At 39.7% G+C, this 62,874-nt stretch overlaps 2 protein-coding genes across 2 annotated transcripts; both read left to right on the forward strand.

The window, feature by feature from the left end:
- The first annotated feature begins 9,139 nt into the window (after positions 1–9,139).
- On the forward strand, positions 9,140–16,244 carry LOC145455799 (ras-related protein Rac1-like). The gene is made up of 4 exons (XM_080333818.1): positions 9,140–9,825; positions 9,914–10,104; positions 14,215–14,430; positions 16,019–16,244. Exons 1-4 carry the CDS (start codon positions 9,820–9,822, stop codon positions 16,182–16,184), a joined length of 579 nt encoding a protein of 192 aa, XP_080189944.1. The 5' UTR covers positions 9,140–9,819; the 3' UTR covers positions 16,185–16,244.
- A 12,152-nt stretch (positions 16,245–28,396) lies between these two features.
- LOC145455789 (uncharacterized) lies at positions 28,397–58,569 on the forward strand. The gene is made up of 9 exons (XM_080333807.1): positions 28,397–29,117; positions 29,504–29,593; positions 29,657–29,763; positions 32,156–32,243; positions 47,158–47,229; positions 50,624–50,721; positions 55,442–55,600; positions 56,575–56,780; positions 57,154–58,569. Exons 1-9 carry the CDS (start codon positions 29,058–29,060, stop codon positions 57,207–57,209), a joined length of 936 nt encoding a protein of 311 aa, XP_080189933.1. The 5' UTR covers positions 28,397–29,057; the 3' UTR covers positions 57,210–58,569.
- Positions 58,570–62,874: the final 4,305 nt, after the last annotated feature.

Raw genomic sequence — 62,874 nt, forward strand, 5'->3', positions numbered from 1 at the left:
TTTTCGACTTTCTGTTTTTTTTGGCATGCCCGTTAATCTTTTATGGGTGATAGATATGATGACTGATGAGTCATAAAGCACAGATCGACTTGTTTTACGAATTAGGAATTTGGAAACATATCACGTACAATGCGTAATGTGACAATGTCAACAAGGAAGGTTTGAACTTAACTATATGGAAAGACAAATTTCTTGTGACTTCAATTGCTACTCATACGTTGTCCCATTGCCTTTATTTTGAATCTGGATTACGCATGCGAGGTACATAGGCAGCGTAATCTCGGCATATTATTGAGCAGGCTTCAAAGTAAACGAATTTCCTGTTCATTTGATACAGCCTATGGTTTTAGTCATCCAAAAAGCAAGTTTTATGTTTTGAATTCCAAGCAACCTTTCGCGGGCCGCACAGAATGGCTTCGCGGGCCGCATTTGGCCCGCGGGCCGCACTTTGCCCAGGTCTGCTCTAAGACGTATAAGGTTGTCATACCATCCTGGTTTCTCAGATTTGCTCGTATGTTGAAGGGTCGATCTGATTAAACTACATTGTCCCCTTTTCTGAGATTTGTCATAATGTTACTTGTGTCCTTACTTTTGTCTCAATTTTTGGCAAGTCCGTCTATATTTTTCGATAAAAAGCCGTGACCCGTGAGGCCGCTTTCATTCTTCGCAGTACCCTGACATATACATATTCATCGATATAATGTATAGTGCCCGATCATTGGAATAGATAGGCTCGCCGCATGTACAATTCTCTGCGAGAAAGTTGTTACCGCTTCATCTACGGAGTAATGAAAATCGACGGTGTGAGGGCAATTGAAAGAAATGCTGAAGGTGATAGCCATGCTGATATTCATAAACATAGTCCGGTATATATATATATAGAGAGAGAGATCTAGCTCTGTCTGCGTTCGACTAAGAGCACCATCACCGAGGTGATGGAAGTATCCATCGAAAAACGAGAGCATCAAAGATTTCAAATTATCAATTAAATTTCCCGTGAAAGTGCTGCTTTCGAGAATGTCCTGATGTCGGTGTCGTTCCGATTGAGGCCATTGTTTAGCAGCGTTGGAGAGGGTCTTCCTTTTTCCGCTCTCCTTTCATCTTCAAACGTTATTGACTTCACGACACTGTCATTAGGTTTTCGAATTATGTGTGCAAGAAATTTAGCTTGTTGATGATCAATGAATGATGAGAGGTCTTCAGTGCGACAGATTCTACGAAGATTCTGATTACTAAATTAAAAGGCGTGATCGGCTCCCTTTCGAGTGTAGCCTCAATGTACCATTTTTCGCAAAAATTGTCTGTAACAGACATCCGAAAGAGACCATACGCTGCAGCCATATGTGAGTCGACTTTTCACGAAGGCATTCAAAAATTTTATTCTTGTACCAATCCAAACTCTGAAGTTTCGAAGCAGCTATTTATAGGTTTGGAAAGCTGCATGAGCCGAGCTGATCCTGTGGTTGATATCTGATATTCCCACATTCGTTTCGTTATAGTGAATGATACATCCAAGGTATTTGAAAGTTTTCACGTTTTCAATATGATGATTATGCAGAGAGTAGATTGAAATCGGATATGCCAGTTCTTCATTGTAGTTAAATATCATAGTTTTTGTTTTCGACTCATTAATTTGTAATCCAAATTTAGTGAGAACTTCTGAAAGTAGTTTTAGGCCTTCCTCGAGAGAAGTCTGGTCTTTAAAAAAGAATTCCAGATCGTCCGCATAGCCTGAGCCCATGTTGATAGCGGTTCCTTGATAATTTTTATCAGACATGGGGTAATCGTGATTAGTAATTGTAATCGATTACGACGATTACAGCATTTTCAAGTAATCGTAATCGCATTCGAAAAAATTCCGAAGTAATCGTAATCGACTATTTCCCATATCTAATCGATTTATTTGTGAAAGAACGATTACTTTTCATTTGTACAACGACTATGACATGAACTGAACAGTGAACATTCGTGAACAAGTAAGAGATGTTATACCACAGGGGTGGCCAACCTTCTCGGGCGAAGGACCACATGCGAGCGACGAACCATTGCGTGGGCCAGTATCCACGCGAAGCGCGAAATTTTTTCAAAGTTCAAAGGTCACTAATAGGTCAATAATATTGTTACTTGAGTATATTGCGGGCCTGCTGTATATCGCTGGACTCAGTTCGCAAGGACTGTACTATTCGGCGCCTGGACATATCGATATCGAAAGCTTTGGTCAGCATGCGTCAATCATTTTGTGCCTAGGTTTCAGCATCGACGGTCTTTCTGCGACGCAAACGCAAGGTCGCATGTTGGACGACTCTTTCTCTCGTAATTGCGAATATAGATATACTCAATCTGGTATATTAGGTGTTCTTTCATTCTCAGGAGGAGGTTACAATATTAAAAGCAAGAAATCGAGTGGGAACATATTGTGGGAAGCGTGAAGAATAAATTTAGTTTAGATGAATCCGCCGCAGAATATTCTGCTTTATTATAATGAACGAAGATCTATAAAAAATGTGACGGGCCCATGGGTCTGCCGATGCGTCGGAACTGATATTCTAGTGGTCACATCCCAAGTGTTGCGGCCAGACAAATCAAATTTTTGGTTGGCCTTGCAAGTTCACAATCCGGGCAACCCATTTTTGATAATATTACTAATTTCGAAAATAACCTCGCGGGCCACTTAAAACCTTCTCGCGGGCCACTAGTCCTGTAGAATTTGGTCTAAAAATGGCTTAACCTAGAAAAAATTCTTATAAAGACGTAATACATACTGTTAGAAAGATAATCTTACCAGCTTTTCAATGATAGGTTTTGTCACTTTTTTTACCTTGGGGAAAAAAAGTTATGACCAAAAACGTGCCAAGGGGTAAAAATTGAAATTAGGGAAAATTAATATAAAAATATGAACAAAATGCTAGCAACTAATGAATTTTCAACAGAAAAGCAGGATATAGATGCAAAAGGAATATATGAAAATAAAATAGAATTATATATCTGTTTCAGGGAGTAAGAGTGAGCAAGACAGGGGAAGGGGGGGGGGGCAAGTAGAGCTGTTGTTGTCCGTTATAACTTCATTATGTTATTGTTTACTTACTATGGTCTGTTTCATTTACCTTGCTTGTTTTTTTAGATAGTGCTTAGTCTAAAATGAAACAGCAGTTTGTGTTAAGTGTAGAAAAGGCTATCGTACTGGAGATGCACTGTGTCATTCGGGAGCTCATTTCTGCGAGAGTGATAGTACCACACCCCCTTTAGACTAGGGTTGCATTTAAAACAAAAATCAACTAAAAACAAACATGTTTAAAACAAGGCCATAATTTAAAACATGTTTTTCATTGTTTTAAAGTCATGACGTCACGAATATTCAATTGTGACGTCATAATGAATTGAAATTGACCATTGAAAATATAGGGTAAATATAGCCCCTTTGACAAAATATCTGTACTACAACTGTTGAACCGACTGTTTTTGAGGGTTCCAACCATCCCATAACGATATACGTCGGCTAAATTGGGTGTTAATTGTCCGTGTGATCATACAACATGTTTTTGGAAAGTATTTACACAATTATGGCATAATTTTATAACTTGAAAACAATACAATTTTGTTTTTTAACAAGGCTTTCGTTTAAAATATGTGTAAAAAACACCGTTTGCTTTAAATGTAAGCCTTCTTTGGACACTGCAATTAGTCATGCTTTGAAACTGAATTGTGAAACGCTGATCACAACTTTTCAGAAAAATTAAGAAAATGGCCATAAGACGTACATCCACACATCATGTCGTAATTTATTGAGAAACCATGCGAGTTCCTAGAAACGTTTGTTGAGGCTTTATCGAAAATTCGTATTTCTTCACTGGCAAATAATTTTTCTCTGAGAAATGTTATTTGGCCTGTGGGGTTTAGATTGCCACGATAGAATAATTAGACACGAGCAATCTAGGCAGCTATGGACAATTAAATAGGCTTATATTTATTTCGAAGTTCCCGGTCGACATAAGGGCAATCCTTTTCGGCTAAGGTTTTCTCGCAGGCGATCAATTGGCACACTTTTCAGAGTACCATATTGGCAAATACGTCGTATGTTTTCGAGCATCGCGGCGTGGTAATGGTCGACGCCGAAATGCCAATTTTTATTTTCTATAAATCATGCTTTTTTCGTGGGGGAAGGGTACTCATAATCAAAAATTTGGCAACATGAAATCGCACCCAGCGCGAAAAAAAATGAAAAGAGTTGCGTAAATTGTCGATGAGTGATGTATAAATAATTTATGTTCAGTCACCGACATAATTTCGGGACCCCCAATTGGACGATTTGGGGTGCGGCAGTTACGGTCCTGGTAAGAGGTCAAAGTCCGGTCGTTGTTTTCTGGTTGAGATTTTACTATTGGAAATATTTTGCGCTTCAATCGCATATATATATATAATAATTGCATGTGGTATATTCGGGGTCAAATCAAGGTTATTACAACAGCCATCGGGGAAGGGTTCATACCATGTGCTTCGAACCAGATGTACGCAATCCCAATTCCCATCTGTGATTGGCAATACGGGAAATTAATTGCATTGGGTTTTGTTTTAGTGCTTTGTGTGACTGGTAAATCAACTGGGAATGTCTCCTCGCCACCTCATCCGCGTCAGCGGTGTCTTACAAAAGCCTAGAGGTGGGCCGTGCTATAAGTCGGCAATTACGGAAAATAAGAAGAATATCGGCCTGGTGTAAATGGCCATAGTAGTCGACAAACACCATGAATACCCCAAAACAAACAAACAAACAAACTGGGAATGTCATGGAGATATCTGCCCACATTGCATTTGGTACTGCACCCGGTTATTAATTTTAACACGAATGTATTCCAAACAAAGCTCCGCTCCGCGACGATGTTGGCTGCATATGATTTCATAAATGTAGTAGCCTTAACAGCCCCTAAAGCGCGGTAACTGAACATATTTTCGAATATTCTACCAATGGGTATTGTGTCATTAGAAACATTTTGCGTTACCCGAGAAGATACATGTTGCGATTTCGTATGTAGCCACTTCCGACTAACTGTCGAAAGTATGTGACCACCCTCCCCCGACCGAATATACTTTGATATTTCTGCCACTTGAAGTAGTTTTCTCGTGTCTTAAAAATTACTACTTATACTGTTAATTGAGTAGAAAATATAGGGAGTTACTTGTGCTACTTGAGTAGCAACGCCAATCACATCTACAAACTATAGTTCAGTGGTTCTCAACCGGGGGTCCGCGGACCCCTGGAGGTCCGTGAAGCATTTTCAGGGGGTCCAAGAAGCAAAGCGAATTTACAAAATAGTTGATAACCTAATTTATAATTTTCAAATTAGGAAAATCGCGAGACAGTTTTGCTTCATTACAGTAGAACTCACATCAACAGGATGGCCGTCTGAGATTGAATATCCTGCTGCGTGGACTCATTTTAGTTGCTAAATTGCCAATAGCCCACTGATACAAATATTTGGCTGTATAGAGATGTTTTGCTGGGCATTGTGTAAAAAATAAATGGTTTGATACGTAAAGTCAATCACGGAGACTTCGAAATGTTCGCAAAAATCCGTTTTCTCCTGTGATATAGGCCTACATAACCATTTCCCCAATAACTTCAAGATGAGCTGCTGGATATGAATTGACAGGCTTGACGTTATATGTTCAATAAAAAAATTGTTTGTCAATTTTGGTGTCATCATTGTTGCGATCATACCCAAATGTGTCGTCGGAAGCGTTATGACTTACTATTACACTCGCCACCACCTTTCTTCGTTTAAAAGGATTTTCAGCACTCGTTGATATGAAATCGAAGGTGCAGATGTTAAAGACTCGGCCACGTATTTCAAAAAATGCAGTTGAATAATTAATTTTGAAATAATAAAAGTTAACCCAATTTCTACATAGATATAATGCTGTTATTTTCAAGAAAAGTAATTTTGTTGCTGTTTATCACTAGCTTACAGTTATCAGTTGCACAAGACAGATGACGATTGTAGGATATTTGAGCTAAATTTGAACTACAACTTCGGGGGGGTCCAAAAGGGGTCAGCGAATACTAAAAAGCTTGAGAACTACTGCTCAAGTTCATAGTAAAAATATTACGGCAAATCAGAAACCGCCAAAAATGTAAAGATTTTTTAGAACTGGCGTTTAATATTGCAAAACACAAAAAAAAAGCCTCGATGCCATTTAAAAACATCTCTGCCTCTGTTCAAGTATGGTATTTGGTATTTGTTGACCAGTGTAAATGTATGGGTCGAAAAGAGCTTCTGATTGGACGGTGATAGAGAATAACTTTATTCAAGTTCACCGAAAAACTCACTCATTATGTATTAGGCTACAACAACCCAGGTTTCATGATAGATGATATCAATAACAATATTTGATCTGTTGCTATTGTATGCTAACCGTGATGTCACTAACGAAAGCTGAAATTTGATTAATTCATGAAAATGAGAAAAATTAATACGGAAAAAATCTGACGTGACGGAGAAATTATTAGCACAGAATCGGATTCAGCAACCATAAATTAGCCTAAATAAATCATTAAAATTTTTGACGCTAATTTTTTTTCGAAATTCGTAAACCAGTTTTATCTCCGTCTCGGTCAACTTTTGCACCCTTAATTAACGATAAATACATCTTAATAAAGTTATGCTTCATTTTTTGCTGTTCAATTGTTAGTTTGCTTTAATGAGAGTGATATTCCAATTCATGGTGTTGTATTCTGTTACGAAGGTATCGTGTTTTAGCTTAAAATTGTATTTTAATGTCAGGCAAAATAGTGCTTTACCCCCTGGCACGTTTTTGGTCATAACTTTTTTTCCCCAAGGTAAAAAAAATGACAAAACCCATCATTGAAAAGCTGATAAAATTATCTTTCCAACGGTATATAATATGTCTTTATAAGAATTTTTTCTAGGTTGACCGAAAATTCTACAGGACTACACGGGTTGGCCGGCCCTGTTATACCAGTTACGTGATAGCACAAACGTCTGATTTTCAAATGCCGTTTCTCATTATTTCGTCAGAAGTAGCCTATAAGCTTTGCTAGTCACTGCGTAAAAAGTATCCACAGTAAATAGATATTCGATGTACGTACATTAGTGTGATTGTAAGAACACACGCCGTGATGTATATTAGCTTATCAACGCGTTCCACACGCCATAGTACCTCGCAGCAGGATAATTAATCACCACTTTGCCTAATTTAAAATAGTAACTTGTGTATTGATGTTTGGTTATGCTTAGTTAAACGCAGTTTGACCGTTGATGCTTGGCGAGCAGTAGGCCTATGTAGTAGGCTACGTACGTACACCGGACAAAGTTTTGAAATTTTGTACTCGTCAAATAAAACGAAGCATTAAACATCAACAGCTGCTGATATATATCATAACCGAGCCGTTTTTGCCGTTTCTCGTAACGGCAGCTTGCAGTACATTATCTGTATTAAGTTGAAGGCAGAGTTTTATGTTTTCTTCATCTTATTCTCATATGACTCTACTTGAAACGGGCGCCAATCGTTATTTCACAATTCTTTACTCAACATTGGGACCTGCATGCCGCCATAGCCATGGGCTTATATATCCTGTTAGCGTGGGATATAGCTAGCTAGAATCAGAACCAAAACAGCAATTCGTCCCCCAGTCCAAACGTTGGTCTTTGGCTCCCACAGGGTGATGTTTTCAAGTTGAAGACTGAATATCGCCAATAACATTGGTAATTGCATTATATTGTTATTAATTTTTAATCCTCTCTCTACCACCGATGGTCAGATTTACGTCTGGTATCTTGTTCTAATTACATTAGTGTATGTTGTTAATTCATGGCCTCCGGTCTGTTATATAATCAAAAGATATTGTTGTATCCCAAACGTAGCAGACTAAAGGAAAAACTTTCGTGAGACACACACACAAATTGTCATGTCTTTAATGCTCTGTGGGTGCCCGGGTGGCATTTGCATTGAGGGCTCAGATTGAAAGGACCCGACTATTGGTCACGCCCACCCAGCGCAGCTATTGACAATGGGCACATACCATAAGTTTCGGCCAAGGTCTTTCCTTAGTAGCACACTTCGTTAAGTCGCGTGTTGGTCGAAACTGCATATGTCTTTTGGTGTGTCGTGGCACGGTATTGACTGGAACCTAAATGCCTATTACTATAAATTAGGGTTGCATTTAAAACAAATATCAATTTAAAGCAAGCATGTTTAAAAGAAGGCCCTTGTTTGAAACATATTTTTTAAAGCAATGACGTTACGAATGCGAATTGACATTGACAATTGAAAATATAGGGTAAATATTTAGCTCCTTTGACGAAATATCTTTAATATAGCTGTTGAACCGACTATTTTGAGGGATTCCAACCATCCTATATCGATGTACGTCGGCTAAATCGGGTGGTAATTGTCCGTAGGCTCATACAACATGTTTTTTGTAATGCATTTACACAAATATGGCATAATTTTATAACTTGAAAAAACACAATTTTTTTTAAAGCATTTGTTTAAAACACTGTTTAAAACATGTTTTAAACAAAGTGTTTTAACTAACCATTTGTTTTAAATGCAACCCTACTATAAATTATGTATGCTTTTTTGTTGAGGGTAAGACGTATGCATTTCAAAATCAAGCTTATCTAGAGAGAATTTTCAAGTTAATTAAATCTAACTGAGAGCGATATCGGTGTCGATAAATAAACAGTTTATCCGCAATAAAAATGTTTTCAATCCAAATATATCTTTAATAAGATTGCTGTTACAAGACCTTTGACAGCATTTAGAAAGAGGAGGAAAATACACTAATCGAAAACAAATACATGTAGGTGTATGAATATGGCAACACAACACATACATTACTCATACGACGAATAACCGATACTTCCTGGAAGATATATGAAACAACGGATTTGTTACTAATTACAATCGAGCTGTCGTGTTGTCGAGCAATAGAGTGGACAATTGGAGTTGTTGCCGGTTACTCGAGGTCGTTACTGGTAGGCCCGTATATTTCTTGGAGGTTTATGAAAGTTTGTGAGGGACCGTGAAATTTAGGAATATATACAATGTTATATTATATATATATTCAATTATTAGTAGATCATTTGGCGTTGTTATATAGCTTACATGTCATAGTTAATGAAGTGGTTTACCTGTAGCCTACTTGCGGTCGCAGAATACGCAATTTTGAAATCCATCCGGCTCATTTTACATTTTTACTAGATCCTGTTGTCATCATTTGACTGCATTTCGTAGTCAATGTCAAATATTATGAAAGATTGTGCATGATGTAAGCCCGAGGAAAGGTTTACCGTGTACCGGGTATCCGACGTTTGTCCTTCATGAAGTAGATAAAGTCAACCTATTTCATTTTTGTTTTCGAGCAAATCGCTATTATTGTCTGTATGACCTGCGGTATTAACAAGCGATGTACTTGGTAATGCATGTCTTTTGGGGCTGTAAAATGTCAATCGTGCATGCAAATAATTGTATCATATATGTCGCGATGAACAACCGGTGTTGCCATAAATTGTCCATGCTTACAACTGCCTGAGCACACCAACCTGACGTTGGCGGAGTGAGTGTCTCGGCTGTTAGTGCATATTAGATATTACGCCGTTGGCCGCTCGACTCCCAGCGGGCGTATGTTGTTAATACAAACATTGCATACTTCATTGCAGATCTAACAATACGACCTTGATTTTTCGTATGTAGTGCACATTTGTGAATGGTTCAATGCAAGCTCGGCGGGACAGCCTATAGCATATCATTAATATTTAGTTATCGCTGAACAGCAAGGCTTGTTTATATTCCAAGAGTAGAATGCGGGTGGGTGTTTGAATATTGCCTCACAGCATGCATGACTCGTCGGAAAATGAGATATTTCCTTATTCTATGCTTCATATATGTTTTATAGACAATCAAATGCGTGTTTGTAGGTGATGGAGCTGTTGGTAAGACGTGTTTACTCATGAGCTACACCACAAATGCTTTTCCCGGAGAATATATTCCAACTGTATTCGAAAACTATGCATCAAATGTAATGGTTGATGGCCGACCGATCACTCTCAGTCTTTGGGATACAGCTGGCCAAGAGGACTACGACAGGTGGGGTGCGTGCATATCTCTTAAGCACTTTTCACGCATCTGAAATGGTAGCAGTACCTAGATATCTAGATACCCCTGATCGTTCGATTCAATTTCCCCGTCCAATAAGGTGTTACGGTGCATAGCTAATGTTCACAATCCTATGCTTGCCTGCGTTTCTGGAGAAAATGGTCGAAGGATTCACTATTCACGTGACTAAAGCATATTGAACTGTATGTCAAGCAGTGTTGGGATCAAGTCACTACCTTCGAGTCACGAGTCATTTCGAGTCATTGCGCATTTTGACTCGAGTCAAGTCAAGTCAATCGATTTTCGAAGGTGACTCGAGTCAAGTCAAGTCACTCGATTTTTGGAGGTGACTCGAGTCAAGTCGAGTCAAGTCAAGTCAAGTCACGAGTCAAGTCACAATTCAAGTCAAGTTGCCTTTTCCAAGTATATAAGCATGATTACGTCATTGCATTTTGCTAGCTGTCTGAAATACAGGTTGAGTGGGCATTGATTTTCTACCGATGATGAACTAATATAGAGTTAAAGGCGCTGTATCGCTCACATATAGGCTACGTAGAACTACTAAACTACGTAAGTAATTGCATACCCTCAGTTTATAGTCACCTTCCAAAATAGAGAATAGAGAAACGAATTGATAGGATGCAATAAATTACCTATTTACAAATTGATATGATACAATTCGAGCCAGCGCCAATTGGTGGGGACTATATGTAAGCTATATTCGAATTCAATTTCAATAAAACAAGAGGTTGGTTAAGGTAAGAACAGAGAAGTGAAATATACATTTTTCTATCAAATTACTTTACTATGCTAGTTTACAACAAAGTAAGCTGTAAGCTTCGACTTCGTTTGCGGTCAATATATTTGTGAGAGTGAGAAAACAATGGAGGCTCAGTAAAACGCACGATCATTGAATGATTGGTCGCTCTCGCGGGTTACAGCAGCGTTTCGTGAACAATTCGACATACGTGAGATACAGTGATTTTTATCGACACCGATTACTTGATGACTTGAAATTGACTCGTGAATTTGCTCCGAGTCACGAGTCAATCCACATTTTTGATACGCCGAGTCAAGTCAAGTCAAGTCATTTTAGCAAAGTGACTCGAGTCAAGTCAAGTCATACGAAAAAGGTGACTCGAGTCTGACTCGAGTCAAGTCATGACTCGAGTCATCCCAACACTGATGTCAAGTACATAAAAATAATATTTTAAACCGGGCTTGTTACTGATTCGGGTTCGGGATAGCTCACGTTTGCCCATTGAACTGCTTGGCATGGGAATTATTAATCGTACAGACTCCTGGAGGTACAAAACGTCGATATCATAACAAACAATACGTTGATGTTCATATTGCTTGATTTATTACATTTCAAGCTTTTCGATTGACTCTCATTAGAAGCGAACGTCAGTAATATGATTAACCAAATTCGGAATATAGGGAATACAGAGAATTTAGTCCGTGTGACGCAATAAATATGACATTATTATTATTTGCTGCATTTTAGTTATAAGTTCTTATATGTCTGATGGCGTTGCTGCGAGCCATATTGGCTTGAATTGCAAGGAAGGAAAAATATTCGATGGCGTTAATCAACAGCGAAGAATCAATCCACTCAAAATTTTTGAGAGTAAATATTACTCCGTACAAAACGAAAGTATGTTGAAGATGCAGACTATTTGACGAAATGTTGGAATATAGGATGTCTTTCCGTTCATTGCAAGTTCTGTAATCCGTTGCTACCTATGACGTATAACTAATTCCGTTACTCATTATTACGTAATGTAAGTAGAATCGTGGTTAGCCTACATGAAAATAAGCCAAATCGCTACTATGCAATAGCGTCTGTATCCATTTAACAATACGTGGTTTAATATATAGATATAAAGTCCACGGTATAGAGATGGCAATATAGTAAATCTACTCAGCTATAATGTCATATCGATACTAAGATTGTGGATAATACTCATATTGATCATGGAGTGGGCGAGATTGTTGTGATCATTAATCAGTAAGTCGATGCTACGAAATCATTTATACACCAGGAACTCATGGAGGGTTCCGGGTCCAGTGTATTCGAGTAGCCTACTTCTCATTGAGACGCTGTAGTAGTGGGAGAGACTTGAACTGTACACTTTATGCCACCTGGAATTACAGATTACCATTTACGAATATTTATAAAGATTATTTATTTATTGTTATAATAACTATTATAATGGTAATTACACAGATCTTTATCTGGTATTGTAGATATATATCCCATTGATTTAGGACAGTGGTTCTCAAACTAGGGGCGCGAAGCTGCAGCCAACTGAAAAAAAATTCGCGCTCCGCGTAATTCACTTCAAATTCGTGGTTATTGCTCTTTGCATAGTCCTAATTTCATATTTGAGAATCAACTGTCATAACCTTTCATGCCACCAAATTATTCGTTGGAATCGGTAGCATTCTGGTTGCATTTTGTGATATGACGATAAGGAGGTCGCGAAATTTTTAACTATCACAAAGAGAAGCGTGTCTAAAAAAGACTGAGAACCACTGATTTAGGCGGTTATTTTTTCGTAGACAGCTCCAAGAAGGCACAAGAAGATGGTATTCACAAATATGGAAAGAGCTAGTTTCATAATTTATAGTTATGGTTATATATTCATAAAAAATTGAAAAGAATGTTGAGTGCAGGCGCACCACCCCCGTAAAAGCTCCACAATCACAACGTTAGATTCCATATCCACCCGCTTGCCAGGAGACGCTGTGTTCTGGATTTTAGGGTTTGTCTAATCCAGTGGTTCTTAACCTTTTTTTCTCCAGTGCCCCCTTTCACAATTTGGCTAAGTCCGGCGCCCCCCTACATTTTAAGGACTGTAGTAAAAAACAATGGCTACGAGTATGCCGGGTCTTTTCGGATTGGGACTGGTATAGTATTGGAAATATTTTTCGCTTGAATCGCGCAGCCTAGGACCACTGGACTAAGTAACGATATAATAATTATGTGTGGTATATTCGGAATCAAATGAAGGTTACTGTAAGAACCATCGGGGACTGGCTCATATCATTTGGCTCGAGCTCGATGTACACATGAAGGATACACCGCTGCGATTGGCAATACGGAGAAAGTTAATGTTATTGGATTTTGTTTTATTTCTTAGCGTGACGATTAATTCAACTGAAAATGAGGTAGATATCTTTGCTCACATTGCATTGCATCCAGTTATTTACGTTTATGTGACCTTGTGGGTCGCAACACTAAATATAGTGTCATCCTTTCTAATACGATGAAGAAATATTCTGACCATTTAATATTGTCGCTCTCAAATATAAGTAGGTTAATCATTTTGGCCGAAAATATTTGAATCATCTGTACAAAGAGCTCTTACTCTCAAAAAGTGGTACAGTGCCACTACGATTTCGACACGCTGTGCGCTGAGGAATGCAATACCTAGTTCAAAACATTTCGTGGAAAATAACCCGAACTAGCATGGAAAGACAACGATGTGTATTCCGCGCGGAGCGCGAAGAAAAATTTCGAGATTTGACGGTTTTTCCAAACGTTAATTTGAAATGAGAATTCGGGGATATGTAGAGCTATTGTTCTACTTTATAATCATATATTCCTACTAAACCATACACTGGACCACTATTTTTCTTCAGCGCCCCCTATACCGCCCACCTGAGCCTAGCACCCCCAATATTGCACCCTGAGCATTTCCACCCCCTTCAAAATCCTAATCGCCCCCTGGGGGGCGTTGGAAACAAGGTTAAGAACCACTGGTCTAATCCACTTGCCCATATCTGATACCTCAAACGGACCAGGTCATAGCCTTAATTTAGAATGCCATTCCTCGTACCGCGTAACAGCAAAGAGCTAAGTACGAATTACCGGTAGCCAGTTTCTTTCAAGTCGTATTATTTTCGGATCGGTCCGAGGTCTAGTATCAATCAACTCAGTTTTTGGTATATGGTGGTACGACGCAATGATGACTATCGAAATCAAATTATAAATAGAATTATTGCAGTTGTCAAACACTTCTGAGTTAGTACATATCGAACTCATCTCGCGATTTTTCCATGCCGCGCAGCTAAAGAATCTTGATTATTTCACAGAATACGACCACTCTCGTATCCGCAAACGCACGTCTTTGTCTTGTGTTTTTCTGTTGTTTCTCCGTCGTCATTTGAAAATATCTTAGACAAATGGCACCCCGAAATAAACCATCATTGTCCAACGACACCGGTAATTCTTGTTGGAACCAAACTTGATTTGAGGGACGATGAAAGGACAATTCAAAAGCTAATGGAACATAAAACCGCACCGATTTCGTAAGTTTACCCTTGTACTTTTGTTCATTATTAATAATATAATTATTACCAATAGTAATAAAATTGTAATAGTGTCGCATACCACAGAACAGTTATCGTGCGCCACGTCTATAAAGGCTAATATGGGGAATTCTTATCATATATATATATACCGTTTAGTCTTATTGTCATGCGGAACTTGTACATATTTATGCGTGCTACATGTTGTTTAGTCGCTCATGCAGTATTTATTTGACATCATTCATACATCTATTCTTCTGATCCCAGACTTCAAACACCTTTGATCTCTATGATATACAGCGGTCTAATCTAGCTACGAATGCCTGATTGGTTACTACAACACAGTAATATATTAAATATGGCTAAAAGTTGTGTGATCTGTGCTGAATTATTCGCGATTTCTTGGGAATTCAATCGCTTGAAAATATTACCTTTCAATAGCCAACCAGTGCCATTGTAACGTGTTTACTGTTTATTCTTTAGAAATTCACGTACACGCATCTATTCGGTGCGAATATTGGCCCATCTTTGTATAAGTACTATGTACTATGTATACTGTATATGCTACTTGTCATGTACAGCGGCCGGATCCATCTGCCGTGTCATCATATATGTATTCTATATCAGCCAGCAAAAGTTCAGCATTTACTTAAAAACACATCGTTCGGCGCCTATAAAGGCTACTACACATTTCCATGAGACGCATGCATATTGTATAGCTAGTTCCAAGTTGATTTATCAACAACACTTCAAGGGCTTGACCCTGTAAAGGAAATATCGCACATAGTCGTCAGCATTTTTAATGATACGTAATATTTCGACCAAACTATAGAATGGAACGGCAACGACCGATTTTGCAGCTTCGTTCCGCTTCGCCGGGGCTGGAGTGGAGAATTGTTTTGCGTAAGCGACTGTAGGATTTCTGGCAATCCAAAAACTATCTTCCCGAGCGCAGAACTGATCCACCTAGAATCCGTCCTCAAAGTCTGAAATATCGGCATTGTTAGAACAATCGGAGAGTCGCAACGGGTCATTGTTATGGTCATTGTGTTGCGGTTACCCGGTTGTTCTAAACAATGCCGATATTTCAGACTTTGAGGACGGATTCTAGGTGGATCAGTGCCTGATAATTATTTTAATTTATATTTTCGGAATCGGTGCAACAGTAGCTTTCGATCAAGACCAGATTCAGTAATTTCTGCGCTCGGGAAGATAGCTTTTGGATTGCCAGAAATCCTACAGTCGCTTACGCAAAACAATTCTCCACTCCAGCCCCGGCGAAGCGGAACGAAGCTGCAAAATCGGTCGTTGCCGTTCCATGTTTAATTTCTATAACCAAACCGTCATCTTTAATGACTTCTAGATATAAACTACAAATGCTTTGAAATTAGTACCCCAATACACCATCAGTAACTGAACCAAAGAAAATTAATCCTTTGATTACTTGAGAATCATATATAGTTGACATTTATCGGATCTATAGTAGTATTTGTGTCGTTGACAAAATTTATTTCGGCCTCATGTCGAATTATTTGTACTTCATATGCTTATTCGATTTCTGGTTAATACGACATCACTTCATTTTTAGATACCAGCAAGGTTTGGCGATGGCGAGAGATATAAAGGCCACGAGATATCTCGAATGTTCCGCGTTTACGCAAAAGGGATTGAAAGATGTGTTTGATGAAGCGATTCGCGCTGTTTTAGTCCTTGCCAGCAGGCCCACTGGTCGCAAAGGATGTGACATACTGTGAAGATTTGAAATTTCGTCTCTTTATAACAAAGCATTCTACCTGATACAATCCATTCTGAAATGCGGCATTACATCTAACGCTGTCGAACGGATATAGGGAATAGCATTGGCATTGTCCAAAAGCATTTCGAGCACTAGGCAAGGCCAAGATCATTGCGGAGGTGATTAATGATGTGATCCCAGGTCTTTTAGTATAATATTTCTAATATGTTGCAATGACAAGTTATCACTGCCATGACAGTATCTACTAATGCACCTAATGAACCTTTCAAAAAGGTTCGCGGACACACGAACCAGAACCTTTCAGCGGTTCGCACCATCCTTCTAATGCAGTACTTTGCAACCTTTTTGAGAACCATCCGCTGTCTTATTTGTGTAAATATTTCACCCACACAAGCCAGTCGAAAATTAGTTCACAAAAAGAAAATAAAGAGAGTGATTACCGCATTGTTATTAGAATGTTTCGCAAGTATAGGCTACCTGTTTATCAAATGACTCGGTGACTCCTGACTATGGGACCAATTAGGCACAAGTTCATGCTTCAAAGCTCGCATCAGGCCACCAAGTGTCTCACCAAGAAGACAACCACTTTTACTCGTTTTGGTTTCGAGTAATGAGTCCATTAATGTCCTTTTCGGCGGAATGAGAGAGAGGGAGGGAGAGAGTCTTTAATTTCATTCAACCAAAATACATAACACACAGACGGCAATGATACTGATACAGAAATATGCATGCACAGTATTCAGTATAATATAGGAATGATCGATACAACCGTGAAGGTCAACTACTCTGATCACACACGAATCAAACAGGTATACACTAGACTAGTCTGGCTGTAAAAATGTTAGTTAAAAAGAGAAATAAAAACGAAAAAGTAAACGATGGTAGCAAATGATCAAATGATCTATGAAGAAATGTCGGGGCGAGGTAGGTCAACAGCGTTAATACGGGGTTATGTACAAGAACTTCTAGTGCTTGAATCGTCAGTTCATTATACTCGCTTTCGAATAACACATTTGACTAGGCAATAAAATAATAATAGTGCGAATATAATGTGCTCTGACTAGTACAAGACAAAATTATTGTAAAGGCTACAATAAGCAACAAGTTTTCAAAAATGCGTCGCAACGATAAAAGTTCGAGAGCTTATTACGTTTGTTTGCATTATTTCACGCCAGAAAACTAAAAAGGTATGTGCTATCTTCATCCGCACCACATATTCCATATGTTCAAGTGCATATGCATCTCACAAGTTGACAAGCACTATACTAATATATTAAACCCTTGAACGGAGAAAGAACGAGCTTATAAGTAGGGATGGTGCGAACCCCTGACAGGTTCTGTGAAAACGCGAACGTGAACCTATGACGTCACGTGACGACATATTGCTAATTCCTACCCTACATTTTCGCAAAGTAATATATTAAAATATATGATAACTATAGCGGCGACCATGGTCACATTATGCCACAGTGCTGAAGTACATGCTGAATTTTTAAACGACACCTAATGTATCCACTGGAACAATCTAATGCTATAAAAAGTCAACAAAATCAATATCTTCCATCGCTGTATGCCACAAATTTTGACGCGGACTCGGCTAGACCGGACAGACGTATTCTTAAGAGTGAAACAACGGTTTCTCTAATTGCGCCAGATATTATCTCAAAACCAAGTTATACACTATACACTAGTCATCACCCCAATCGGGCGGAGTTGGTTCTTATGATTCAGTAAGGATATCAAATCAAGATAGATCCCGTATGTATGATATATTTTTTACATTAGACATCGATGCATTCTTTATATCAATTTCATTTGATGTAAATACCAATTGATTAGTTTACTAAGCGCTATTCGCTGATTCCCCACAAATAGTGTGTTTCGCTCTCGCTATTGCGTGATTGCGGGAAAAGCCCACAGCAGATAGTCACTAAAGATTCACATTTAATTATCATAGAAGTTGTGTAAAGTCCGGAATTTTCACCGCGCTTCGCACACATTGCATATGGAGTGACCAGTATGAGTTCACGAAAGTATCGGTAAATATGAATTCGGTAGCGGGTTGCGTGGTTCCGTTCACACCGCATTGTCGCCCATGCGAGATATTTCATCACAGTATATATGGCCCATCATAACGTTTGAAACTGATGCTTCAAAATCGAGCATTAACTTATCATATCGTGATATAGCAGTCCATGGTGTGTCCTAATCTGGAAAAGTGGACTCTGGCTTTTTTAGATTTAGAGCTCTTTTAGCATACCAGCACCTTTACAACTTTCTGGACTAAAGACATGAAACACATTTTCCGCTTTTAGAAGCAATATTGATATCTTTCTTTCAATTACCAGTATATTACCTTGAGTTCTAATTAGTTTCAGTTCTTTTGTCTGGAGAACATACATGTTGAAGTATAAAAGCAAGTCTAGTAATGCTTTTAATTTCCGGAAATCAAGCTACACAATATGGCATTTTTACGATCCACCATATTTTTTAATAACGTTTACTAATCGCGCAAAGTGTTTACACCGTATCCGATACAACTTCTCAGTATTGCTCTTCGATTAAACTACGGGCCTTATAATTTGGGGAGGGCGCCATACCATGATATTTCCTATATGTTTTTAAACGGGCTGTTCGAGTAAACAGAGGATTAGTGTCACATTTCGACATCAATACTATCATTTTCATCCGATGATGTGGACGAATGTTTACGCTGTCGAAAATTGGATACCTCCTGGTATGCATCAATATGAATCAAGCTCTGCACCTTTCGCATAGCTCAATTTGCAGCTTTTGACAATACATGCGAACGAATTACACTCGTTTTCACAACTACTTACTTTTTTGAGTACATTTAAAGTCAGTCAACTCTACTTCTACCTCAAGTAGTTTTAGGTTGCTTATGGAAGAAGTACTTCTACTCGTACTTGAGTAGATGTTTTCGTCGCTGCTTCTACTTCTACTAGAGTAGCTTTCTTGACTACTTTGACCACATCTGCTATAGACTTGACTTGACTCGACATGACTCGAGTCACCTCCAAATATTGAGTGACTTGACTTGACTCGAGTCACGTTCGAAAATCGATTGACTTGACTTGACTGGAGTCAAAATGTGAATGAATCGTGACTCGAAGGTAGTGACTTGATTCCAACACTGCGAGTAGGTAGGAATTCTGGAGTCGACCTTAGTCGGACTCGAACCCGCAACCCATTGGAGTTGCAGCTGTGGATTACACCACTATACGCTATCTCACCACATACATCTCAACGGTATACTGACATCATACTAAATGTTATTTGTGCTATTTAATATGAAGAGCAATTTAGCCCTGACCCTGTCGCATTTGGGGGATCAGCGTTCCAAAATTAGCCAGAAAATATGCGAGGCGTTGTAATATGATACGCCGGTGCGAATATTGATGAATAACTGAATATGTTATCATGGGAATCGCGGAATCGCTGATTTATAGCACGGTCGGACTTGTTAGAATGAAAGTATATATTAATTTATCTTAGAGTTCTTATCGTATCGTTCAAATGTGTAGCTTATGGAGGCGTATAGGCTGTATATCATATGCATAACTTCGTCAACACCATGAAGTTTATCTGACCCAGAGGTCTCAAACACGCGGCCCGCAAGAACATTTCGTGCGACCCGCGACGACATTTTAGATTTTTATTAATTTGACAATATATAAGAGTCACTTATATCTTTCCAGGTTATAAAGTGAAAATTCCCTCTTAAATTGCTCCGAAAGCCTCAAACTATTCATCAAACTTCACTATCACATCAATTGTAGACGCTACCATGCAGTGGAAGATTCACTATTTCCCCACATTTCCAATTCATGATGACAAAACCTGACCCTTAGACGATTCGTGACTGAAAGTTGTGAGTTGGACTTAAGACGCGACCTTTCTAAGAATTACTCAGATTCGGGCTAACTCGATGGCAAAATGGAAATGACTCGAGTGGACTTAAGAGTGACTCGGAATGCCGTGAATTTGTTAGAAGCATGGACGCAAAAAACTAATCGCGTGTCAGGGTAGTAGTAATAGATCAGAAGGTCGCAGCTTGGTATTTCGCTAGCTGAGCAAGTAGTTATGGCAACCATTGGCAATCTGTTAGTTACATCTTCGGTCGCTAAACCATGTTATTAAGGCCACTGAAAGGTACCGAGTACCGTAGTGGTGCACTCCAACGATGTAACAGCAATGAGCCGTTCGGCGTTCCGACATTTCAATCACTAGGACACATTCATTAATATATTTATTAGGGATGGTGTGAACGTGAGGTACACGTTCGCGTTCTGTGTGTGAACCTCGGAAATTTAGAGGTTCGCGTTCACAACAGAACCTTGGTAGGTTCTGCACTGTGAACCTTTTTCATATATTACAATTTCCACTTCATTATAACATATTTTGTTCAAATTTATTGCATTTCAACTGCGGGCCACTCTGTGCATGGCGCTGGCAGTATAAAAAAATCAACACTAAACGAGCATACACCTTGACAATCTCAAAAGTTTTACTTGCTTTGTTACAAAAGTTTGCTCGAGATATCCAGCTTTCCGTTTGTGAATATTTAGTGACTCTCTGCTGTGAGCTGACCCGCAATCACACAACATCACGAGTGTAATGCGTAGCCAACGAATGATTCTTATTCCACCAATCAATGGAGATTGATATCTTTTTCTGATGTAAAAATCTAGTAGGCGTACGGGGTCAATCTTGACTTCATATTTTACTGCATCATTAAAACCAAATTAAAACCGATAGAGGTGTTGCCTACTGCTGAATTAGTTGTTAATGGGGTAATAGCGGTAACAAGTAGAGAAATCCGTTTTACACTCTGCTTAATATCAATGTAGCAATGTCCAGAACGCTGAATACATTGTCCGGTCTGGCCTAGACCGTAACGGCGTAAGCTTATATTCCCTGATCCTCGTCGATATTGATGGATAAGCGACGGAATATATTGATTTTATGTGATTATTATATCCTTTGATTGCCTTAGTTGATACATTTAGCGACGTTTAAAACGCCAATACGTACTTCAGAATTGTGACATTATGTGACCGGAGTCGTCACTACACACTGTGTCACATTAATAAAGGCTATCACTTCATTGAAAGATAGGATTGGAATTAGCAATATGACGTCATGTGACGTCATGAGGTTCACGTTCGCGTTCACACAGAACCTTTGAAAAAGGTTCGAGTTCACACGAACCTGAACCTTTCAGAGGTTCACACCATCCCTAATATTTATATTATATTAAACAAAATTTCTGCTCCTATATTTGAAGATATTTGGCCATGAGATTAATACCCGACTTATCAGAAGTATACTCGAATCCTGGATTGGAATTACAATGCTCAACTTAAAAATGTTTTGATATCAGATCAGCCTCTATTATCAATCTGTTAAATTCAAAATATGCATAGTAGCTGAAAAATTATAACCCGATAGCTTTTGTGATGGCAGCATATACATTTGTCCGCCCATATGGTGTCTACATCTTATAATTAATATATATCAAGTACAACAACAATTTTATTCAAATAGTTATAAATGTGATGATTCTTTTCGTGCCAGTCCTGAATTGATACAAGAGTAAATCACATTTTGATGATGTGTATTTACTGTCAGTCTGCTGGATCGGCTAATACTTTCAATAGGACAATTCATTCCCGCCAAATAAGGCCTCCTTGGAAAGACATAGAATACCCCTATAAATTCTGCGGCCCGCGGCGTCGTCAAAACTGGAAAACTGGCCCGCGAGCACATTTGAGTTTGAGACCTCTGATTTGACCCTTGTATTATCGGAATTGACGCATGTACTTGCTGAACCTAATAAATTGACGCTACCTTGGAAAATTGGGAGAATTTCCAAATATCTGCCTTTCTTTAGCTGTCTATACGCGCCACCCGAGTATATAATACATACATACGAATAGGCTACGTATTTGCGGAGGCCCGAAAATGCTTTTATGGTCACCAATTCACTGCTCTGTTAATTTTACTGCATGTTGTGCAATTCTGAGGCTTCTGGGTGTCTTACCAAATTATATTGGAGGTTTAGGTAGGGAATGAAGTAATAAAGAGTGGGGACCATTGCTCTAGAACAGAGGTCTCAAACACGCGGCCCGCGGGCCGCATGCGGCCCGCGAGAGCATTTTGTGCGGCCCGCGATGGCATTTTGGAATTTGAAGTATTCTACAATATATTTCAGTGCCACATATCTTTTTTAGTTATAAGAATTTGAAGTTCAACCTAAAACTGCTATAAAAACACTGAAATCTCAACAAACTACACCAGGGCTGGCCAACCTTTTCAGCCAAAGGGCCACATTCGATTGACGAACTTTTGCGCGGGCCACTATCCGCGCCAAGCGCGAAAATTTTTTGAAGTTCATAGGTCAATAATATTGTCACCTGACTATATTGCGGGCCTGCTGTATATCGCTGGGCTAAGTTTGCGAGGACTTGACTATTCGGCTCATGGACATATCGTTTACGAAAGCTGCGACCAACATGCGTCAATCATTTCGTGCCTAGGTTTCATAGTCGACGGTCTTACTGCGAGGGCAAACGCAAGGTCGCATATGTTGAACGACACTTTGTCTCGTAATCGCTAATATAGTTGGACTCAATCTGATACATTGGGTGTTCTTCAATTTTCACAAAAGGGCAACAATATTATGAACAAGAAGTCGAGTGAAAACATATTGCGCTAAGCTTGTAGAAAATTTTTACCTTTGATAAATCTATCGCAAATTATTCTGCTTTATTGTAGTGTACGAAGATATACCAATAAATGAATGGTTGATGGATCTGTCAATGAGTCGAAACTCATATTTTAGTCATCACATCTCAAGTGTTGCTGCCAGACTAATCAAATTTTTGGTTGGCCTTGCAAGTTCACAATCTGTGCAATCCATTTTTGATATTAGAAATTTCGGAAATTACCTCGCGGGCCACTCAAAACTTTCTCGCGGGCCACATGTGGCCCGCGGGCCACGGGTTGGCCGGCCCTGAACTACACTATCACATTACTTTTAGAAGCTACCATGCGGTAGAAGAACAGCTATTACGTCACATTTCCAGTTCATGACGATAAAACATGATGATCCGTTGATGATTCGTCATTGAAAATATTGTGATTTGGTTTGGTGCGATCTTTCGTACAATAACTCGATTTCGGATTGACTGGGTGATTAAATGAAAATGACTCGAGTTGAGTCGAGTCAAACGTTAAAATCGGAGAAGGACTTGCGATTCGGAACGGTGACTTGGCAATTCTGCGGACGTAACAATCTATGAAACTGTCATGAGGAATAGCAATATATCAAAAGTTGGTAGCTTGCGTTGCGTAGGGTAAATATATATAGTTATCTAATCAGGTCAGTATGGCATCCATTGGCATTATGTGACCCCCGTGACGTATAGTTGGTTACATGCTAGGTGTTGTCTGATCTCTTTATCCATGTTATTATCGGTGGCGAGTAAGGTAGTAGTACGCTCCACAGCCGTAACACCAATGAATTCATCGGCGATTGGAAATTTCTATTCTTAACCAGGGCCCGTAGACCCCTTCGGGGTACGGAGCACCACATCACGGGGTACGAGATGCATTGTGGAATTAGGCCTATATGCTGGGGAATATTTTATTGACCAATTTACTCAACTGGAAAATGGTCTTCGCGCTACGCGCGATTTTACGTGTAGTGGCTTTCTAATTTTTATACGTACAGTCAGAAATTGTGTTGAAAATGAACAGGGGCTACAAGAAATTTTATTGGAAGCACGAGGGGTACGATCGCTAAGGTTAAGAAACAATGCTATTACTATGGCTCAATAATGATTATATCCAAGTTGTTATTGCTATGTTCCAATAACAATCGACGGAAAAATCTGACGCTGATTTAATTTGACTTTGGCAATGACAATAACAATACCCTACTTATCACGACTATATCAAAACCCGGATTAGGCTACACCGCTCCAATGCTCTGATATCAGATCAATATTCAGTAGATTTTAAAATATTATACATAAAATTGTGGCACGTCAAAGGTACACTAGCTGCAATATTATAACCCGACAATTTGACGATGTCATGATCAATGCTCCCTCTAATGTTTGACACATCTGCCAAGACTCACCAACTCACTTCGCAGACCTTGCGACTACAGTGCGTAACGACTAAAAACTACTTGGAATTCTGCGTTGAATATCCCTATTATTGGTGGTGCGGCCCGCGGCGTCATCAAAACTAAGAAATTGGCCCGCGAGCCCGTTTGAGTTTGAGACCTCTGCTCTAGAATCTAGATCAGAGGGTATCAACCGGGGTCCGCGAAAGAAAGTCGCAAGTATTGGAGTTTACAATAGTTTACAATTAATATTTTCACAAGACAGGTGACGGTTGCGTGAAAATTGAGCTAAATTTGAACTATAACTTGAGGGGGTCGGTGATCTGATCTAGATAATACTGTGCGATATATATGTAAGCCTGATTTCCTACCATATGACTTTAGCCTCGCTTGTCATTACTCATGAAGTCAACGTTCACACAAAGTCGAGGTGATGAAGCACTTTGAACTGCTTGAATCGTTCTTAGGCCAGGTGAACTAACGATGAACGAAACCGTCCTGCTAAATGGAATTGAATTTAGCGTCACTATATCATTTACGTCCACTTTAATCACAGTGACCGTATTGCACAATTACCTTACGCGAGGGAATAAAGCGCTTTATCAGTTCACTTAGCAGGCGATGTTGATATGGAATAGCAGACTTGGTTATATCGAAGATAATAAGATCAGTCTGCTAGATAGCAGCCGTGTTATATTGTAACGTTTTATAGGCGATGGCCTGACGGTAACTATTCGCGCTTGAACGGGATATTATGCTGTGTTGCATAAACACTGGTATTTTTACAAATGTGTATGACAATGTTTGATCATCCCAAATAAATATCGATGTAACGACGGTGAAACTTTATAGGTGTTTTCTACTTCCTGGTACGATGTATGACTTGTGTCTAACGTTTGTTCCGCGATGACGGTAATAAAGTCCGGAACACAATCATATCATAAATTAAATTTTAACCTTGGTATGCCCCGAGTTCTCAGCTGTATTGTGATGCGATTCATTCATGCCATCTCAAGCGACTAGCGACTATTTTCGATGCCTGCACCGGACAATGAAAGGGTAGTGATGTCGAATAGTTAGAACGGCGAGGTAAGATGACGATTGACCAATCCTAGAAGACCAATAATAACCTCGAAAGGAATTTACAATGCTGCAAACAGTGAAGCGTCGGTATCGAAGCAACAGTTTATTGGTTGTCTGGTTTGCATGCGTTATTTACACAATTCAGTGTATCTTATAGCTACTGTAGGCTGTGTTAAGGGTTTGATTATTAGAGGTAATGAGTCGATTTCACGTACTGCTATATAATACTGTCTTTTCAGCGTGGTGATGAGATAACCGTATGATTGAATGTTGTTTCAACGCGCAAGTGTTTATGCTAAAGGTGTTTTTACATAACGCTATTACCACCATATTGCAGTCTGTATGAGTGAATGCTGACTATTCTATATACGCTCCATATTGAGAAAGAAAACCGCGCCAAGTTCAGGTTGCTATTTAATCTTGCAAATTCGTTTCTCAGCGACGTACTTTATATTTCATGTGATATCACAGTCGAACCCCAGGCAAAACAAGACTGATTTTGACTGCGGTCTGCCTTCGACGGCTCAAATATCTCAGATGTGTAAGTTAATGTGATGATTCGCCACACCCAAGTGTTAAACAAAAAGTCCACGAGTATTTACGAGACGGTCATTCGGTCGAATTTGATGAGTTTCTTGGTGATGGTTTCTGCAGTTTGTACGGAAGGGTGAATGGCAATATGTATGTATGATGGCAACGGAACAATTTGGTGCCACTCCGAAACAATTTCTCAATGCGCGCCAGACAGGAGACAGGGCATTTAGTGTGCATTTTGGATACGATTGTGGTGCCTGATTTCATCCGAGGTCATTGCAGGGACAGCGTTGTGATTTTAGGCTCGTCCCAAACAAATGTTGCAGTATTGAGGTAGCCTACATACAGCGGCGTATCCAGGGGGGGTTAGTGGGTCGGACCCCCCTTTTCAAAATTCAAAAAATTGATCTCAAATATAGCCACTAATATTTGCTAATTTATTAGTTTAACATATCCGTTTTTTCATATGAGAAGGCGAATATGGTGTCCTAATGTTATTTAGGGGGTCTATAACCCCTACAAAATATTGGAATTATGCGCCGAATTAGTCGAAAGGTTAAAATAAGTCATCATATTTCGCAAATTCCGTACGAATTCTGCCCTTGTTCAGCTACATTTCAGCTGTGGCAGTTGCAGACGTTCTCAACTTTCTTCCCTCGATTTCTCTCTCGCCTTGCTAAAATGAGAGACGCATTATTGGAAAATCTAATCTAATTGGTCGACGCGATACGTAATTGCCAAGACGAAGTTGTCGGCAATCAACAGCGCCCGCGAATTCGCTGCACCTGCTCGCCTTGAAATCCTAATTAAGAATTGCACGGCGTGTTGATTGATCAGCGAGACGCAGACACGGCGGCACCGGTACGACAATGCTGTTCTCAAATCCACATTGTCTTCGCGATTATCGGCGAGAAATGGCCTACGATTGACAGTCACATTCAAAATACAAGCCTAGCAATCCACGTTCCCGATTGTTAGGTGGCTTGCTGTAGTTGAAATACAGGCCTATGTTGCCGCTGAACGGGAGAATTGAGTAGGCCTAGTAGTAAAGTTAACCTAATTATATCGGCTGACAAATTTCTCTGTCGATCAAGTCATTATCCCAGTGTGTACTCTGTAATAATTGACTGACTTGCGTGCTTGCAATTAAGGCCTAATTATCTTAGCGCGTACTACACGCTCAGCCGTACGGCTGGTAAAGCCATCGAAAAGCACACATTCGTGTACGACGTACACTGTTCACACCACACCTCTGGCGATCGCCCTCGTTTATGCTACCGCCCTATTCCGCGCTTGTTCGTCCGCTGCGATACTACCGGGCGTGCGCATAATGTCGTCAAAACCTAACAAAGTCGCATATCTCTGGCCGGAAGTAGGCGCTTGGAGACGGGCGGCGTTTGCAGGCCCATGACTAAATGCGAGCATTTACGAATTTCTTTTAATCATACCATAAAAAAACGCGATTTTCAGGCAATGTCTGCATCGTGTTCGTGCATCTCCCACTCACCGCAAATCTCTTTTTATTATCAAACTATAGATTATCGTATATCGTTGATATTCGCCATGGCGTGGAGACGAGTGATCGCGTTGATGACGTCATAATTTTGAGGGGGAATGATCGCGATCATTCTGATTTTAATACTTATAATTTGAATTTCAATACAGTAAAGAGGATAATTTCAAAGGGTGTAGTGCGTTTAAAGGGTATATTACATTTAACAAACTTTTACACAATTTCAATCTCAAGTTCACATGTCTTCTTTCGTTTGTCTTCTTACGTTCGTCATCTTCACCTTCGTCCTTTCAGGCATCATCATTTTCGTCTGCTCCATCATCTCCACGGGTCCCGTCGTTGCAGTGTTCTTTCAGCTTGTTCAGAATCCTTTTGATTCTCTGGTCGTCTTTCCATAGCGAGATGGTTCGCAGTCGTACGGATATTTTTCGCAAGATCTTTTTGATGATTTCTTCTTCTTTCTTTTTGCTTTTTTTCAGGTATTCATTTTCGACGTCAAGACTCCATTTGAGGTTCAATATGATCTTTTTGTATATTGTCAGTGCTATCGTCATTATTTCGTTTTGGTCTTCTTTGTGATTTATAATGTTTGCTGGTTCGTTCAACTTCATTTCTAGTTCTTTCAGAATCTTCTCTATGATGACGTCATAATAGCCAAATTCGTAACGCAAACCCCCCCCCCCCTTTTTCGCGCTCTGGATACGCCCCTGCCTATATACATATATTAACGAGAAAGTGACTAAAACCATAGTGTACATGGTTTCATGTAGGACACTACGCCAAAACTATTGTTATTTTGCAGTTGGTTGAATTTCAAAATCATGCCGTGTTTTCTAGCTTTTGGGAGTTGATCCGAAACGTTTAGGATCCTGTTATATGTACTCGATTTATGTAAAACTTATGATGGTGTGCTCAAGAATTTACGATTTTGAGGTTGGATATTTTGTCGCTTACTTATATTTGGGAATGCATTTTGTGATCACACCAGGTTTCTATTTGCTCACAAACCATCAGATTCTCAAGGTTTTCGCCACGGAACACGTTCGACACCACTGATAATTGCGAATCAGCATTGTTTGTTGAACGCATGTACCGCCCAGCTAATGCTGTACTATTTTCGATATAGCCGCATACAATGGCATGATTTTGATGTGCAACGTAAAACTTATTTGTGGAGTGAGGATAGTATGTTTAGATAACTGTGTATTTAGCCCGGAATGAGGGTCAGAGACTCTCGTGTTTCTCTTTTTTTGTGTTTTTTGTTGGCATATCTCGTCAAATATTGTTTGCCATTGTCGCAAGCCTGAATGGATTTTACGAGACGGCACCAGTTTCGCTTTGCAGCAAAGGAGAATGTGCGTAATTAGCCAGCGGTTAGTGAAACACCTCTGCATGGACCAAGGACATTTATGTTGTGTGAGTGCGCAGTCGTTATTCCTTGGGACACGCAGAACGCTTACTATTCGATCTTACCACTGTCGTCCTTGTGTTTTCTATTTACATTATTTGTAAAAGTAACAGCATTAGATGGTACTTGTGTGTGCGCAGATCTGGACTGTATTTACTGTGGAGTTTAGCATCGCAAAATGAGCATCAGATCCCCAAGAGTTTATCATCAAGGATGGATACACGTCAAGGAAAACGATGTAAGATTTTTTATCCATACTAACCAGGAATCACGGACATAAGCAACCGAGATCTGGCCCTGTAGGTAGAGTGTTTAAAAAATCTTTTAATAGTCCTTTATAGTCGGTATCAACAATGCTGTTTTGAATGAGGCGTATACTAGCAATGCAATTTGTCTGACGACTAATTATTTTCTTCTGTACATACAATACAATAATGTTACTAATAATCTCATTTGTCCCATCAGTTCAAACCTATTTTTATATCTCACCATTTAAAATAGCATACCCAGTTCTAGGCGATGCGGGTTTAAGACACCTATAATTCACCATGGGCGGTTCTTCCACAGTAACTTTGTATGAGATTCGACATTGCTGGAAAACCTGTTACTTAATGTCCATTTTAGGGCTATGTAATCTACTATGGTCAGTTACGCGCTGGGAAAATACTAAATTTCTATCAAGATGAAACGAAAGCAGCTGGATCGGGTAAATTCGTGAGTGTTACGCAAAATTATTTTTCCGGAACTATCAGTACTTATAGTTTTAACTCTATACAGTACCAAAGCTCCCTCGAACTCTGTTATCTGGCATCAGTGCAGACCCAATGTGATAGGAGACACGGAATAGGACATCCGATGTATGTGATCATATTAAAGTTTGACAGGTATGGAATATTCATCATTCATGTACACAGATAGGACATATGGAATATGTGGTTGGCTTCCCTTACAAATACTGCAGTTCAATGCACCATGAAATAAAGTGAAGGCTTCTGGTACCTCTGTGTAGGGTATGGTATGTAAGTATGGAATGATCTGGAATGGAATTTCGGTATGGAATATGGAAATGTACAAGTATGGCATGGAACTGTTTTTCCATACTTGCCTCAGAAAATAGTTGACTGACGAGTCGATGTTCATACTTCAAATTGACTCAGACTCACCCACCCGCCTACCCATGTCGCGTGTCGGCATTTATTTGAGGACTGGGAAGTTGTGCAACTCGCGTATGAAGGAAAATAATATTATTGATGATGATTTTTCCAATCTGAATATCATCAAAACGAATGATATTCGACCACTGTCGCGTAACAGCTTACAATTCGCTTATCGTAACTTCCAATCAGTAAACTACCGAGAGAAGTTTTCAAATCGTAGACTCAGTGAATGTAGCATTTACAATAATATTTATATCAATTTGTTGAGCTTGGAAGTCATTTCCTGTGCCTTGCTCGGATGATCATCACGCAATATCTATTTGACATAAGCATCATTGTAATTCAAAGATATGTAGCTGGTCTACGAGCGACGTTACGCCATGCCGGTCTCCAACACGCATTGTAACTTCATTAAATCTGGTTATCTCTGATAAAAGAATGGACACCCTGATGCTGACTAATAAAGCTAGGTAATAATTATGACTCATACATTGGCGGAGGGATAGGACATTTGATCTGCTGTCGCAAAACCCATAATGATTTTAGCGATGTAAAATTTTATTCCAAGATATATTCTAATGGCACAATACCTCTGTTTTATGTAATTTAGTAGACGATATCTCCACATTACTGGTTATAGTGCGTTACCACACTGTAGTTTTACATGTCCTGAGCTTTTGTCGTGATTCTCAAATAATTAGGGATGGTGTGAACCTGAGGTTCACGTTCGCGAGCTGTGTCTGAACCTCAGAAATTTAGAGGTTCACGCTCACAAACGAACCTTGGTAGGTTCTGCACTGTGAACTTTTTTCATGTACTACAATTTTTCATGTCATTATAACGTCTTTGGTTGAAATTCTTTGCATTTCAAATTCGAGCCACTCTATGCATGGCGCTGGAAGCATACAAAAATCAACACTAAACGAGCATGCACCATGCCAATATCAAATACTTTACTTGCTTTGTTACAAAAGTTCGCTCGAACTATTTAGCTTTCCGTTTGTGGAAATTTAGTGACTCTCTACTGTAAGCTAGACCCGCAATAACACAACAGCAAGAACGAAATACACTACATGTGGGAAGTCAGCGAATGATGCTTTTTCAAACAATCAGTGGAATTGACAGAAATATTACATCGTTGTCTAATGTAAAAGAATCTAGCATGCGTACGGGATCCATTTATTGTATCATAAAAACCAAATTCGTGCGATTGGAGTGTTGGCTACTGTGTAACTTTAATGGTGTGATATCGGTTGCAAGTATCGAAACCCGTTTTACACTGCGCTCAATACCAGTGTAGCAAGTCAGACGCCGAATATATTGCCCGGCCTGGCCTAGACCGTAAAGGCGTAAGCTTATGTTCCCCTGTAAGACCTCGTCGAAATTGTTGACAAAGCGACGGAAAATACTGATTTTATTATAGCATTTGATTGCTCCAGTTGATACATTGGTGACGTTTAAAACGTCAGCAAGTACTCAATTAATCACTGTGGCTTATGTGGCCTGAAATGTAGCGTTGGAATTGGCATTATGACGTAACGTGACGTCATAAGGTTCGCGTTCGCGTTCACACAGAACCTTTCAAAAACGTTCGGGTTCGCACCATCCCTACAAATAATCCCGTATATAGGCTATTTTACGTACCGTCTTCGCGGATTAGGAAATCTAAATCGCTGATATATGACACAAAGAAATTGGGGCTAGAATTGATGCATCAGGGATGCTTAACTGAAAAATTTTATCCAAAATAATTATAAAATAAACGACGAAAAATTTTCCACATCAAAAATAGAATATTATGTGAGAGGTGGAGCAACTGCGAAAGCATGGAAAAAGTATCTAATATGATATGGGATAATTGTAAGTATAGTATGAAACGATTCAGGCGGGTATGGAGTATGGAAATTTTCCGTTCCATTTCATTCCATATTATACCCTGCCTCTGCAAACATCTTGTACATTGCTTGTTTGTTGATAACTTTGAAGCCAGCTATGTATTTGGAACATCTATAAACCAAATGGTCTGACATTTTATGACTTCATCTCACGACTAACTGTATAGTTCATCTTCATATTTGTCATCATTAACTCAATGCCACCATTGCTAATACATTTACAGTTCGCAGCGAGTCAAAGAAGCCAAGCTACGCGTGAAAACTGTAGAAGAGAGAAATGCTTGGGTTAGGTACATTCGCGCTGTTGGTCTGGTAAGTTCACAACATTTTTCGGATGAAGTCTTCTGGTCGCTAGTCATTTTGAATCCATGCAAAATTTGACTCGATTTCAGCTAAGTAATTTCATAATTTCCAAGTCAAGTCGCGGGTCAAGTGAAGTCACTTTGAATTTTCAGATTGCGAGTCAATTTAATGTCACCAAATACTTCATGGTTCAAGTCGTTATAGTTAATGATTGGATGCAGAAGTTAATTCATATAGGCGATTTTTTCACAAGCCATTTCAAAACCGTGAAGATGATATATGTTGCGGGTTATTTATGTCGGGGAGAATACTGCTCAAGGTATATAGCTTACTCAATGTTAATACTATTGGCTAATGAGAATATAATTCAATGTAAGCAACGTTAGGCATATTGACTGGAATAGTATAGTCTATGCAGGCTATACGTATAGACAAAGCCATTTGTATAAAGACTAAATTAATGTTCCGGCGAGGGATATATATACCTAGTTACAGCTAGTAGTAGAATATTTGTAAATTTCTCAAAAATGGCCCGTACAAAAGTACCGACTTTCGTTGTCTGTAAAGCATAACTAACAACACATTTTACCAACCGGATATTAACTTTGTGGTGAACCCGATCTCCCAAATCCTTGAATCAGGCCTTCAGATTGGATGCGAAGTCAAGGACCGACTGCCGAAAGACCGTAATTAATATATCGCTGTGCCAGAGCATTGCCATATGCCAGTGGTTCTTAACCTTTTTGACCTCGCGGCACCCTTTGGAAATGAAAAATAGTTCGCGGCACACCATCACATTGGTTCTGAACTTTTTTGGCTTGCTGCACCTGCAAACTACCAGTATACCTATTAGCACCCAGTAGTAACGCCGACTAATGTGACCTAACCACCTCTGCAGTCAATCCAAAATGTTTCTGTACTTCCTTTTCTGAATAAACTTCTCCATTTTAATAATTCTAGAAGTAAACTTTTGTAGCTAAACCGTCCCTCATATAGCTTACTAAGCCGTGATAGAAAGTCGTTTTCTTCGGGGCAGAATATCGTTCCTTCGTGATTACAACTAACAGGCCGTATTCAGACGGAAGTAAAGGGGGTGATTTTGATATACGACTTCTCAAAAACTTCGGGTTGCCCGTAGATACGATTCCATAAGATTTGTTTGACAATAAATCTGCTCACTGCCGCATTGGGTCGAAAAGGTCAAGCACGATTGCCGCTAATGAATACGGAGGCGAATGGGTGTAGGCTATACCAAGCTATATAAAGTGCATTTTTACGCAGATCTCGTAGCACGCGTAAGGACAGCCATATCTCAATCGTTCTAGTGGCAGCCACCCGCAGTTCAATTATACTTCCAACAAACCAAGATTATAACCTCAGCAGCGAAGGGGTTTGTTAACTGATATAATTTGATCAACCTTACTTCGCAATTATCATATTCGTCGACAGTAACACGACATTGTGCTACAAGCCTACAACATTTTAACGGAAGTGTCGGTACGATACTTATCATTCACAATGCGGATTGCCATGATTGAAATTCGAATTTGTAAACGCGAACGTCAATTCCAAAGGAGGTCATTTCTCGGTGGTGATTGGGGAGACAGTGAGGATTAATAAACTGCTTGTCATAGAGGCGTCTCCATGTCTGCTTTTCTCTGCGTGACATCAGTTAACGTATTGTGCAAAACTGAATTCAGCCTTCAAGGCACGCGATCTACCGGGTAAAGCGAATTCGAGGGGGATATTGATTGCGGGCATACTATCAATTTTTATTGATCTAATGAACAAACTTCATATCCAGCTCGATTAAGAGTATTGATCGTTTGCTATAGACTAGAAATATTTTGCTCATAATTTCAACCTTTCGAAGAAATCGTTCGCGGCACACTTGCGAGACGTAAATGGCACACTAGTGTGCCGCGGTACACCGGTTGAGAACCACTGCTATATACTGACGCTCGTAAATCCTATTTTCAATGTTGCATATACAGTATAGGTCGGGAACCTATGGCTCGCGGGCCATATATGGCTCTTTGACATATTTTTAATTTTGAACTAAATTTTATCGATATTGCAGCAACTTCTTAGTATATTTTCCTAACGGCCAGACTAATTATTCTCGTGGCAGCATAAACATGTATTTGAGAGGTGGCGTATACAGGGTCAAGGACTCCGACCCCTTTACAAAATCCTCAAATTCAAGTTGCTGTAACGCCAGCGGCCAATATCCCTCGCGAATCCGATGTACCCGGCATCGCGCGCTGCGTAATCTGGGATTGCACGATAAGTTTGGTTGATCAAAGGGAATAGCAGACATGGGGCGCCTATATGAAAATCTAGTTCTCAGGTACACATTATCTTGATCCACGCCGAGAAATGAACTGCCTTGGAAGTGGCATTCCAATTACAAATCCAAATTACAAACAACGCTTCGCTATTCACGTTCTTCATTGATAAGTAGCTTTCTAGTAGCCTACTTCCGTTAAAATGTAGGCGCGCAGTGCAACGTTTATCTTACCGCCTAATTGAGAAGTCGATCAATATATAGATTTTCGGAATCAGTGCTACAGTTATATTAGATTAATATCAATAAATATAAATTCTGAGCTATTTTCGATGAATTGCGCTATCACAGATTGATTTGTAGCCTACCAGTTTTTACAGAACAGTAGTATAGTCGATCGGTCGTGAGGTGGGTGGGGTGCTTATGGGCGCGGTCGCATGCGGCTGGAAAACCGGGGGTGGCATGCGGCTCTTATTTCTTATGGGTGCGGTGGCATGCGGCTATTGCGTCTTATGGGTGCGGTGGCAAGCGGCTCTTATTTCTTATGGCGGTGGTCGCATGCGGCTGGGAAACCCGGGGTGGCAAGCGGCTCTTTTGTCTTATGGCGGCGGTGGCATGCGGCTATTGTGTCTTGTGGTCGCACGGTAACCCTTTTTAGCATAGGGATAGCTCGCACGCGGTTTCGTTGTTGGCATGTCGTACTTCGTGTTGAATATGTATCAAGTAAATAGTCATGTGATTGGTCCTTAGGTAATGTGTATATTCCAAATTACGGCGAGTACGACAATGATATATCGTTATTCTTATGGACGCGGCGATGATTCGTACTTTCAGGCATCTCTCACGCGGTGTTGAATACGAGTCGCCAACAATAACCGCGCAAACGGAAACGTGGTTTGTCGTGAGGATTAAGCAGTGCGACCTATATTTCGAATGACCTGTGCGCTGAATTATTTCTCGTCCAGCCGCTACTATCGATTATTACACTATTCCAACACGAAACCCGGGTTGGCGAGCGGCACTTATTTCTTATGGCGGCGGGTCTTATTTCTTATGGGTGCGGTCGTGATTCGTACTTTCGGTATAGACTGCGGGCGGCATGTCGTACTTTCAGCAAAAAAGGTGTGAAATAGTTTGCCAAGTCTAGGAATCACTTGCGAGGTAATATTTTGGTATTTAGTTTACCACAGAGCCGGCGTAGACGGCGATTCGAATATCAACAATAACAACGCTCACGAATTAACACTTCAAATAGCTGTGAAATAGTTTGCAAAACCCCGCGATCGCTGACAAGATAATGTCTCGGTCATAACCATCTTTCACGACTTGGTGTCATAACCATACCGATCGCTCACGCGGTGAAATTTTAGTAATCAGTTTGTCACAGTACTTGATATCGCTGGTAAGATTTAACAAGTAACGAATAACAGACCGCGGTAACTTGAATAGCGACAAATTGTCACTTATTTCCGCTCTAACTCTAATCCTTTGTGAAGTGAACGCTTATTCAAAAGGGTGTGATATAATTTTAAAATCCAACGACCACTCACCGGATAATACTTCAGACGTAGCAATTCCGCATACCCGCCTACAAGGTAATATTTTGGTAATTAGTTTGTCACAGAACCGTCGCAGGCGGTGATTGGAAAACCGACAATTTGTCACTCGCCCGCGATCGCTATATGTTTCACGCCTCCAGAATAGTGGCTGACTTTAGTTGCGTGATAAGATCCATGAAAATATTCAATCAATGTGTTAGTTTATCAACTTGAAATGAAACTCACTACACAAATCAAGTCGATTCGTATCTGAATGTTTTAAATCGATACAACTCTAATCCTTTGACAAATCCCTTACCGCGTTTTTGTTGAATCGAACGTAACCCGAAGATTACTGACGCCGACTTTCAGCCGCATCGAATTATTCGCACATTCCACGCCACTGTTTTTACACTTATAGAATCAATACCAACTATAACTCTACAAGAATCAAGAATCACAAGTATGTGCATTACACAGTTATTGTCTTTATTAACTTGAAATCAAACACTTAACAAAAACACACAACTAATCATTTGGCAACTCTAGCATTACCAAAAAATTCCAGTATTGTTGATTGAAAATCCTTGAGTCATTATTATCAAAAATGTTATAGTACCGCATCGGAATCCATTCGCGGGATGTACTAAAGTTAAATCCAGATAATCCAAAATGAAATATTCGGACTTTGACATAGTCTGAATTGAAATATATTGACAAGCATGACTACCAACTTTGATCCAGTCACATTTCAAGATCATACTTTGAAACAATCCTTGAAACTTACAACTCTATTCACGACTGAGTTTTCCGTTTATCAAATAGAGTTTCAGTAAATACTATCGCGATATTTTAATGTGTTACTACACACAATAGAATCAATCAATGAAATAGCACCTGTTGTAAATATTTCTAACTTGACAACCACTTGTGCGTACCGCGATCGACTTGCGACGCGATGAGTTAAATCGGAATATTTCAATCTATTTGTCGAAACCTTGAACAAACTATCAGGTTATTTTTTGTTGTAATCGAGTGAACGGAAATAGTATTACGTCTCAACATTTTAGCATCTTCCCATAAACAAAAGAGTAAAATACAAAAAACCTTGTCAATTCAATCCGTTTGTAACTTACCCAACCAACTCAACAGTATCCTTACGAAAAGTAGACAAGACTACGCGAGTAATCACTACAATCCAAAATCCATAGCAAGTTCGGTTGTATTCATATCCCTACGGCGCGTCTTTTGTTTTTCAACTGTAAAAGTCGTTACTATTTTGCAAGACAAAGTAATTACTACTTGATATATTTTATAAACCAAAGTAAATACTACTCGGTGTGTGGTTTGAGATTAACATATTACATTTGAGTATACCGGATTTGAATGCCTGACCAACGTAGTTGAGAATTCATTTCTTACAATCAAACGCCGGTTTTATATTGAAAGGTATCATACTGTAAACATAAGGATTGACACATTGATTTGATATATGAGATTTTGTAATGCTCGACCACGACTTGATTATTAAATTATTCACGATAATTAGACCCGATGTTGTGGTAAAGGTTATTAGAAAATATCACTTTTGGCATCGAGTACCAGTCGAAGTGGGTGAACAATAACACCGAAAATGATAAATGCGTTTCGTGCTACTATTGATACAAGTTCATTTCTATCAGGTGAAATAAACGCCATCACAAAACTCAGAGCATGCAAAGGTCTTGATTGATATGAATTTCGATTTGTGTCTTATGATACCAGCAAGCATTTTAGAAATATTATGATTCGTTAAACCAAAGTCGTATGTCCGATTATTAATTGATTGGAAACTTGATCACGTACCTCGATCATTACAGAAGATTATAACCCCATTGTCCGACAATCTTTTACAAAAGGATCGAAACCAAGTAACCCAAAGTCGTTGCCGTCGCATAAACAATTTGTACGACGTTTGATAATTGTACCCTATACGTTGGTGTACTAGAGATATTTGTAAAACACACTCTGGTAAAGAAATCGAAAAGATATCCTACACCTAAATCTGATAAAACCATTTTGCACTTTTTGTTCGTCAGTAGTATCCATTTTAATTTTCCCATTTCCTCTCGTCAAAGTAGATGTAATCATAGTCACTAAAGAACTTACTTGGATGTGTTTGAATTCTAGACATAGTTATGATTTACTCAACGCAAGACCCAAGAACAACCGTAGTTAACAACCGTGCACACATATCCAAAATATCGCACACTCCGCTATTCCTAAAGTACAAACACCCGATACAAAATATCACTTGTTGCGGCATCATCTTCACAATATCACCATTTTGTTTGTGTCAATTAGTTACTTTGTATGTTATCCCACAACTCTTACAAAAGTACGAAGGATATTAACATCGCACTAAGTAATAAACTTTACTCGATATTCTCGCATTACGAAACTAAAGAATGGTTGGTTAGACTCTACAAACTGTTTCGATATCACAAGACCTTTATTGTCTGAATGGGTGTTCATGTATCTTAATAATCAAATAGTTCAACACAGAACTAGTACTAACAGAAACATCAGAGTTGTTTACACAAAAGTTTGTATGTGTACAGTATGCGAATACCATGTGTAAGTCCAGCACAATTGCAGTATCCATTCGAGTTTAGTCAACACAAATTTATTACAACGGAGCCACGTAAACTTTCGTGAAAGAAAAGCATACTCACTCCCAGAGGGTTATGTCAACACCATAGCAGTTCCCCAACAACAAAGTACATATGTTTCTAGCCACGGTCCTTACATCTTTCACATAGATCAATCTACTTTGCTAACGAAAAGTGCTGAGTCATCACATGATCGCTCTCACAACAAAACAGCTAGTAGATATTATCATTCAAAATATTCCTAACCCTTTACACACCAGTGACAAATCATACAACGAATATGCTTTGCGGGTCGAATTGTTGTTCAGTGTCAAGTCTACCTGTTGAAACGTACATTAAACAGCGCAATCCAATTAAAACCACGAATCTATTTTCATTTCGTCACATACAGAAAAATAAATTTTCTTTCTCCAACACATACTTGTAACCAATCGCTTTCATTAAACACACAACACCATAAAAGTATTTACTTTCTACAACATAGACATTCCGATGTAGTCAAGAAATATTTTTATTAATCAAAAGCATCGATTTCTGTTCACGGCGTTAGTGTGTGCATGTCATACCTGTGGGCTCCGTATTAAAATGGACACGACACGACTGACTGTAAGGAGATAGAAGTCTATCACATCGATTTACATGTGGTCTTCGCTACGGTTTCAAAAAACGAATCATCTCTTTTGCATTGATCTAGACCGAGCAAGTTAGTTAATGGGCATGATTGTGTTTGTCATATGCGAATGATAGGGTTACTGTCAAATCTACATACAACAATCTTCTGACGATCATAATAGCAATTTCATTTTCCGCCCCTTCATAATTGTACAACTCGGTAACTACGTTTAACAAGACCAATCACACTACCAGCGTTGAACACAAGATACCTACCCAAGTAAAAATATCATTCTGGTTTGAACAACTGACGTTTACCTGTGTAAAATTATCATTTTCACTTGGAGGTCCACCGTTACCTAACTAAAATACCATTGTCCTTTGGAGATTTATCGTTTACCCAGTGTAACAATCCCCTTTTCACTTGGAAATCTATTTTTGGCCTGAATAACAAACCCCTTTTCACTTGGAAATCTATTTTTGCCCTGGATAACAAACCTTTTTCATTTGGAAATATATTTTTTCTCTTGGTAACAAACCTTTTTCACTTGGAAATATATTTTTTCTCTGGGTAACAAACCTTTTTCACTTGGAAATATATTTTTTCTCTGAGTAACAAACCTTTTTCACTTGGAAATATATTTTTTCTCTTGGTAATAAACCTTTTTCACTTGGAAATATATTTTTTCTCTGAGTAACAAACCTTTTTCACTTGGGAATATATTTTTTCTCTGGTTAACAAACCTTTTTCACTTGGAAATATATTTTTTCTCTGGGTAACAAACCTTTTTCACTTGGAAATATATTTTTTCCCCGGGTAACAAACCTTTTTCCCTGAGCAACAAACCTTTTTCACTTGCAAATATATTTTTTCCTGGGTAACAAACCTTTTTCACTTGGAAATATATTTTTTTCCCTGGGTAACAAACCTTTTTCGCTTGGAAATATATTTTTCCCTGGGTTACAAACCTTTTTCACTTGGTGATCCGTCGTTTACCTGAGTAAAAATATCATTTTCCTTTGGGGATCTGGCGTTTACCCAGTGTAACAATACATTTTCTCTTGGTCATCTAGCTTTTCCTAGAGTAACAAAACCATTTTCATTTTGAAATCTGACAACCACACCGACAATTTGATATTTTTGTATTTTCTTACAGCGAACAGCGACAAAATATACACCAACAACGACTCCGATACATTTGTCTCATCAAATATTCACTTGTGTTGGTGCATCCCATCAAAATCGTCGGTTACCCACATGCAATGCGCTCTTGTACACAGAAATGCATGTTTTGGAAAATTGGACAATAGGCTTCGATAGTTCTGTGATGTCCGGGTTCGTGCTTTGGATTTTCCAGAGTCAAAATGTCTGAATAAAACACCTCCTTGACGATGGTTGGTATGTGGATAACGGTGTTCGGAAAACGGTTGGATTTATGTCACCCATCGCGATAACAATTCCAGGTCGAGTTTTCCCCCGCGCGTTTACTATATTGTGTCTTTATTGGTCAATGTATGTCTCGACATTCAGTTTGAAATCGGAAACCCTGATAAGTATGTAACCGGATCCGGATATCAACTCTGAATCGATAAACCAATGAACAATATTCAAAGTAAACATGTTACACCCTGTGTTCCCACGAAAAAATACCATCCAGACATACGTCGCGCTTGTTTGCCCACATCAGTATACGCGTAAATGGAGGTGTGTGACATTGCATGCAATGTGTTGGTATACAAACATCGATCCACAGACATTATCATAGCCGGTAGTTTTGATGTAGATCGAATGTCATCACACCCGATAACAATGTCATACCAATAAGCCACATTGCAATGACTCTGAGTCCGCGCTATTACATCGATATTTCGACACCGTTCACTGATTTACTCGATGGTGTTATCGTGTTGTAACATTACAAGATAGTCATGGCCCTATCTCCGGACAGACCACCCAGACCAATTGGATACATCGATCAATGTGTTGTCCACACCGAAGTTTTCTGCTGCAGCGTTTGACCATGGTGAACTATCGAAGTGGTGCTCGAAATGATTGCGATCAGTCTTTCAGTCACGATGCATGGATGTCGCTACTCCCACATAACGACTCCAGACAAATATCGTGAACAGTGATTATGTAAATCTCGGACTGATACTGTGATCCAATAAGGTGTGTTTCTGTGGAATGAAGACTGCAATCGTACACCACAATAGAACACTACCTCGCGATTTCACACGCAATCATAAAACACATCATCGTAAGGATTCAGTTCGTCCGGTGACATTTCGAAACGGTCATCGCCACAAGAGATCGGTATCATTTTGAAAAGACATCGTCACAAGGCTATTGACGTCGATTCTGTTGGTCATGTCAATCCGTTTCACAATCCGCCGTTTTTCAACTCCCCGCACAATAGTGTTACGACACAGACAAGAAGCGTCGGTGGAAATAATAAAACACGGAAAGCACACTTTGGTGTTATTTGACATGGATTTTACACCCGACGAACCTTACATTCGAGCGATGCATTGGAATGACGCTTGTATTATTGACGTAGAAGGAACAGAAATGTATCGATTTATTGGTTTCGTACATATCCAACAAAAACCAGGGTATGTGATTGTGTGTGGTTCGCATATTCGACTGTGAACGCTCTATTGGTATATGCTGTGTAGTTCACTTTCACCGTCGTGCGAATAACCCATGTTACGGTTCGATGTTCGTGTGTCTGTATGTCACGCTTCAGATTGACTCAGAGTCATTGCAATGTGGCTTATTGGTATGACATTGTTATCGGGTGTGATGACATTCGATCTACATCAAAACTACCGGCTATGATAATGTCTGTGGATCGATGTTCGTGTGTCTGTATGTCACGCTTCAGATTGACTCAGAGTCATTGCAATGTGGCTTATTGGTATGACATTGTTATCGGGTGTGATGACATTCGATCTACATCAAAACTACCGGCTATGATAATGTCTGTGGATCGATGTTTGTATACCAACACATTGCATGCAATGTCACACACCTCCATTTACGCGTATACTGATGTGGGCAAACAAGCGCGACGTATGTCTGGATGGTATTTTTTCGTGGGAACACAGGGTGTAACATGTTTACTTTGAATATTGTTCATTGGTTTATCGATTCAGAGTTGATATCCGGATCCGGTTACATACTTATCAGGGTTTCCGATTTCAAACTGAATGTCGAGACATACATTGACCAATAAAGACACAATATAGTAAACGCGCGGGGGAAAACTCGACCTGGAATTGTTATCGCGATGGGTGACATAAATCCAACCGTTTTCCGAACACCGTTATCCACATACCAACCATCGTCAAGGAGGTGTTTTATTCAGACATTTTGACTCTGGAAAATCCAAAGCACGAACCCGGACATCACAGAACTATCGAAGCCTATTGTCCAATTTTCCAAAACATGCATTTCTGTGTACAAGAGCGCATTGCATGTGGGTAACCGACGATTTTGATGGGATGCACCAACACAAGTGAATATTTGATGAGACAAATGTATCGGAGTCGTTGTTGGTGTATATTTTGTCGCTGTTCGCTGTAAGAAAATACAAAAATATCAAATTGTCGGTGTGGTTGTCAGATTTCAAAATGAAAATGGTTTTGTTACTCTAGGAAAAGCTAGATGACCAAGAGAAAATGTATTGTTACACTGGGTAAACGCCAGATCCCCAAAGGAAAATGATATTTTTACTCAGGTAAACGACGGATCACCAAGTGAAAAAGGTTTGTAACCCAGGGAAAAATATATTTCCAAGCGAAAAAGGTTTGTTACCCAGGGAAAAAAATATATTTCCAAGTGAAAAAGGTTTGTTACCCAGGAAAAAATATATTTGCAAGTGAAAAAGGTTTGTTGCTCAGGGAAAAAGGTTTGTTACCCGGGGAAAAAATATATTTCCAAGTGAAAAAGGTTTGTTACCCAGAGAAAAAATATATTTCCAAGTGAAAAAGGTTTGTTAACCAGAGAAAAAATATATTCCCAAGTGAAAAAGGTTTGTTACTCAGAGAAAAAATATATTTCCAAGTGAAAAAGGTTTATTACCAAGAGAAAAAATATATTTCCAAGTGAAAAAGGTTTGTTACTCAGAGAAAAAATATATTTCCAAGTGAAAAAGGTTTGTTACCCAGAGAAAAAATATATTTCCAAGTGAAAAAGGTTTGTTACCAAGAGAAAAAATATATTTCCAAATGAAAAAGGTTTGTTATCCAGGGCAAAAATAGATTTCCAAGTGAAAAGGGGTTTGTTATTCAGGCCAAAAATAGATTTCCAAGTGAAAAGGGGATTGTTACACTGGGTAAACGATAAATCTCCAAAGGACAATGGTATTTTAGTTAGGTAACGGTGGACCTCCAAGTGAAAATGATAATTTTACACAGGTAAACGTCAGTTGTTCAAACCAGAATGATATTTTTACTTGGGTAGGTATCTTGTGTTCACATTCTTGCGTGCGGGTGAGGGTGAGACGTCACCTCATCAGCGATCACTATACCCACAAGGCACCGGTTGAGCGATAGGGCATGTTTTGGGGGATTCCCCCTTGTCTCACCCTCACCCGCACGCAAGAATGTGAATAATTTAATAATCAAGTCGTGGTCGAGCATTACAAAATCTCATATATCAAATCAATGTGTCAATCCTTATGTTTACAGTATGATACCTTTCAATATAAAACCGGCGTTTGATTGTAAGAAATGAATTCTCAACTACGTTGGTCAGGCATTCAAATCCGGTATACTCAAATGTAATATGTTAATCTCAAACCACACACCGAGTAGTATTTACTTTGGTTTATAAAATATATCAAGTAGTAATTACTTTGTCTTGCAAAATAGTAACGACTTTTACAGTTGAAAAACAAAAGACGCGCCGTAGGGATATGAATACAACCGAACTTGCTATGGATTTTGGATTGTAGTGATTACTCGCGTAGTCTTGTCTACTTTTCGTAAGGATACTGTTGAGTTGGTTGGGTAAGTTACAAACGGATTGAATTGACAAGGTTTTTTGTATTTTACTCTTTTGTTTATGGGAAGATGCTAAAATGTTGAGACGTAATACTATTTCCGTTCACTCGATTACAACAAAAAATAACCTGATAGTTTGTTCAAGGTTTCGACAAATAGATTGAAATATTCCGATTTAACTCATCGCGTCGCAAGTCGATCGCGGTACGCACAAGTGGTTGTCAAGTTAGAAATATTTACAACAGGTGCTATTTCATTGATTGATTCTATTGTGTGTAGTAACACATTAAAATATCGCGATAGTATTTACTGAAACTCTATTTGATAAACGGAAAACTCAGTCGTGAATAGAGTTGTAAGTTTCAAGGATTGTTTCAAAGTATGATCTTGAAATGTGACTGGATCAAAGTTGGTAGTCATGCTTGTCAATATATTTCAATTCAGACTATGTCAAAGTCCGAATATTTCATTTTGGATTATCTGGATTTAACTTTAGTACATCCCGCGAATGGATTCCGATGCGGTACTATAACATTTTTGATAATAATGACTCAAGGATTTTCAATCAACAATACTGGAATTTTTTGGTAATGCTAGAGTTGCCAAATGATTAGTTGTGTGTTTTTGTTAAGTGTTTGATTTCAAGTTAATAAAGACAATAACTGTGTAATGCACATACTTGTGATTCTTGATTCTTGTAGAGTTATAGTTGGTATTGATTCTATAAGTGTAAAAACAGTGGCGTGGAATGTGCGAATAATTCGATGCGGCTGAAAGTCGGCGTCAGTAATCTTCGGGTTACGTTCGATTCAACAAAAACGCGGTAAGGGATTTGTCAAAGGATTAGAGTTGTATCGATTTAAAACATTCAGATACGAATCGACTTGATTTGTGTAGTGAGTTTCATTTCAAGTTGATAAACTAACACATTGATTGAATATTTTCATGGATCTTATCACGCAACTAAAGTCAGCCACTATTCTGGAGGCGTGAAACATATAGCGATCGCGGGCGAGTGACAAATTGTCGGTTTTCCAATCACCGCCTGCGACGGTTCTGTGACAAACTAATTACCAAAATATTACCTTGTAGGCGGGTATGCGGAATTGCTACGTCTGAAGTATTATCCGGTGAGTGGTCGTTGGATTTTAAAATTATATCACACCCTTTTGAATAAGCGTTCACTTCACAAAGGATTAGAGTTAGAGCGGAAATAAGTGACAATTTGTCGCTATTCAAGTTACCGCGGTCTGTTATTCGTTACTTGTTAAATCTTACCAGCGATATCAAGTACTGTGACAAACTGATTACTAAAATTTCACCGCGTGAGCGATCGGTATGGTTATGACACCAAGTCGTGAAAGATGGTTATGACCGAGACATTATCTTGTCAGCGATCGCGGGGTTTTGCAAACTATTTCACAGCTATTTGAAGTGTTAATTCGTGAGCGTTGTTATTGTTGATATTCGAATCGCCGTCTACGCCGGCTCTGTGGTAAACTAAATACCAAAATATTACCTCGCAAGTGATTCCTAGACTTGGCAAACTATTTCACACCTTTTTTGCTGAAAGTACGACATGCCGCCCGCAGTCTATACCGAAAGTACGAATCACGACCGCACCCATAAGAAATAAGACCCGCCGCCATAAGAAATAAGTGCCGCTCGCCACCCCGGGTTTCGTGTTGGAATAGTGTAATAATCGATAGTAGCGGCTGGACGAGAAATAATTCAGCGCACAGGTCATTCGAAATATAGGTCGCACTGCTTAATCCTCACGACAAACCACGTTTCCGTTTGCGCGGTTATTGTTGGCGACTCGTATTCAACACCGCGTGAGAGATGCCTGAAAGTACGAATCATCGCCGCGTCCATAAGAATAACGATATATCATTGTCGTACTCGCCGTAATTTGGAATATACACATTACCTAAGGACCAATCACATGACTATTTACTTGATACATATTCAACACGAAGTACGACATGCCAACAACGAAACCGCGTGCGAGCTATCCCTATGCTAAAAAGGGTTACCGTGCGACCACAAGACACAATAGCCGCATGCCACCGCCGCCATAAGACAAAAGAGCCGCTTGCCACCCCGGGTTTCCCAGCCGCATGCGACCACCGCCATAAGAAATAAGAGCCGCTTGCCACCGCACCCATAAGACGCAATAGCCGCATGCCACCGCACCCATAAGAAATAAGAGCCGCATGCCACCCCCGGTTTTCCAGCCGCATGCGACCGCGCCCATAAGCACCCCACCCACCTCACGACCGATCGACTATACTACTCAGAACAAATATGGCGCGTACGACTAATCCTATGTAGTGAGTACGAATTTGTACTACGATGACGTCACGAATTGTCAATTGTGACGTAACAATTGATTGACATGTATGGCTCTTTGTGAGTTAAAATGGAAAATATAGGGCTAAGATGGCTCTTCAGACGAAAAAGGTTCCCGACCACTGGAGATAGATTCGGACATATGTGATGCGATACACCGATATTTAATTGCGTGGTGCCTCAGCTATACTGTCACAAAAAGGTTACTTGTTGAGTAAATTTCTGCCTGGTTCTATAGATATTTATGTTGCAGTCAGGTACATTATAACGGCAGTAAAGCATAATTCGCACCGTTTCCATATACCATGTCGTCGCTAATCCAAAACTTCAACGGTATTGGAATTGGTCAAATCAAGTCAAGTCATTCAAAAAACCTGACTAGTCAGGTCATGACTCGAGTCATCTCAACACTTATTCACAATTCGTGTGAGTGTGTTTTTATGCAGTTCCTGTTCACGCCCATGTGATCTATTTAGGAAACATTGCCAGAGACAGCGGAACATCTCTTGCCAGGGCAAATACAGCAACTGGAAGATATAATTCAGCACGTAAGCATTATGCAAGTTACATATTATCTATAAGTTATGTTGTTGTGTTATGAGCAGTGTTAACTGTACGGCAGTATTATTCCGCGATATTAGAAGTGAAACATGAAATAATTATAGGTGCAGAAATAACAGTACACAAGTATGCGACATTAGCCATACATATTGGTGAAAAGAGTGTGTATTCACATACTACAGTTGGTATGCGAGAATGGAACCTACCACAGAATTATACCGCGGTATAAATAAAAGTTTCAACAGTGGTCCTCAACCGGGGATCCGCTGACTCCTGGGGGTCCGAGAAGCCTCCAAAATTTCGCAAAATGTTTGATATACCTAATTTGTATTTTCTTTAATTAGAGAAATCACGAGACAGTTTCGTTCCATAACCGCTAAAACTTCGGGACCCACATAAACAGAATGGGCACCTGAGATGAAATATTCTACTGTGCAAACTCATTTTAATTACCATTTTAGACTCGACCGGGTATTTCAAGAAATGCAGCTACAGAATTCGCTTTAAAATAATAAAAGTTTTCCCGGTTTCTACATATATAGTATGATGTTAATTTCAAGACTAGCCATTTGATTGCTGTTCATCACTACCCTACAGTACAAATTTGCGCAATACAGCTAACGGTTGTACGATAATTGAGCTAAATTTGAAGAAAAACTTGGGGGGTCCGCGGGGATCCGTGATGGAGCAAAGGGGATCCGTGAAGATAAAAAGGTTGAGAACCAGTGGTTTAAACCATGAATCAATCACAACCGACTCTTCCACGAAATAACCAAATGAACCAGACCTGCTATTAAATATACACATAGAAAGAAAAACGCCGCTTGATAATTGATAACTTCAGATTACCTGAAATTGGAAACACACAAAGAAGGAAATGCTCTTCCGTTGCTTACCATTCCGGTGAAATATTCGACCCCAGGGTTTTTGAGTTCACTTCTCAAGTAGTTTCTATTTGCGTGTACCACCGTTAGGGCGTTAATAAACACCCTTTTCGCGAAGTGTGTATTGCCTTTCAAATCACCAGATCTAATGTACGATGATACATTGAACTTTGAGAAGGACTTTCTGTCACAGGTTTATGCACACGATACCAGTATAGTAGCACCTAGTTTCCATCCCTAGCTGACTCTTGATCGGTTTTGATCTAATACAGGAAAGTATATTATTCGATTTCGTAATCAAGCTTAGAATTGAGGAAACCATGCAAGATCTGAAGACGTGACCAATGCATGTCTTACTCTCGCTGTCTCGCATACCGTGCACAACTGGATAGTGACAACATCGCATACAACTAGGGTTGCATTTAAAACAAACATAAGGCCCTTGTTTAAAACATGTTTTTTATTGTTTTTGTTTTTTAGGCGATGACGCCACGAATATTCAATTGTGACGTGATAGTGGATTGACATTGACAATTCAAGATATAGGGTCAATATAACTCCTTTGACGAAATATCTACGTACTATAGCTGCTGAACCGAATATTTTGAGGGTTGCAACCATCCCATATCGTGTATATCGGCTATATCGGGTGGTAAATGTCCGTTGGCTCATACAACATGTTTCGGAGAGTATTTACACAATTATGGCATGATTTTACAACTTGAAAAAGCTAATTTTATTAAATGCCTTCATTTAAAACACTGTTTAAAACACTGTTTAAAACAAATTGTTTTAAACAACCATTTGTTTAAAATGCAACCCTACATACAGTATTGGTTAATTAGTGGCTTGAGCATCGATCACACATTGACTTACTTGAATAGCTGACACACATTGACTTGCATGTTACATCATATCCTATCTCACAATATCAACTGGTCATTCTGAGATAATGTACAGACGGAGCATGCAGTATATGGGACTCATGGGACATAATATATAGCAAACACCGTATACTACGCAACCTGTCACACGGCCGTGATCAACTCTTTACGAGAGACGACTGCAAGTAGCAAACATGCCGATTATTGTGACTCAGCAAATTGATTCTTGGAACAGAAGGGACGCAGCAATATATTTATTGCAATGGCCCCGCTCAGCAGAATAAACACTGTGGAGTTACCAATTACGATCACGCCGGGAGTAGGCAATGTAAATAGATCTAATACTAAATGAGACCATTTGTAAATCAAGCGTCCATGATCCGATTATATGTCAGTCCGGCACAAGTACATATAGATATAAAGGGTCGTACCTAATCAGACACCAGAAGAGTCCGTGTGAGTCACAAATCAACATTCCTCTCTACGATACCCTTGTTACTTGGTGAGGTGACCCTCGTCTGAAAACATTGTGCTTCAAGTCATGTTCAGCATAGTAATAATTCCCACCAAGGGGCGTGAATGAACTTCCTGTAAATCGGGATGGATAGAGAAAGTGATGTGCATAACCATAAACGCATGTACACAACAGGCATGCAAAATTACTGACACGGGATATTGAAACTTGACAATATCGGGCTATAAGTAGCCATTAGGCCTTGATGTTTCAACTATAGAGCGAGGTCAGTGGCGTATTCAAGAGGCACGAAAGACGCGGATTTGCGAAATCGATATTTTGACGTCAATTAATACTTCAAAATCTTCACTCCATTCAAATTTACATTCTGGCAACGCTGACGAATGCGGTACGCGTTGACGGCGTGAGATTGTCGCTCGGGTAGAAAGAAAAATTCCGAGTTAATGGTCCATCCTAGCTGTGAAACTTTAAGATCAACTGATATGCCTCACTTGAGAAGAATACACAGATCCTTAGGCCTAGGCAAATATGGAGCATGTTTCACAATCACTAGCGACAAAACGATCGATGAAAATATGTCGACAAGATCCGGGTATACTGTATAGTTAGATTGGTATTCACAGCCAGTTGAGAGGGGCACCATATGTCCTCTTTCAGGAGGATTTCTCCTCTTTTTCAAGAAAAATAAATTGTCCTCCGAGGATGCCCAAATTTTTTCTTTTTTTTCCCCATGTCGTCAGCTGCTTACACATTCAACCATACTTTTCGGCGATACGTATTATACACTGATGATTAAAAAGAGGTCAACCACGAGTGGATACCGTTTTTTCGTCGACCTTTTTACGATGTGTTGACTATAAAAAGGTCTACTCTCCCAATGTCTACCAGATCCGAATAAACTGTTCAAATTTAATGTTTTTATGTCAGTTATTACAACTTCTCTGACTGTAACTACCCAACTGGCCGCCAAAATGGTTTCCGCTTTTTTCGGACATGATAATATGGTAGGCCTTGTTTAGGGGCACGATGGTCAGACTCACGGGTGATGTTAAAAAGCTTCATTTCACAATATCGTTTGTTTTTTACCGACGCCGTCACAATTGTAACCCAATTCACAAACATTGCATTCCTTTCTTAGGAACAGCAGCTTGCCCAACCCCGTATGCGGCAAGACATGCACCTGCCGAATGGCGATTATGAAAAAATGAACCAAGTAGAAGAAAGCTCGTCCGTAGCGTAAGTAAATTTGGTTCATCCGCCGTTCATTTTTGTAGACGGACAAGACGCAAATGGTACAACGCAAATTGCCTTCCGTGTATTGCCGTATCTGCACCTCGCGACGAATTGTCGTCGTGTAAATGTGGACTTTGCTCGATCGACATTCCAAGCCCGCTCATGACTGATTACTTCTTAATGTCAAGCGGTTGTTCGTGTTTGAACAGAGGAACAGCGTATTAGCCCAGACAACATCGGGAAAATTGTTCATCTCATAGTCTACTTATCGTCCGTACTACCTGTGTGTGTACTGTGTATGGATTGCGGGAAGTTTCGTCGATGTCGTTTCGCGGTCTGTCCGCGCGTGGTATTGCGGATCTATAGCGTTCACTTAGTTTATCCAGGCCGATATATTTCGCCATGGAAATAATTGCCGGTATCGATCAACTCCGGTCAATATATGTTGGCCATTCTGATGACGTCAAGCTCCAAATTTCTGCATTGTTGAATCGATTTAGAAGGACCATAGCACAGTTCACACTGTAAAGGCGTGTTTCCAGATTTATGGATACATGCCAGTCGGGCAGCAGAACTAGCTTCATACTTAGCTGGAGTGTTATTCTTAATATATGATGTATATATCCAGTGGTTGTCAGTTACGAGGTACTTCTACTTCTTCGTAGTTGACAAGTAGGTTTCGCGTATTTGCACTGCCTACTCGAGTGGTTGTGCTTTTTGACTACTTCCACTTCTGTACTTAACAGTGTTTTAGGCAAAATTAATTAAATTTTAGACTTTGGCTTCTGTGAAGTAGAAAGTAGTTTTGTGATATGTTTCCATCAGGAAGAGATTATCATAACGGCTGCGTGAACTAGCCCCTGTATCAAGGTAACTGAGTATAATTTCAAAGTTTGTAGTGACAGTTGATCATTTTGCTAAAATTGTGAATGTACACCCGTCAATTTCTAAAGTACCCACCTTCGATCGACTATACTTGAAGCAGTGGTTTCCACACTTTTTTGGCGTGTGACGCTCGCGGCACACTTACAAAAAACTTGCTTTTGTAAACAAAGTAAGCTGGTAATGCGATGGCTATGCTAATTTATACGGACATATATAAGACTGAAACGAGGTTTAATTGCATTGTTCGCAACATACCCGTATTTACCGTACCAGAATACGGTAAAATACATGCTCATTCAATGCTGAATTTCTTTTCACGCTGGCAGCGCCATGCAGATAGCGGTTCGACGTTTAAATAGAAAGAATTGCAACCAAATATGTACTAATGACGTGAAAAACTGTAACAGATGAAATAGGTTCACAATGCAGAACCTACCAAGGGTCGATTGCGAACGCGAACCTCCAAATTTCTGAGGTTCATGCACCGAGCGCAAATGTGAACCTCACGATCACACTATACCTTCTAGCAATGATGGCCAAGACAAATCACAAATCATATGTGTGCGTCTGTTGACCTCTACGGAACCCATGAAACTGACTCATGTAACTCTTATGTTCCACGGCCCATTCAGATATATTGGCATTGTCGGCAAACACATCGTACATTGATATCGACTCTGAATCCTGATATCTGTCATGATCTAGCTCATATCACTTCGAGCCGACAAGAGCAGTGGTTCCCACCACTGGCGTAGCAGCATGTGCTGCCGCCCCGGGCTCTCGCTTAAAATGCCGCCCCCCTCAGTAGACCGCAGCAAATTTCTACATAGATTCATGTTCAAGCAATCTTTTCAAAAAATATATTACAAATAATATGCCGCGTCTCAGCCTCACCGTCTCAACGTTAATAACGCCAAAAATAATAAAAACAAGAAATAGCGAACGAATGTATTTCATTTTCGAGTCTTAATTAACACTTGTATAAATTTAAGCCCAATCTGTCAATCTGACAATTATAACCAACTTATACAGTTCCTAGGACCGGTTTACCTTCACAGCTATGTCGGTCTGCTGTACCAAATCGTAACTAGGGCTGGGCACAATGATTCGAGTACTCCAATCTGATGATTCAAGTCGAGTAGTAAAAGACGATTTTTTTCGAGTACTGAAATTATACGCTCCTCGCCATTGATGTTAATTTATCAACGCTAATTATAGTTTCGATACTGTTTTCCACTGTGGAAGCCTTGAAACATTGATTGGCCGTATCGCAGCATACAAAACATGTAGTGCAAAAGTTATTAAGTTTAGTGGAAATACCACATTTCAGAAGTCATGATCACCCCTCAACATTGTCACAAAATGCAACGAAATCAGTATGGTCGAAAAAATACCAAAGTATCCTTAATGTGATGTATAACAGGCATTATATTCTTTGTGGTGGGATAAAAGGTACATGTTTTAACTGTGACATATGGCATTCTGTTTTGACCTCATATAGAGGGATATTGGAATACTCAACTCGAGTTGACTCGACTCGACTCGAAGCATATTATTATTAATAAGTGATTCAGAATCGAATCACTCAGGTACTCTATTTTGCCAAACCCCAATCGTAACCCAAAGTATAGATCACTAACCTACGGATAGGTGGGCAACTTAGTTGTCACACTTGAATACCCACTACCCAGACACTACTGATGAGACAGTTAAAAGCAGCATAATTGGCCATGGTCATCCTATAGTTGGCCAGGCCCTCCGTGCGGTCAAATTTAACAATACTGATCGTAATCGAAAGCTATCGTTGCCCTGATTCCGAAAATACAATTTAAATCCTGGTTTGAAAATCGGCAATTTTCGGAATAATCGCTCGATATAATTTCCATTATCATGGTCGATTGGTCATTGTGTTCCGATTGTTAGGAGTGGTTCCATTGTCATGTTAACATATTCCAAATCAGCGCGACACTAGCTTTCGATTGAGGCCAGTCTGATTAAGCTCCCGGGACGCCAGTTATATAGGTAGGGTTGCCATACCGTCCTTATTTCTAAGATTTGTCCTTATTTTGAAGAGCCACGTCTTAGAAAACTCAACTGTCCATATTTCTAAGAAATGTCCTTGTTTTCGACTTGCGTCCTTATTTTGTCTTATTTTCAACAACTACTGAACTTCGATCATTTTCCTCTGGTATCCGTGTTGCAATATCTGTAATAGTGACATTGACCTGGAGGCCATATGAAAAAGACCGCTATTTCAACTTATATTGATACCCCAAAACACAAGAAGTGTGTCAGCTGCTGCTGAGGATACCTGGGGCATTCTATGCTGACAAAAACCAGCAATCTTTCCTCACCAACAATTGCACATCGCAATATTCCCCGATTCTAGCATCGCAATGAGTTTGCTTCGGCCAGGACCAAGACTACAAGCATTGTTACTGGAGATCTTGCTCCACACTCAAAAATGATTTTGTCTGAACTTGGTGTACAGCCTTTATCCATATTGGTTGACGCCTCCAATCACAGCGAGGGGAAGACGTTTGGTTTATCTTCCTATGGGGGCCCAAGACTATCGTATTGCTTTTTTAGGGGGGTGACAAAGTGCTGTTTCCACCCTGAGTAAAGCTAAACCTAGACCTGGGCGGTCGTAAGATCAATGAAGCACTTTCTGATAACAAGGAGTTGCTGGAGCAGATTGTTTCTGGCGAAAGTATGGAAAATGATATGCCACGCCTCGTATAAATACACAGTATGTACGAAAACGCTTTTTAATGCCACTCTAATTTTTCGACTGTCCTTATTTTTGGGTCCATGTCGATGGCAACCCTGTATATAGGACTACCAATTACGCTGCTTTTAGCCAGCTGTGTAGTGTACACTGTGCACTAGGGCTCTTCAAAAATGACTTTTTTTCTCAAATCGCACTGGCTACTTGATAAAATTGTTAGGTTGCTTAATTTAAGCCTACACACCAAATTTGGTACAATTCCAACCAGTAGCCGCATTGCTACAGGAGAGGAAAGTTTCTATTCATTATATAAAAATAAATAACAAAAAATTTGAAAATTTTCTGTTTACCCCATGAAAGTGTTAGGTTGTCTATAGAAACGATGTTCAACAAATTTTGTTAAATTCCAGACAGTGGAAGCGGAGTTATTGCCGTCGAAAAATTTGGATTTGAATAAAATAGTATTTACGGTGGGGACCACTATAATACATAATTAAAGAATTGGTGTGAACTGTGCACTGTGCAGCCTCATTTTGCCGCCCCCTTGGAGCCTGCCGCCCCTGGCGCAGAGCCAGAACCGCCAGGTGGCTGCTACACCACTGGTTCCCACCCCTTTTCGACACACCGCCCCCTTATCTAGCTCGACACAAATCCCCACCTCAATTTACGGATCCGAGAAAGAAGACATATAACGGGAAATTTATACACCTAACTCTGATCACTGGTGAATTGACAAAAACAAAGGGTGACATTTCCGAGTATGTGCTCGTGAAACAGGATTCCGCGTCTACTTTCCGTTTAGTTGAGCTTTTGCGTCATGCAGAATAAACCGTCTTCACGTGCAAAAAATCGACTATGTTGGGAACCGCTGGACCAAAGACAAATGAGAAATGACATTATTTTCTCACGAACTAACGTTGCGCTATACCTCATTCATACATCGCCATGTCCTTTTGTCTAAACATGACCCGGACATATGCGATCTTTTGAAACCGGTCATGCAAACTGATTCACCTGAGTTATATCTGCGAATGTTCGATATCCATTATGCCGTGCGTCGTGCCATACATTCCTTCTGCAGCCCGAACCATATATATACAATCCTTTCAGGTGGTATTATCCGGAAGTGAAGCATCGCAAAGATGCGGAGGACATACTGTCAATCGCAACGAACGAAGGCAATCTTATGGTCCGCAAAAGGTCCACCGAAAACCCAGCGGATGACTGGGACCATGCAGTGTCGGCCGTGTCTAGGAAAAACGGGCAGTGGTGAGTTTGACATGGTACCATGACCTGTAATTTCGTGAAATTTTGTAAACATTCGATGCTGAGGTGAGCAATCAAAGCCTTTATGGGTGCGTCAGAAATCGATACCTGTAATTTCATTAATTTACGCAATATACTCATAGGGGTGGTCAATAGCTAAGTGCTTCTATTTATCTGACTACTCAAGTAGGTGGTGCCTACTGGCGGTATTTGCACAGATGGCTATTTTACACTACTTCCACTCCTACTTTATTCCCTGTACCGCGGTAAAGAATATATTTCCAATTTTGCAACAATTTGAAATGTCACCAATCATTTGCATTATTCGAAAAGATACATCTAGTGATAATAAATTAAGACCACTGATTAACCGCTAAATTAATGCGAACCCTATACCAAAAGTACTATTTGAGCAGCACGTTCTTTAACTTTTACTTGATACTTCTACCCAAATTAGTTTTGAAATGCCTTGGAAATACGTATCTATACTTTTGAAATTTATGGAGTTACGTCTATTTCTACTTGAGTTGCATCGGTACCTAATTTGATTCCCCTCTGATGTGCTGGCCATTTTTCCCGCTGATTCCAAATTCTAATGATTGAAAAATTTCATGATTGTGCGTACACCGTATTTTATTAATTTGTTCTCCATTTACCACTTTCCCTTGAAGTTGTAAAATTATGCCATAATTGTGTAAATACTTTCCAAAAAACATGTTGTATGAGCCTACGGACAATTACCATCCGATATAGCCGACGTATTCGATATGGGATGGTTGACACCCTCAAAATAGTCAGTTCAACATTACTATTACAGATATTTCGTCAAAGGAGCTATTTTACCCTATATTGTCAATGTCAGTCCACTATAACGTCAAAATTGAATTTTCGTGACGTCATGGCTTAAAAAAAATGTTTTAAATTGATTTTTGTTTTAAATGCAACCCTGCTTGAAACAATGGTGTATTATTTTTCAGCACATTCCATCATTTCCGTCTGAAATGGTCGGGAATGTACAGCACCTATGAAATAAACCTTGCAGACGGCCCCCACCCTCCGCTAGCCACTCTGGAAGAGGTCGTCGCATTCTTCGAAAAGCGCAGCAATAACAAATATCGCCGCCTGGCAGCCCGCGTCACGCTGGAGTCAAACGCTTATCAGAAAGTCATCGTTCCTCCTGGAGGTAATTACTCTTGAATATCTATTCATCTTTATAAGTCGTTGAACAAAACGGATCGTAACCGATTATGTACTGAATTATCGTTCTTGGTCGTTTCGTCATCCTCCTGTCTGTTCAGCACATGATATTGTCTACTGTGTATTGCGTTGTGAATTTTGTATTTCGAAAGAATGAAATAATTGAACGGATGAATATGATTACGATTATGTCCTGGGATCTAACTGCTACTACAAGTCCATTTGTGAATGCGATAACGGCTTTAATTCCTTCGATCTTAAGGTAGAATCTAACCTCGAATTTCCAACCTATCAAATGGGGCATCGGTATAGTCTATGTGAAATTCCAGCATAACCATCTTGCAACATGTGTTTTTCAGACACCCAGATGATTTACGTCAACGATCCATATAATGCAAGAAAGTCGAAACGATAAATTACATCTCCCGAAGACCACCATTGAAACTCCTGTACATTACTGAGATGTGCGCCCAAATTAATGCGCACTTTTGTGGATGAACCGACCAAGATTCATATACCACGCGCTCAACAATGTGCCTCCATACTTACACGTACGAATATGCGCATACAGTAATGAGGTTTGGACCTATCAAAGGATAGAGACCGGGAAAGGTCGGATGTGGGTCGATCGACATTCCAACTAAAATATATTCATCAGACTCGCATTTTGAATTATGAATTCTAGCAGTTTTCAAGTCCAGAATTATCTCTATGTAGATGTAAATATTAATTTACTTATTTTCTGAAAGTTCCATGAAATCATTTTTAATATTTTTAATATTTTTAATTCTCTGTGCTACTATCAACGGAAGTGAGAATGCTGACGCTGGCTGTATTGACACAACGCTTCCTTTTGCGTGAAGTGATCGCGCCCATCATAGTTCATCATAGTCCGTCAAGTATGACGTGTCTGTGACTTGAATATTCAGTATACATTTGAACCATCAATCTATGCATACTGTAATACCGCATTAGAGAATTCGGCTTTCTATTTTAGCTTCACTATTATACAGAGATTAGCTATCTATAACAGCCCATAAATACCGAAATCATCGGGACGAGATTCCACACCAATCGTGCTGTTGTTATTTTGGTATCCATGGTGTCTCGTTTGCGTCTGATATTCTTTACTATGATTCCTGATCTATCACCTTATAGCAAGACCTACTTTCGTTTTAAACTTTTTTGAGGCACCTCTTACGCGGATCGGATGACGAGTAGGAGCCTAGATATGCCTTCAGCACATATGTAGGAATTCTAGGATTTGAATTCGCAAGCCATTGGTGAAGTTGTGTCTATTGGGGCATATAGCAAGACCGTACTGCTGTTTTCAAATATATGGTACTAGTACCGTCAATATATTACGTTCTTTAGGTGAGAACGTGTGCGTGTGGGTTGTTTATTATTTTTAAGGTCCCGAATTTGTGCCTTTCCGCGCATTGCAGTTAGCGCCGCTATGTCTATCGTAGCAACTATAAATTCGTAATATCACAGTGAGTTCCACCCGGCGAGCGGCAACCGAATGTTCCTGTCAAGAATATCAGTCTTTCTTTCTATACAGTCCGCAATCGATTTCCTATTATGTTTTTAGGAATTGTATATGTTAATCGAAATGTCTGATATCTAGCCATCGCGGCATCTTATGGAAACGGTAAGGTATGACAAAATAGAATGGAAGTAAGATACGCATGATACATTAGACCACAATGACAAGAAGATGAATCTGTCTTAATGTATGGTGTTCAAGCAGCGTTAAATACAATATCTCAGATGTACATATGCTCAATTATTTCCTTTAAAAGTGTGCAACACCTTACAAGTATACCAATATATGTCACTATGTCACTCCCGGATAACGAAGTATTTATTGCTAGGTTAAAATACGTGTCATATTGATTTGCGCGTGAAATGCAACGGCCACACTGTGCTATTAGAATCAGGGGCGGCCGACCTGCGGGCCAAATGTGACCCGCGAGGTGGTTTTGAGTGGCCCGCGAGGTAATTATCGAAATTAGTAATATCATCAAATATGGATTTACCAGATTGTGAACTTACGAGGCCATCCCAAAATTTGATTAGTCTGGCCGCAACACGTCAGTTTCGACGCATTGGCAGATACATGGGCCAGTCACATTTTTGGTAGATCTTCGTACATTACAATAAAGCAGAATATTCTGCGGTAGATTTATCTAAAGTAAAAAAAAAATTTCCCGCTTTCCGCAATATGCTGTCACTCGGTTTCTTGCTTTTAATATTGCTACCCCCTCTTGAACTATATTTGCAATTACGAGAGAAAGTGTCGTCCAACATGCGACCTTGCGTTTGCGCCGCTCGCAGAAAGACCGCCGACGATGAAACCTAGTCACAAAATGATTGACACATGTTGGCCGAAGCTTTAGATATCGATATGTCCGGGTGCCGAATAGTCCAGTCCAGTGCTTTTCAACCTGTGTGACGGTTCGCACTTGTGCGAATGAAAAAAATTGCAGTGCGAATGACGAAGGTGGTGCGAATGAAAATCCAGATCAAGTGCGAATGACGAAGGTGGTGCGAATAGTGCGAATGAAAATCGTGATTGATTGTTAATTTTTCTGACGAGGAATAATTCAAATATACCTAATAGGAAATTCAAGGGCAGTGTAACGTTTGTAGTTGCGACGTAATTGTAAAAACTGAATACGACGCACCACTAATTGTAGCTCTCAAAAGCCGTGGTGAATATTCTCGCACTATAATTATTACGTAACCAAGGCCTGGTTTGGAAGCTGGTGTAGTGGCAGACATACAGCAATACAGCATACCAGCCCGTCTGAGCCTGCGACAGGCTGGAAACATGACGTCAAATTGACTTTCTGCTTTCTTTCGCTAAAGAATCGTCATATTTTCGTACTAACTGCTCGATTAGCGTGAGGCACTAGGAAATACCACCATTACAGACTCACATATGCAAGTTACTGCAACGCAAATTTTTATACATTCCAGGTTTATTAAAGTATGGACCGCAAAGGGTATGATTTTGGGTCGATACTGTGCCAGAGCTATCTGTTAATATGTATGTAATATATATTTAATTTATTGCAAAAACTACTGCGATAGTTTTTGCATATCCATGGTAATTGTGTTGGGTACTGGAGCCAATAAGCGAGACACGCAGAATATATGGATTTATCATGAGAATTCATAAGATTTCTCCGGCTGTTTTCTTTTTTTTTCTTCTGGAAAACATGGCCGAAGACCGTTGGGGTGAACTAGTGTAGGGGCGTGCAACGAGCGAGTCCAGTGGTATGAGAGTCATTCATTTCGAGGCCAACCCCTTCTGCGTCGGGGCACATGCAGACGTAAAGTTTTGGCGAACAAACCACTGATAAAATGCGGTGCCAAAACATAAGCGGCGACAAAACCGCGGTCTAAAAATGACCGATGCTGGACGGCCAAACCTTTCGAGATGGATTTGATATGCTCCGTTGTCGGCACGGAATAGTCCCGTTCTTGAAATCTGAGTAGACAGTAGTGCAACTGCGATACGCAGACGAATTTAATTCGCCCTAATTTGAAACCGCGTGCGTCACACATGTTTTGTGGAGCTGTGTTGGGTAGAATTGTGGTGTGCGCGTTCTGTATGTCATACATGCCCGTAATATCGTAGCATACAACTTTAATATTAAAAATGAATTCCTTTTCATGGATGAGGCATCGGGTCGCGAGATGCCGCAAAAACTCAAATTTTGGTGGTAGTATAAATGCTGCTTTACCATTATTGGACTGTCATGAATTCTCCAGTGAGATTGAGCTAAAGAGTAGAACACACAGTATCGTGAGTTTATTTGCTCATCTTATAAACTTGCGAGACAGAAGTTATGGCAACGTCTCATAAGGTAGCGAGCTCTAATGTGCCTACTAGGGATGGTGTGAACGCGAGGTTCACGTTCGCGTTCTGTGTGCGAACCTCGGGAATTTAGAGGTTCGCGTTCACAACAGAACCTTGGTAGGTTCTGCACTGTGAACCTTTCTCATATATAACAATTTTCACTTCATAATGACATCTTTGGTTCGAATTTATTGCATTTCAACTGCGGGCCACTCTATGAATGACGCCGGCAGCATAAAAAAAAAACTCAAAACGAGCATGCACTTTGACAATCTCAAAGATTTTACTTGCTTTGTTATAAAAATTCTGCTCTAAATATCCAACTTTCCGTTTGTGAATATATAGTGACTCTCTGCTGTGAGCTGACCCGCAATCACATAACATCACGAGCGACATACATAACATGTAGAGAGCGATTCCACCAATCAATAAGATTGATATCGTTTTTTGATGTAACAAATCTAGCTAGCGTACGGGGTCTATCTTCACTTCATATGTTTACTGTATCATTAAAACCAAATCCGTGCGATTGAGGTGTTGGTCACAGCTGTATAACTTTTGGGGTAGCCTAATATCGTTAGCAAGTATGAAAACCTGTATTACACTCTGTCCAATACCAATGTAGCAATACTCATACACCGAATACATTGCCTGGTCTGGTCAAGATCGTTAAGGCGTAAGCTTATATTCCCTGGCAACACCTCTTCGAAATTATTGGCAAAACGACGGATGATATTGATTTTATGGGAGTAATATATCATGTGATTGCCCCAGTTGATACATTTAGTGACGTTTAAATCGCCAAAATGTACTTCAGCAATATGGCATTATGTGGCCCGAGTCGTCGCTAGGTATCGTGTGCATTAATATAGGCTATCACTTCATTGAAAGATAGAGTTGGAATTAGCAATATGACGTCACGTGACGTCACGAGGTTCACGTTCGTGTTCACACAGAACCTTTCAAAAAGGTTCGCGTTCACACGAACCTGAACCTTTCAGAGGTTCACACCATCCCTAGTGCCTACTCTCCTTGATCGTTTTGCACCATATCTTCCAAGACATAAGGCAAAAGCCTCAACACAAACTGGTTATTCATCCGTTCGACAAACTGGAGCCTCCGGGATCTTTGTGTCAGCTCTCAAAAACGATTTCTACCATGAAGCATTTTTCACTCGTGAAAAATACGCTGTATTTTGAATGGGAGTGCAGAGCAGATTTTGAGAATTGGCCGGGACGGGTTTTAGTGAAATAGTTGAAAGCAAAACGAGCGAAAAAGTCGCCTTTTTATTGAGACACTTGATAGCTTAAGCTACATTAGCTAATTTGTTGCACATATGAACAAAATGTTTTTAAGTATCTCCATCTTCTTTTTGTATAACAATTTTTGATTAGTTTGTGCGAATGAAATTTATTTTACAAAAAAAATGCGAATAGAGTTCAAAAAGGTTGAAAAGCACTGGTCCAGTCGATGCAAATTGAGCCCAGCGATATACAGCAGACCCGCAATCTGCTCAGATGACAATATTATTGATCTATTAACTTTTACAAAAATCGCGCCTTGCGAGGCTATTATACCCGCGCTATGGTTCGTCAATTGCATGTGGCCCCTTGGCCGAAAACGTTGGCCACCCCTGTGCTACATAAACCACAGTCATTGCAGTTAATACTGGCTTCCAAACACGCCCCGTTACAAAATACTACTCAAAGATCCGAACCAAAATATCGCTATCACAGAGGCTAACAACAAGAAGGCGAATCTTCAGAGGTAGGCCTAATCGTTTCCATTAAGTTCCTTTCAAAATAAGATTATAAAATGAGTTCGGTAAGCAAAAAATGGTATCGAGCTGATGTCTTCTACCTTACAATTGCTTATGGCACTACTTTGTTAGTACATCTGTAACATCAGGGAGCAATCCAATCGAGGTCGACTATATAATATGTAGACTTACTCTAGCTGAGATTTCAACCCTACATTTAGGTGAAATGATATATTAATGTATGCCACGATGCAGAAGTTCGTGCTGACGTTTTAAGCGTCACCAAATGTATCAACTGGAGCAATCAAATGCTATAATAAAACCAATATCTTCCGTCGCTTTGCCAACAATTTCGACGAGGACTTGCAAGGGAATATAAGTTTACGCTTTAACGGTTTAGGCCAGACCGGTCAATGTACTCCGCGTCTGACTAATGCTACATTTATATTGAGC

This window comes from Botryllus schlosseri, chromosome 14 (genome assembly GCF_051294905.1).
Source record: "Botryllus schlosseri isolate E-star chromosome 14, Bs_hap1, whole genome shotgun sequence".
NCBI lineage: Eukaryota > Metazoa > Chordata > Ascidiacea > Stolidobranchia > Styelidae > Botryllus > Botryllus schlosseri.

What these genes read in the sequence shown, in the direction of transcription:
- LOC145455789 (XM_080333807.1), top strand. Translation starts at nt 29,058, where the DNA reads ATGAGCATCAGATCCCCAAGAGTTTATCATCAAGGATGGATACACGTC. An exon ending in ACATTCGCGCTGTTGGTCTG is followed by an intron (nt 32,244 to 47,157) that starts GTAAGTTCACAA and finishes TGATCTATTTAG; the next exon opens with GAAACATTGCCAGAGACAGC. An exon ending in TCTAGGAAAAACGGGCAGTG is followed by an intron (nt 55,601 to 56,574) that starts GTGAGTTTGACA and finishes ATTATTTTTCAG; the next exon opens with CACATTCCATCATTTCCGTC.
- LOC145455799 (XM_080333818.1), top strand. An exon ending in GGCCAAGAGGACTACGACAG is followed by an intron (nt 10,105 to 14,214) that starts GTGGGGTGCGTG and finishes ATTATTTCACAG; the next exon opens with AATACGACCACTCTCGTATC. An exon ending in CATAAAACCGCACCGATTTC is followed by an intron (nt 14,431 to 16,018) that starts GTAAGTTTACCC and finishes CTTCATTTTTAG; the next exon opens with ATACCAGCAAGGTTTGGCGA.